Raw genomic sequence first — 72,089 nt, forward strand, 5'->3', positions numbered from 1 at the left:
GAAGAAGAAGAAGATGGAGATGGAGCAAGAGCACTCTTCAATTGCACAAATGAGAGAATGAGTGAATTTTAGGTTTAGTTGACTTTTATATGAGCTTGCCCCATTCACACTTGGGCGTCCATGCTTAGCCAACTAATCCCTTGAATGTTCCAGTTAGAGTGCGCCTCTCATTGGCGAGCACTCTTACCCTTTTCCTATTGTACCGACAAGCCCGATACCTGAATCTACCAAGTAAATAATACAACGTCCGTCGTAGGTGATATGGTGTCCGTGAGCCATGAGGGTTAACATGCCCCCTTCCTGATGTAGATTCCGTCCTCGGAAGCTATTGAGTTGAAGCTCGTTCGTCGAGGTGGAAGAGCATTTGAGATGAATGTCCTTAGCCTTCTTCAGTCACTGCGAAATCAAACAACATTGGCACAGTAATTGCATTCTCATATAGAATTAAAAAGCATATGCAGTTGTAGGCACACAATGTGATTGGTAACAGAATTTTAAACCATTTGTCAGCAATAAACATTAAATTTCAATATAATCAAACGCATAAACAGTTGTAAAGATAAAAAATTAAACAAGTATGGGGTCGCTAATTTAATGGTCGAACGGCACTAGAGATCGACTATTAATACCATGGGTAAGCTTCTCAATTTTCTCTGGTCAATTATGTTGTTTAATCGCGAGAGCCAAGTATTTCATGTTCGAGGGCTTACTAGAGGCTATACCTAGAAGACCTTGTAGTTAAGCTAGGATAGAAGGAATTTCTCATGAAATCATCGCCTGACTGATTATCTTTTCTTTGACCCCCCAAAGTCTTTTCACAGTGATTCAATTTTGATGTGTGTGCTTATTTTGTATGCCTTGGGTTTTTTTATTTTCAAGGAAAAGCGCCCACACTGGGAACCTCTAGGGCTCTAGTACCATAGGTGATACATGTGAGTGAAGTACCAAATCAAGCTGAGATTTCTCTTCCAGCTTCAGATTTTACATTGTGGCACTTTGATTTTTTGTTTGTTCGTTTTCAGCATTTTAATTATGTAACTTTGGGGGGTCATATAACAGGGTTACACCTCCCCAGGCTCATCACACTAGTAAACTCCCTTTAAAATACTTAAGCTAAAGGTCAATAGGGACTAAGCCCACTAGAAAGCCCTAGTACATTTCACACAATGCTGCCTAAATCGGATTAAGAACCTAAGTAACCATTGATTATTAGGAAGGCATTCCCCATGGTATTCAGAGAAGATCTGTAACACCTAGCTTGGTCAAACTAGATTAGTCGGAATGCTTGATTTTTAAACCTAGACAAGTGATTATGACAAAAAATTACATTGAATTTAATGTTTGGTACTAAGCAAATGCCTTGAATATTATGCTACCAATCACAATTAAAGTAGACAAACATAGATGCAAAAAAGATAAGGGACAATGCTAATAGACAAGAAACACCTGTTTGTGTTGATGGTCGCACTTGATTTGAAAAGTGGATGAGAGAAAGATTCCATGAAGGTCCAAATCCTAACAGCAGCAACACGTTCCTGTACACACTAGGAAACACAAAGAATACCTCTAGGAGGCACATCAGTGGGAAAAAGGAACTTTGCTAATCACTCAAATCTAAAATAGAAACACTCCTATCGTACTAATTCTACCCACCCTCCATCACTCTAGTGATGAGGATCAAAGGTGTTTTATAGCATAGGTTTCTATTTCAGTGTACTGGATGCGAATGTGTAGGTCTGAGTCAATGTTTTGGCTTTTATTGTGCATACTCGTTTGCTAATTGCTCTTGCTCTTTATTTTCTTTGTTTTTTGTGAGTATAACGCTTTATATGTACATTCCCTAAGATTGGGAGATTGAGAGGTCAGGGAGGAAGGTCTTCAGGAGAGTGAGTGAATGATGACTGTCAGTAAACACTCCCCCCTTCCTTGGGTAGATTATACCATTTGAAATGTGCTTGTCACCCTTTGAAACCAATTGTTCCAATTGGTAACAGGTGAGGATTTTTGCCAATAGTTTTCTATTACCTTAGGTGCCTCGTCGAGTTGCAAGGGTGGTAAGGTACTCTCCCAGGATCGAACTTGAAGTGGTCCATCAGGCGATTCTTGAACACTGGGAGGTGTGGATTTCTTTGTAGCTTTATGGAGGTCCACTATTGTAGGTGGAGATTGTGGAGAAGCTTTTACCTCTATGGATGCATAACATGAGGAGCTAGAAGCTTCATGGGACTTCCCCCTTCCTGAGCTAGGTGGAAAAAATTGTTCTTTCTTCGGTACCCAAACTAGCTCTGGAGCGGGTGTGTAGCCTTCTATGAATTTTTTCTTTCCGCGATAGTTGATTCATTTTGGAGCTACGGGATTGGGCTCACATGGGTCAAGTGACATGTAAGAACACAATCTACGTTTTGGCACCCAGATTTGATCATTTCCTTGATAGTAGCTTTGGGCTTCCAATAGTCGTTTAGGAATCCACCGCCACGTTTTCTTACATTTCTTGGAGCGGGTGGGACGTTTCTTACAAAGCTTCTGTTTTTTAGCACTAGCTATTGTCGCTAAAGAAGCTTTAAGAACCCACTTGTATGTTTTCTTTGTTGTATGAGGATGAGTCTTGTCAGAAGCTATATGCATTGCTTCTAGCATATTTAAAGGTACGAGTGGTGGCATTTCATCGCCCTCAGGTGTTACCCAGGTTGTTCCCCTGTTTCCCCAAGTGTCTATGGTTGCTGCTAGGTGGACCCAATCCACATTGTCCGACTCAGTCATCCCAGGTAGTACATCCATATAAGGAGAATCTTCCCCAACATCAGTGTCCGCTTCACACGTGTAACAATAATGCAATGGGGCCGAGTGAACTGTGGTGTCAGATCTATGATCAATTATAAACCTGTTTCCTAGAGGATGTGCTCAACCCATCAGAAGATCCACTCGAATGACAGAATCTTGGAACTGCAAGTAGACATGGTTTTTAGACCAGTCATGCACCATTTTTGCTTCCCTCATGAAAGGACGTCCTAAGATCATCTCCGATGCCATAGTGTGCTTGGAGAAATCCATAACAATGAAGGTAACTCTTATTTTATGTCCAAAGACCTTGATTTTGAGATCTTCTAGCATCCCAATAGGTTTAACAATAGACCCATTGGCCATCTTCACTACTATGGTTGTGGTCGCAAGGTGAGGTCTTCCCATAGTTTCCCAGCAATTTTTAGTCACAATGCTAACCCCAGTGCCACCATCAAGGATTCCCTTAACAGTTAATCCCTTAGCAGTGATTGGTATTGTTGCATTGGATTCATCACCCTCAAAGTATTGTCCCAACTTGTTAACATGTATTTCTATAACAAGGTTCTCATCTAGGTTGGGTTGTGGATCTAAGTGTTCCTCCTCTATTGGCATCTCCCCAGCTCCATCCATCTGTGCAAATTGTGGTAGCCCAAACTTCAGTTCTCCATTGAGGAAGGATCGAACAGTTGAGACTAGCTCAGGGTCTTTATATAGTTTGGACATAATGGTGGTTCTAACTTCTGAAGACATGAAATCCATCAATTTGGCAACGTTTAACGGCACCTTTTGGACTTCAGTCCCTTGACGTGGGGAAGATGGGATGTCCATTTCTTCGATAGGATCAAGTAGTCCCTCTATAAACATTCTTTCCATCAAGAAGTGAGTATGCCCACTTTTCCATGACTTTAAGTCACTTTCTTCTTGGATGACACTAGGTATGGCTAAGGGTCTATGGAATTGGTGAGGTTGTTGTTGCGTAGGGAACATGGTGTCTGTAATCTGGATCTGCCTAGGTGTTGGTTCTAGATCCCGTTGGGTATCTTCTACCAAACTCCTTAATTGCTTGACTTGCTCAATCTCCTCTGTACGGTTTGGATAAGTTCCTATCTTCTTCTTGGATCCTGGCCATTGTGGCTCATGAAGATCTTCCTTGTTGGTTTCTATCTTAGTGGTCATTTTGGTCTCCATGGTTTCACCTGAATCAGAATCCTCTTCAACATCATTCATATATATGGGGTTGTCACCAGTCCCCATGTTGGTCTTTGAACTGGGGTCTGACTTCGCTGCTTTTTGCGATCTCTTTCTTCGTGTTTTCTTGTTTTTTTGAGATTGGGAAATTGATGCCGTGTCTCTTTCCTCAAGAATATAATTTTGTCTTTGGAGCATCGATCGTGTGAGTACGTTTACTGGTACCACATGTGTACTTGGTGATGGCTCCTCAGTAACTTCAATCAAGTTTAATGGCGTGATCTTCGGTGCATTTGGATTATTTGGACATTGGGCAATCAAGTGATCTATGCCACATCGATTACACATGAGTATCGGCATTGTAGACGTGCTCGCTTGATTGGTTTGCATTAGTGTGGCATTCTTTTGTAGCCTAATAGGACACTTCGCTACACGATGTGGACCTCCACACTCATAGCATTGAAGAGGTGGTCTCTTAGCAGTGTAATTGATATTTTGGCCTCTTGCTGCAAGAGCAGCTACTTGATATACATGTTTGACTTGTCTCCAAGAGTCCTCCATGTAGTATTGTGGACTTTCTTCAAGCACATCCAGCCCATAGGCAATATTAGGATCTATATCTTCCTCACAGCCTTCCAAACAAGCAATAGCTGACTCACAACCCACTTGATTCACAGAAGTGATTCTCGGATGTGGTAGTTGCAGTCCTAGCACTGGAGGTGGTAAAGGTGTTGTTTGAACAACATTTTGGGCCCTAGGGACCATGTGTTGTGCTGTTTGTTCAAGAGGTGGGCCTGACATCAATGCAGGCACTCGAGGTGTGTCTGTCCATGCTAAGGTTGGTCTATTGGCCATTGCGCGCTTAAATACTATGCAATACTTAGCTTGATGACCATACCTCCCACAGGCATTGTAGTTCCCATTGAATTCTACTCTAAAAGTAGGGCATTCACTGGTACTATGCGGTCCATAGCATATTGAGCACCATTGTTGCTCCCTTCTTGGATACATATGATTGTTTTGTGGAGCATGATTATCCCTAAGACTCTCTTGAATAGCCTTGGTGAGATTTTTGGCTTCTTAGCAATAGGCTTTAGGGTCATTCGCTGATGCCCTGATGCTTGCGAGCTAATAGATTTAGGCTCAACAGACACTCTTTCTCCTTGAATCATTAAATTATCCTCCAATTGGATCGCATTGGTGGTGACTGCTTCCCAAGTGGTGATACCTCTAATGACTAGGCCATTGTAGATATCCTCATGTCGTAATCCCCGAATGAATCTATCGAGCAATTGATTATTATTGAAGTGCTCATTTGGATTACAACGAGAATTCAAATGCTTCAAGCGACTAATAAAGTCTCTCACCGACTCTCCTTCCTCTCATTGGGCTTTTTGGAGCTGAGAGGCTACACCCCAAAGTACTCCCTCTCGTATGTATTCTTTTAAGAACAGTCTCCTAAGAGTAGGGTAAATCGTTTTTTCTTCCACCCTTAGGGTTCTATACCAATCCCCAACCTTTCCACTTAAGGTTAGGCTTAAAGCATTACTCTTATGCAGGTCATTGTGTTCTCCTAGAGAATCGCATATTTGTTCAAACACTTCGATATGCTTTCTCACATCCCCGTCTCCACTAAATTTTTGTGTGAGCTTGGCTATTTGTACTGCCTTACTTCTAGGCTCTCTATCAGGCGTGTTACGCATATTCTCAGCAATAGATTGACCAATAGCTTGAGCAAACATTGCCAAGTCACCTAAGTGAGCAGGCACCGTGGGTGAAGGCGCTCCAGAGACTACATGTGGAGTAGGTATTGGCATTGGGCTTGGCGCATAGGAAGCCCTTGGGTTCCACGTTGGGTATGATGTTGTGTCATGTGGTGGTCCATAGTTCATATGGGTGGCCCTAGGCATAGCAGACGTCGGATGTGACATGCTAATGCTAGCCGGTATAGTCCCATGGAAATAAGAACTTGGGTATTGTGGTTGTGGAGCATAGGTATTTGAAACAATGGGAGGGGTAGGGGACATGAGTGCGATGACCCATAGGTGCATACGATTGGTACACACTTGTAGGTACTGTTGCAGGCATTGAGCTACCATGTAGTGGTGCTTTACTAACAAAGGAGGTCCATGGCGCATTTCTCGGCATGCCCATCATTGGGGTAGGCATGGTAGCCGTGGTGTCATCAAGGGAAAGATGAGCTAGACTTGGAAAGGTGAAGCTATCACTTGTGGGCTCAGATTGCACTGAGACTCTTGAAGAAACAACATATGGAGGATCCATTGGACTTACCGAGGGAGTCTCCATTTGCGATAAGGTCGGTTGTTTAGCCTTTCCTATATCCAAGAATCTCATGAGACCCGTTGAAGGCATGTTGATCCCCTTGTTCCGTCTCTCTAACTCAATCACCCTATGGATGACCTCACAAACTCTTTGTTGTTGATCCTCCACACTAGTAGCACCCATTGTGGATTGTAGGACATCTAACAACCCACGTGATAGGTGTGACTTGTGTATAGGTTGGTCAGAGTTTTCGTTTCATTAGGAAAAATATGAACCCTCTAGGGGCCCTTTGGGATTAAGGTTAATTAGAGGCCAGCCAATGAGTAGATTGGCCTATAAGGGGCTAAAAAAGGCCTGGCCACAAGGGCGCGCAAATGGCCCATCCATTAGTTTTGGATGGGCCATTTGCGCGCCCTTGTGGCCAGGCATTTTTTTGCCCCTTATAGGCCAATCTACCCCCTACAGTACTTAAAAAGCACAAATTTATTGCAATGGATTGGTTTTGCATCATTCGTTTAAATGCAACCTTTTTATGGCAATTCCAGTATATGTTCACACTCAAGGACACTTGAAAAGCTCAAATCAATTATAAAATGAAGTTTCCAGCAAACTATCACTTGCTCTACCTACTACACCCTTGCACCAAAAAGTCAAATTACATTGGACACTTGGTTTCACAATATGTTATTAGTTTTGATATCCTATAAGGAATTCAAAGCTTGGAATGACCAAAAAAAGGTGTCCATAAGGATCCATATAAAATATTGATGCAAAACCAATAGGTTTTAGTAAATTTGGTTATTTTAAGTACCCTTGGGGGTAGATAAGGCTACAAGGGGCAAAAAAAGGCCTGGCCACAAGGGCGCGCAAATGGCCCATCCATCAGTTTTGGATGGGCCATTTGCGTGCCCTTGTGGCCAGGCCTTTGTCTGCCCCTTGTAGGCTTATCTACCCCTAAGGTTACTTAAAATGCACAAATTTACTGAAATTGACTACAATTACATACAGAACTTGAAATTACAAAGATAATAGATAGAGTAGACACAACTGTTGATCATATTGTCATTGGAAAGTCAAATCATTACAAAGATAAGGGTGTGCAATACAAAAAGAGGGGTAACTTCGGCTAATGATCGAAGTCTCGTCGCAATCGTCGTGCAAGCTGCATATCTTTTGGCTGTATTGTCACTTGCTTTGCATGAATGGCACATAGGTTGGTATCTTCCAACACTGAAATGATGTGGGCCTCTGCAGCTTCTTGAATAGCCTCTAGCGCTATTGCTTGCATTCTATACTGATTTCCATAGCTTTGAAGCACTTCCTTCACAGTGCGAGCAAAGGGAGCGCGTCGACTCAAGAGCTCCGTCGTCTTCTGGTAGTGGCGGATTTTTGCAAATGCCCTTGCTATTTTTCGGCGTCGCTGCGGTTGTCTTGGGGGCACTTGCACATTTGCTGGCGGGCGGCGTGAAGGCTTCTTGAAAAACTTAGACTTGCGTCTGTTTACATGCTTAGGGGCTGGTTCTGCAGCCTGTTCTGATTCTTCCTCTTTCCTTGGTTGCTGATCTTGTCGTGTGGGGAGAGCTCCCTTGCCTTGAGGCAATGTCTTCCCCCCAACGGCCACCCGGTGTGTGCGCGGTATGTTTTCTCGCAACCATGGTGGCTCACTCTCTGATTCGGTGTCTGTATTGACCACCCGAGTCCTGGATGGTCCTGCTTGTGATTGGGGGCGCGACGGCTGCTCCCTATCAGACTCTGATGTTTGCTGGCCCTCTGCTTCTCTCCAGCGCTGGGCACGTTGCTTCATTCTCTTTCTAGGTGTTATATCTTGAGGAGGTGGAGATTCAACAGTCTCTACCATGCATGAGCCTAAATCAAGCATTTCTACAAATGCAAGTTAATGGAAACTCTTGTTAATTTTATGGCATCTCAAGTGAATCACCCGACGTGATCCCATTATTTATTTTGGCTTTTAGGTTTAATTTTACTTATTTGTCAAAGTTTGGCTAGAAACATTTACTTAAGTGGGTAATATGAAACCCATTTGTCCCATTGTATATGTATCATCAATTCATTGCCAAGGTTGGTTGATGTGTATATATAAAACTCATTTGTTCCATTGTACATGTATCAACAATTCATTGCCAAGGTTGGTTGGTTCAACAAAGAAAATGTGCCCAAGGATGAGACAAGTTCCTCGAGCAAATAGGGATGCGCGACTTATGAGGTCGAGTTACAATTGAAAATATGCTTTTGGAATTGCATTAGATACCCATGGAATGTGGGGGTTGGCATTGATAAACTAACAAAAAAACTTGATGTTGTACTTCTTGTTGAAACTTGGGAGCATGATACACAAAGGATTAACGGCTTGGAGGATTACAATGTACATTCGTTGATGTTGTCAAAACATCTCAAGCAACGAAGAGGGCAAGGAGGGGTAGCATGTATGATTAAGAAAGGATTGGAAGGTTTTGTATCAATTGTAAAAGATGATAAGTACAAACCTTATGTATGGCTGAAAATTATGACACCAAAAAGAGCACCCATTTTTGTAGCCGGTTGCTACATTCCTCATCATGATTCCCCCTTTTATTCTTGCATGGATACAGATTAGCCATTTTTTGATTTAGAACAGGACATTAATTATTTCAAAGGTGAAGGTGGTTTTATTGTACTTGGGGATAAGAATGCTTGCACAAAAACATTGCAACATGATACTCAACAATTTGATATGCCATACATTTCAAGGGAGTTGGGAGGAAGTTCACTTGTATGATTTTACTTCAATGGATGAGAAAGAGCCGAAGGATCACTATGAAAAGTTACTTTTACACATGTGTAATAGCACGGGTATGCTCATTGCCAATGGTGTATCTTTGTGGATTGGAACCAATGGATTTACATGTAGAAAACATAATGGAGATAGTGTGATTGACTATATGCTACTCTTCGAAGCTATTATGTATCGCATGAAGAGCTTTATGTTTGGCCAATGGACCTCGTAATTAGACCATTGGACCTTATGTATTGACCTTGCATGTGTTGAAGAAACTAAGCATGATAATATCAGCCAAAGGGAAGAGAAGCTAGCACTATGTATGGATTCTAAATGGGTACCAATGTACGTTGAAATGGTTGAGCAAAAGTTATGGATGACAACACTTCAATATGATGCACCATTGGAAACTAAATGGAACGTTTCAGAAAGCTACTTTGTTCTTGTGCCAAAGAATGTTTTTCCATAAAGCATGTCCATGGTATGAACAACAGTAGATCACACAAAAGGTGGTTTTATAAAGAATATCAAGATGCTGGAAAGCCCTCAATAAAGCTTGATACAACTACGGATAGACAACTATTAAAGTCATTTTCATACATACAAGGCATTGATTCAAAAGAAGAGAAGAATATGGGAAGTAAAGCAACAACTATTTCTAGTCCAAGAAAAGGTACGTGCGTGTGGAAGATTTTGGAGAAACTTGAGGGGCAAGCGGGTTGAGAATTTTGGTAACTTGAGTTTTATGGATATGTATACACATTGTAGGCAACTATATGAGCAACCAAATGTTGAAAAAATGTCATTTTATGGTTCACTCCCATGTATGCCCTCTTTTTTTACTATTGAGGATGTATGCGGTGGCCTTGAAAAGTTGGTCACTTACAAAGCGAGAGATCTTCAAGGTATCAAGCCGGAGATGATCAAATGGACGGGAGATATTACCCATGAGTGGATGTGTGATATGTTCAACCTTGCACTTCAACATGGTATGCCTTATGATTGCAGTACTAATTGGGTCCAACCTTTGCATAAAGGAGGGAATGTAAAGGATGTAAACAACTACCGAACTATAATGATTGGGTCTCTTATGGAAAAGTTGTTAGGGTGCATAATGGAGATGAAATTGAGTTATTGGATTGAAGAGAATGACAGGCATGCAAAAGGACAAGCGGGTTCTCGTCGATGCAATAGTGCCATTGATCATCTTGTCACTGTTAACCCTCGTGGCTCACGGGCACCCTATCGCCTACGACGGACACTGTAACCGTATTATTTATTTAAGTAGAGTCAGGCACCGGGCTTGTCGGTCCAATAGGGAAAGGTAGAGTGATCGCCGATGAGAGGCGCACTCTAACACGAACATGCTAGGGTTAGTTGGCTAAGCATGGGCGCCCAAGTGTGAATGGGGTGAGCTCACATAAAAGCCAATTAAACCTAAAATTGAGTCATTCTCTCATTGTGCAATAGAATCTGCTCTTGCTCCATCTCCACCTTCTCCTTCACCATCTCCTTGTGTGTGTGCGAGAGAGAGAGAGAGAGAGAGAGAGAGAGAGAGAGAGAGAGAGAGAGAGAGAGAGAGAGAGAGAGAGAGAGTGCGATCGAGCGTTGCGGCGGCATGACGGAGGCGAGGCGGTTGAGCACGGCGTAGCGGCATCTCCCTCTTCTTCGCGGCGAGGAATCCTCTACGGCAGGAGCATAAGGCGGTGAGTGACACACCATTGCCCTCTTTGAGCTTACTAGTTAAACTAGTCGTGTGCTTGGAGCCGTCTACGGCTCGTACACGGTGTATCGGCAAGTCCCTTGCTTCGACAGTGCGGCAAGGAGCGCACATTTTTGGCGCCGTTGCCGGGGAATAGCCCTGCACTAAGCCCAAGAGGCACTTTGTGCTTCTTGTATGAGTGGTTTGCAGTAGGAAAGAAGAGGGAGAGGAAGGCGTATTAATTCTGTTTTTCTGTTGCGCATAGTTTGCACTTTCTGTGTTTTCACTGCACAGTTCTGTCAAGTTTCAATTTCTGTATTTTCTGTGTTTTCTGGTTTGTGCACAGTTAGTTAATTAAGTAGGTTAGTAATTAGGTGAACCACTGATTAGCAGGTCAATAGGTAGGTGGGACAGTAAATAGTTAAGTGAGGTCAACGCGCACCAAAACGCGTACCAAATAATATCTCAAAAAAAAAAAAAAAAAAAAAATTGAATTTTTTTTTTTGAAAAAAAAAATCGAAAAATAAAAACGTGAGCGAGGGGGAGGTTAGATTTTTGAAAATAAAAAACGTGAGTTATAAAAACGGACGGGTTGGGTTGTATAAAAGTTAGGTCGGGATCGGGATCATTTCCCCAAGCCCAAGCCCAGGCCAAGGCCTCAGTCCAGAATCTTATGATATATACTAAACTCAATCTTATATATATACCCTACCTCCTCAAGAGGGAATGAGAGCATGTGGGACAAATCCTCCACTCTCCTCCCTTCTCTTCCCACTTGCACCTTTAGACTTGCTATTTGGAGCCTAGTTCCCCAGCTAGGAAAAGACTGTTTCAGGCTTTTCTGGAGCAAAATAGAACCAAACGGTGGGCAGTAAAGCACAGCGCGTCCCTCCTAGCGATACGCTCGTTTCGAGCTATCACACGGCCCATTCCACGACACGCTCTAAAAAATCTAGCAAAAAAACAAACAAAAAACACGCTAAAAACTAGTCACAAGGCATCCTAGAGCAGCTTTTTGACACCTTAGGGTATCAAAAGCACATGCACTTACGCTCTGGGCGGGTGCTAGAACACGAGCATATTGAGGGTGCCTCTGTTCATACGGACACCCATTACCCATCCACGATAGGATCTAGACCCTCAGCAGGGACACAAGGTAGCACCACCCAAGACCCTAAAATAGCCGCTAGTGATTCCTCCTCCGACTCAGAAATCATGGAAGCATACCCTACCCAAAACACTGAGAGAGAAGGCCATGCACCTCCCGAAGCTCCACAGCCTAGTACTAGTATGTTTAGCCGTTTCATGGAAACATTAGGTAGAGCTACTCGCTCGGAACCTGATGCAAATGAAGCACACGAAGGGGGTGGGGAAGTGGACTCTCCTTTCACATCGCACGTGGACCCCACACCCCCAAAGAGTGTCCATGTGGATATCCTGCCAACTTCTTACCAAGAAGGCCCTGTTGAGCTGCCTCCTTCAGAAGTTCCCTCTAGAGTACCGTTGGTGACAAGTAAAACCACGGGGAGCAACATTGCTTCTACCTCACAAGAAACCGTTAACACGTCGACTCTAGAAGGATTGTTCATTAATGATCATTGGACATACGACCTCCACACTGAGGTGTTGACGGATCTACACTCTGGCCACGCCTACCATGTAGGATGGATAGAGATTGTACAATCCACCTCTAGTGCCACGAGCATCGAAGATCAACAGAAAATGATCTGTAATGTTATCCATGGAATTATTCAATCAGAAAGGCAAAACCGAGGGGTAAATATACACTCAACTGGCCCCATGAGATTTCTGGATACGAGCAAGGCTCAACAGCCTACTCTATCACAAATGGAGACTCCTCTAATGAGCCCCATGGACCCATCTTATGTCATTTCACCTGGGGTCTCTATGCAATCTAAGCCTCCGAGCGACAACTTTAGCTTCCCTAACTTGGCTCAACCCTCTATTAAGGAAAACACAGTGCTCACTCCAGGGATAAGCCTGACAGAGAATGTACCGATGACATCTACGGTTAGCGCAGTGCCACTACCTAGTGTCGTAGTACCTAATATGGGGCCTCGACCGTATGTGCCTCTAGCCCCTTATGCACACATGGCCCCCACACCTCCAATTGTACCACTTGTTTATGCTCCTCGAGTGCCGCTCCCTAGCCCTTATCCGAGTGGACCTATGCCCGGTTATGTTCCATATCCTGCATCATCCACACATATGCCAAGACCGGTACCCGTCCCTCTCCCACATATGATTCCAAGAGTACCTCCACCGGCCCTACCTCCTCACATAGGTGACTTGGCAGCGTTTGCTCAAACCATAGGTCGATCTATCACGGAAAATATGCGTCATGCATATGATAGAGAGCCTAGAAGTAAGGCAGTACAAATTGCCAAACTCACGCAAAAATTCAATGGGGACGAAGATGCTAGGAAACACATTGAAGTGTTTGAACAAGTATGTGATTCCTTAGGGGAACGCAACGAACTACATAAGTGCAATGCCTTAAGCTTGACATTAAGTCGGAAGGCTGGAGATTGGTATAGGACCCTAAGGGTGGACGAGAAAACAATCTACCCTACCCTTCGAAGGTTGTTTCTAAAGGAGTACATACGAGAAGGTGTGCTTTGGGGTGTAGCATCTCAGCTACAGAAGGCCGAACGTAAGGAAGGAGAGTCAGTAAGGGACTTCATTAGTCGTCTAAAGCACTTAAACTCTCGCTGCCCTGTAAATGAGCACTTCAACAATAACCAACTGCTTGATCGATTCATTCGAGGGTTGAGGAATGAAGGAATCTACAATGGACTAGTGATTAGAGGTATCACAACCTGGGAAGATGTCACTGCCAATGCAATCCAATTAGAGGACAACTTGATGATAGCAGGCATGAGGGTGTCTACTGACACGAGATCCACTAGCTCACAAGCCATTGAGTATGAACCCATGACTGCAAAGCCCATTGCCAATGAGCCAAAGGTATTTGAGACATTCTTGACAGACCTCACCAAGGAAATCCAAGAGTCTCTTAAGGATAATCGACCCCCTCAAAATAGTCACATGTATCCAAGAAGGGAGCAACAATGGTGTTCCATTTGCTTAGGTCCACATAGCAGTAGTGAGTGCCCTACGTTTAGAGTAAAATTTAATGGAACTTGCAACGCATGTGGTAGGTATGGTCACCAAGCTAAGGATTGTTTAATGATCAAACGCATTATGGCAAATAGACCACCTGTAGCCTGGACGGATGCACCTTGAGCTCCTGTATTGATGCCTGCTCCACCTGTTGAGAAACTACCGCAACACATGGTCCCTAGATCTCAAAATGTTGTACAAGCTACACCGCTACCACCTCCTGTGCTAGGACCGCAGCCCCCGCATCCAAGAGTCGCCCCTATGAACCAAGTGGGTTGCGAGCCATTAAATGCTTATGCAGATGGTTGTGAGGAGGAAATAGACACTAGTATTGCCTACGGACTTGATACATTGGAAGAGTGTCCTATATACTACATGGAAGATTGTTGGGGGCAAGTCAATCCGGTTTATCAAGCTGCTGCTCTCGCATCCAGAGGTCAAAATATCAACACCCAGGCTAGGAGGCCACCTCTTCAATGCTACGAGTGTGGTGGACCACATCGGGCAGCAGAGTGCCCTATTAGGCTGCAAAAGAATGCTGCACAGATGCAAATGAATCAAGGGAGCACGTCTGCAATGCCAATACTCACATGTAATCATTGTGGCATGGATCACTTGATTGCCCAATGCCCCTATAACCGAAATGCGCCTAAAATCACACCCCTAAATTTGGTCAAAAATTGGTAGACAATTGGGGTGAATATCTCCAAAATGTTATGTGGTGTAGACCACGACCCCATGACATAGCCCAATTAGAGATCATAGACAAGCCAAAGTTGAGCCGCAGTGCAAGGAGGCGTCAAAACCAAGAGTTAGCTCGACAACACAAGAAAGCAGAAATGGAAGCACAAACCAAAGCACAACCAGAATCCACAGACTTGCATCCTGCACCAGAACATTTCAAATCTTACACCATAGGGGAAGCAAAGGTTGTGTACACAAAAGCCCAAAGAATACCTATCGATGGGAATAATGGAATCTATGATGGTCCGACAATAGTTAAAGAAATAGAATTAGCTGACCCCGGTGAAGAATCAAAACCTGTTTTTATTGCCCAAGACCTCACAGAAGTTGAAGAGGCGGTCCTCAAAGAGCTTCTCAAGGAATTCAAGGACGTATTCGCTTGGACATACCATGATATGAAAGGTGTTCCACCTTCTGTGGTCCAACATACAATCCCTATGATTAGCACTGCGAAGCCCGTACAACAAAGACCCTACCCGATGAATCCTAAGTACGCAAAGATCATTCAAGAAGAACTAGAAAAGCTTATCAAATGTGGGTTCATATATCCTATTGAACACTCTGAATGGGTGTCTCCAATAGTTATCGTGCCAAAAAAGAATGGGAAACTCAGGGTGTGCGTGGACCTCAAAAAAGTTAATGCAGCTACTAGAAGATACCATTACCCCCTACCATATTCCGAACATGTACTCGAAAGAGTTGCAGGCAAGGAAACTTATAGCTTTCTAGATGGGTACTCAGGCTACAACCAAATCACGATAGCGCTAGAGGACCAAGCTAAAACTGCCTTCATCACAGAATTTGGCGTGTTTGCATTTCGTGTGATGGCTTTTGGCTTAACAAATGCCCCTGCTACATTCCAACGATTAATAAACACTGATTTTAAAGAATATTTGAGAGAGTTTTGTGAAGCTTTCTTAGACGACCTTTGTGTTTACTCTTCTTGGAAGGAACATCTATCATGTTTGCGGAAGGTGTTTGAAAAGTGTAGGTTATATCGTATCTCATTGAACCCGTTCAAATGCCAAATCTGGGTCAAGCATGGAGTTATTTTAGGGCATATAGTATCCAAGAATGGTATCTCAACCGATGAGAGCAAAATTAAAGTGATTCTAGAGTTACCACCACCAACCAATTACAAGGGAGTTCAAAGGTTCATGGGACACGTGGGTTATTATCGACGGTTTATTTTATTTTTCACTGAGATAGCACGTCCTTTGTACAAGCTTCTCATTGAATTTAAATGGACTGAAGAGTGTGACCAGGCCTATGAACAATTGAAGAAAACACTAGCAAGCGCTCCGATTTTAAGGACACCTAACTGGGATGTCATTTTCCATGTGCATATTGATGCATCAAACTTTGCTATTGGGTGTGTTCTCACTCAACCAGGAGAACATAAATTGGACTATCCCATTAGCTTTGCAAGCCGTCAATTGAACGATGCTGAAAGGAACTACACCACTACAGAGCGAGAAGGTTTGGCAATGGTTTATGCAGTAAAGAAATTTCGCTACTACCTTCTGGCAAACAAGTTTGTATTTTATGTGGACCATCAAGCGTTGCTGTATCTGGTAAACAAGCCATGCTCCACAGGAAGAATCACACAATGGTTATTAATTCTTCTGGAGTTTGATTTCACGATTGTAGTGAGACCCGGTAAAAGGCACGTCATGGCTGATCATTTGTCTCGCATACCAGATGGTGAAGCCCCTACAGGAGTTGATGATGAATTACTCGATACTTCCCTATTCATAGTTGAGACTATGCTTGAATGGAGTGAGAACATTGTTAACTTTTTAGTTAATGGTTTTCCACCCAAGGAACTTTGTAAGGATATCGCTCGAAGGCTAGTAAAAGAATGTGAACCCTATTGTTTGATTGCCGGAACTCTGTATAGATTAGGCAAGGATGATATTCTTAGGCGTTGTGCCCGCGAGGATGAATATTTGTATATCTTGCAAGAAGCACATATGGGCATAGCAGGAGGACATTTTTCAAGAGACCTGACTGCTAGAAAGGTGCTGCAATCAGGCTATTGGTGGCCAACTTTATTTAAGGATGCATCACTTTTTGCAAAAGGGTGTGATGAGTGCCAACGTTACAAGACCACACAGCGCAAAGACAGAATGCCCTTACATCCTATTAAAGTAACCCAACCATTTGAAAAATGGGGCTTAGACTTTGTAGGTCCAATTAGTCCCGCAGCTCGCAACACTCAATCTCGATATATTCTAGTTGCTACGGACTATGTAACAAAGTGGGCTGAAGCTAAGGCTTCACAAAAAGCTGACGCGAGGACAACAACTAAGTTTCTTTTTGAGAACATTATCACAAGATTTGGTTGCCCTTTTGAAATTGTTAGTGATAATGGTACCCATTTTATAAATGAGGTAATAAGAGAGCTTACCACGACCTTTATGATATCCCACCATAAGTCTACACCTTATTACCCGCAAGCTAATGGACAAGCCGAGAGGACCAACAAGACTCTAATCTCTATTTTAACCAAGACGGTAGAAGCTCATCGCACTGATTGGGATTTGAAGTTGACATTTGCTCTATGGGCTTATCGTACTGCTTATAAAGTGGCTATTAATTGTACGCCATTCAAAATGGTATACGGCCAAGAAGCGGTTATGCCTTGGGAGTTTTTCATTCCTAGTCTTAGGGTAGCTTCGCAAGAAGGATGGAATGGTTACCCCTTAACCGAGCGTTTGTATATCTTAGAAAAACTAGACGAAGAGAGACAGTTGGCTGTGCAAAATGCTCTTGTGGAAAAGGATAGGAGAAAGAAGTGGTTTGATCGCCATGTGAAGGACAAGGACATCAAAGTTGGTGATAAAGTCCTTATGTATGGAGTACGTAAAGAGAAGAAAAAGTTGAAATATGCTGGTAAAGGACTATATAGAGTATGTGAAATTACCCCACAAGGTACCCTTCATGTGGAAAATCTTGATGGAGTTGAAACCATTGGATTCCTCAATGGGAGTAAATTCAAAAGATATTATGATCCTTTAAGCCAAGAAGAACTACGGGCCATTCATCAGAAGAAGGCCGCCAAAGCACAAACCGAGTTAAACAAGATACAAGCTCAGGCTGAGGCTAAGGAGCGACAACAACGTATAAGACAAAAACGAGAGGCTAACCTTGGAGTCACAAATGCATTCCACGTGGAAATCGAAGAGGATGGGTTGGACTCTGACACACCTCTACGATACCCCATTGAGTTAAATAGTGCCTATGGAAAAGTGCTATATAACGCCTTATTGGACACGGGTGCTAAATATAATCTGCTATCCTATGGGGTGTGGTGTCAGTTAGGGAAGCCACCTCTATCTGAGAGTATTATCCAAGTCAAGGGTGTCAACAAGAAAAAAACTACGGTTTTTGGAATCTGGCACACTTCTGTCAGTTATGACAATGGGATTGTAGCTCAAGACTTTTTGGTCATGCCTACTGGAACTATGGAGGGTAATATAAACCTAGGCCGCACGTGGATGATAGCCACCAAATGCACTATTGATTGGGGGACTGGGGGTGTTACAACGCAAAAACCAACTCTTAGCCCTACCACTCAAGCCATAGTCCCTGAGATATTGCCTAAGGAAATAAAACCCAAGACATTGCATGTCCAGGAGGTTGAACCATACGTCCCCATAGCCCAACTCTCTAGAGCTTCAACTGATGTAGTTGAAAGAAAGCTTGAGACACACAAGAACCATCCTAATATAGCACAGAAAACATACAAGTGGGTCCCTAAAGCCTCTGTAGTGAGCATGGTTGATGCAAAAAAACGGAAACCTAGTAAGAACCGTCCCACTCACTCCAAGAAATGTAAAGAAACGTTGCGTTGGATTCCTAAACGACTATTGGAAGCCCAAGGATACTATGAAGGAAATGATCAAATATGGGTGCCCAAACGTAAAGTGTACTCTTACCTGTCACCTGGCCCATGTAAACCCAATCCTGTGGCTCCAAAACAAATTGAAAATCGCGGAAAAGAAAAAATCATGGAATGTTACACACCCTATCTAGAGCTAGTTTGGGTACCAAAGAAAGAACGATTTGTTCCACCTAGCTCAGGAACAGGGAAATCAAATGAAGCTTCTTGTTCTTCATGTAGTTCCTATACGCAAATAGAAGCTTCGACACAACCTCCACCTACCACTGTACATATCCATACAAGCACGAAAGAGTTTGCACCTCCCGGGGTAAGTTCACCACCTACAACAACGTTGCCAATAAAATCATGGGAGAGTACCTTACCACCCTTGCAACTAGATGAAACGCATAGGGCGGTCGAAAACTATTGGTTAAAACCTTCACCCATAACAACTTGGAACAATTGGTTTCAAAAGGTGATGACCTCCTTCCAAAAGGTATGATCTACCCAAGGAAGGGGGGAGTGTTTGCTAACATCAATCATTCACTCGCTCCCCTCTCAATCTTCCTCCCTGACCTCTCAATTCCAATCTTAGGGAATGTATATATATAGCCTTATACTCACAAAAAACAAAAATAGTAAAGAGCAAGAGCGACTAGCAACGAGAGAGCACCCTATCAGATCTTACATATAAGTCCAAATTCACCGTGTCAATTCAAGCAACACACAAAAACAACTCTTATGTTTTAAAGGCCTAACCAAATCTATCTGTCTTGTCAGAAATGGCTACTTCACCAGAGGCATGCACTTCTATTTTTGATGAAAGGTACCCTTTGTCTTTTCCTCAAGTGTTCTACGTATGCTAACTTATACTTTCTTGCGAATGGGATTTGATAGAGAGCCTTGCATGTAAGAGAAATTTTGAGGAGTTAGAATGGCTGATACGTCTATGGCTAACTAGTGATCCCTACCCAGTAGCGAATGTGTCTCCAATGGCACATGCTTATTCTTTTGCACAAGATGAGTATCCACGCATCGCGAGGTTCTTGATTAGCATGCTTGCACAAGAGGATGATGAAGAGGAACTAATAGAGACGGAGTAAGACTATGGCCTCACGGACAACGATTTTATTTATCTAGATGATGAGGATAGAGGCCTAGCCTTAGGGTGGCCACCCGGTTTATATAATATCCTCTTTCCTTGATTCTAAAAGGGGTGACAGATAGGTAGGTTAGGGGTCTAGATTGTGTTTTGAGTTTGTTTTTTAGGAGTTTTAATTTTTCACACTGACATGCCTCCTAGAGGTATAGTGCCTGTTTTTGGATGTGTTAGGTAGGACTTATATGGATCTCCATCCACATGACTGAGGACATCTGCTTCAACGAAATGAGCCACTCCATATCTCCAGGTGTACTACTTTCCATGATTCATGTTGGTGGATATGTGTAACTGCTAATAATGATTTTTCATTCTTTGTTTGAGTGCAATAGTTATGATGTTATCTGCCATTATAGATGTATAAATTTGTCTTTGCTTAAGTTGATTGAACTCCAGTTTAATCTTATGGATGAGCTTGGAGATTAGGAGACCGTGACTTTAGATTAACTCATTTACTTGACCACTAGGCCTAGCTAATAAAATTATCCGAGTATTTGAGACCTTAGGAATGTTTTAGGCAGAGAAAGGCTTGCTCACTCAAACAACAAAAAACACTAGTGCGAATACCAAGGAAATGGAAGCAAAAAAAAAAAAAAAAAAAGTGCCACAAATGAAAAATCTTACGCTGGAAGAGAAATCCTGGCTTGAATTGGTACTTCACTCACATGTATTGTCTATGGTACTAGAGCCCTAGAGGTTCCCAGAGTGGGCGCTTTTCCTTGAGAAGCAAAAAACCCCGGACATACAAAATAAGCACACACGTCACATGATTGTGACCTAAAGTAAAAAAGTATTAAAAAATAAAAATAAAAATAAAAAATTAAAAGACTTCCATTGAGCTTACAGTTAACATTTCAAGCTTTTGTTTGCAGTTGTGAGAGCGATTTGTCTAATCAAAGCTGAAAAGCATAATTAGGGAATCTTGCATTTAGATAATCTTCTTAGCTTAGCTAGTACTAGAGTAGTTGTTTTAACGTTAGTCATAGCTAACTAATTGATAGACTCACCCATAAGCTCAAAACTCTTGATTAATTAATTTACTCAAAGTGCAATTTATTTGTCCTTAATGGCAGTCTAACATTTCATAAATCTTGCATTTACTCATTTCCACATGTACTTTACATTCCCCTCATGATTTATGGCAATATAATTCCGCTTGCTAAAACAGTGACTTTGCCTTGCAGATTCAAATCTAGATGCTCTACAACATGGACATACCAAGCTTCAACTCAATAGCTTCCGAGGACGGAATCTACATCAGGAAGGGGGGCAATGTTAACCCTCGTGGCTCACGGGCACCCTATCGCCTACGACGGACACTGTAACCGTATTATTTATTTAAGTAGAGTCAGGCACCGGACTTGTCGGTCCAATAGGGAAAGGTAGAGTGATCGCCGATGAGAGGCGCACTCTAACACGAACATGCTAGGGTTAGTTGGCTAAGCATGGGCGCCCAAGTGTGAATGGGGTGAGCTCACATAAAAGCCAATTAAACCTAAAATTGAGTCATTCTCTCATTGTGCAATAGAAGCTGCTCTTGCTCCATCTCCACCTTCTCCTTCACCATCTCCTTGTGTGTGTGTGTGTGTGTGAGAGAGAGAGGGAGAGAGAGAGAGAGTGTGTGAGAGTGTGTGTGCGATCGAGCGTTGCGGCGGCACGACGGCGGCGAGGCGGTTGAGCGCGGCGTAGCGGCGTCTCTCTCTTCTTCGCGGCGAGGAATCCTCTACGGTAGGAGCATAAGGCGGTGAGTGACACACCATTGCCCTCTTTGAGCTTACTAGTTAAACTAGTTGTGTGCTTGGAGCCGTCTGTGGCTCGTACACGGTGTATCGGCAAGTCCCTTGCTTCGACAATGCGGCAAGGAGCGCACAGTCACTCTTTGTGTTCTCATGGAGGAAAGTCAATTGAAAGGAAAGCGATTGTATTGTTGTTTTGTGGACTTTAAGAAAGCCTTTTATATGATTCCATGTAATAATTTGTGGAGAAAGATGGAAGAACTCCAAGTGCCAAGTGAGTTTATTCTTGCTATGAGAAGGTAATGTGTCTATTGCGCATGGGAAGAGGAATTTTAGAAATTATTGTAAGCACTTTTGGGGTTAAAGAAGGATGTCCGCTGTCACCAACTCTCTTTGGTCTATGCATCTATCAATTGGAACAAATGGTACTTGAGTTTATGAAAGAAGAAGGCATTGAAGAGGTCACTATTTGCAATGCGATAATCATGATTTTGTTGTATGCGGATGATGTAGTGCTTCTAGCACACACTTTAGAAGATGCACAAAAGCTTATGGTTGTCCTTGAGACTTTTGCTTGCATAGTGCGCTGATTGTGAATGAATCCAAAACAAAGGTTATGCTTGTGAAAACCAACCATAAGGAGAAGCCATACATTGTGTACAACAATGAGACACTTGAAGTTGTTGACAACTTTAAGTACCTTGGCCTTGAGGTTCCGTCCAATTACAAGTGGCATGAATGTGCTATGCATCATTTGGAAGTGGGGAAGAGAGCATATTATGCATTTGAGAACATGTGTAATGCGATAAACATCAAGTGTTGGGTTCTCAAGAAGTACCTTTTTGATGCATTGGTGACATCGATTCTTCTTTATGCAGTTTAACTCTGGGGCAAGAGCGTCTCAAAGTATACTTGAAAAGTGTTTGAGAATGTCCAAAAGTATTTTCTAATAAACTTTCTCGAAGTTAAGACACAAACACCATATATGCTCCTACTTCTTGAGTCGGGATCTTATGGGCATGGAAAGGGTTGTGGAATACATGATAAAGATGCATCAAAATCGCTCACATCGACTTCCTACAATTGCATGGGAAGCAAGCAAAAAAATTCAAAATATGCATAAAAGCAAGAACTTGAGCACGGGATGGATGCAAGACATGAAGAAGTGGTTTGGGAGATGGGATGCACTACAATTTGTTAAGTATGGAGCCTGATTTACCCTTGTAATTTTGTGTGGTAAAAGCGCACATTTGTAAGGCCCCCATTATGAGGAGAAGCCATTGTGCGTGAAGGAAAATCACTCACCGGAAACCAAAATTTTCACGGACAAGAATCAGGGGCAACTTTAAACGCCCCCGAGACTTTTTTTCGCCGGAATATTCCTTTTTGCCGGAATATTATGGCCGGACGGCGGTCGGAAAGTGGTCGGAAAACAACCGGTAGGTTGGCCGGTGGCCGGTAGTCAATGGCCAATGGCCGGTGGTCGGAAGTCAATGGCCGGTGGCCGGTGGTTGGAAGTCAATGGCCGGTGGCCAGTGGCCGAATTCAATGGCCGGTGGCCGAATTCAAAAGCGGACTTGTCTTCTCAAGGGCGGCCACACATGGGCGGATTGGAGAGTCCGATTTGGATTATTCGCACAAGGGCGGCTACACATGGCTGTCTCTCATAAGAGAGGGCAGCCCTTTTGGCCTATAAAAGGAGGCCATTTCTACACACATTTCATAGTGTGAAGTTGATGCAACAAGGTGAGTGTGAGGTGGTGAGAGTGAAGCAAGGCGGGAGCTCCATTAAGGGTATAATCCCTTTGTAAACTACTTCTTGTTTTGAAGTACTAAAGCCATTGAGTGGCTGCTTTCCCGTGGACGTAGCCCACATTGGGTGAACCACGTATATCGTGTGTACTCTCTCTCTCTGTGTCTCTACTCTATAATCTCGTGTATATAAATCTGTCTCTCTCCATTAAGTAATCTACTCAATTATCTATTTAGCTACGTCTTATTTCCTAACACAATTGCTACATGATGTTTCAATTGATTCCCAAGTAAATGAAGGTTTTCCAGAATGCCTCTGTATTACGGATTGGGAGAAATCCGATGGGTTGCACTTCATACATTACACCACCCATATTGCCCCCAACTATAAAACCATCTTCTTTGTTGAAAGAGGAAACCATACTCACATTTACATGCTTGAGCCTATCCCCTTGTTGGCGATATGCACTATTGCAGTCATTTGGCTTGGCTCCCATTCCCTTCGATGCGAGATAGGGCGTTTGGGAAATGGAGAAGAGTCAAATCAACTGCGCACATTATGCTCACTGCCAGTTCGAGACTTTGAGTACCACACACTACTAGAGTGCTCAGATTTTGGTCACATCCGAACTTGATTCTCTCACATTTTCAGCCACGACTTAGACCTAAACATTGTCCTTGTTGGGGTTGAGGCTATGGGGGTTGCTGCCTGAGCAGTGCCATGGCGAGCAAGTTCGATGCAACAGAAGCGAGAGAGAGAGAGAGAGAGAGAGAGAGAGAGAGAGAGAGAGAGAGAGAGAGAGAGAGAGAGAGAGAATTCGATGGCTTGAAAAAAACAAAGTACACGCTGCTCTTAACTGATTGCTTAACCTTACATATAAAGGCAAAAATTGCCATGCATGACTTAACTTGCAACTGGACTAACCTGCATGCTCTAGGAGACTGTGCCCACGAGCTAGACAAACCCGAGCTTGCATAGCCAACAACCCCCCCCCCCCCCCCCCTCAAGCCCAAACCACTGACAATGGACTCAAGACAGACCATGGTAGAGTTCATTCAACTGAAGCCATGATTAGAATTCCCCCCCTTGACTATAGCATAGGTGTGTGTGTGTGTGTGTACTTCCCTCAAACAACCATCAGTGTGAGACAAACCAGAACTCGACCAAACAACAAAGGGGTGGTCTTACCATTTTATTTTATGGTAGTGTCTATAACCCGTACAATTTCGACATGATGACAGCTGACAAGCATGACAAACTAAAACAAACCTTTGACATAATGTTGTCAAATAAAATCATAGCAAACCTATGACACTGAACATATAAAACCAACTTTGAACTCTTGGTTGTTGATGTACCGAGTGTTCTAAGAAAACCTGTCAAAATAATCACCATTGGATTTTGTCCAAATGAGCTTTGGTTTTTGAAGATTCTCTTTGTCTCTCTTGCATGAGAAGTATCCTTGACAAAGTGATATGCTTATTGTACCTTGTAATATATGTGCAAATCAATGAAATTATCTTGAAGAGTTTGTTCCTGTTCTTCTTTGTCTTCTTTAGCGTGCAACACATGAATTTGAACATAAGCATCTTGAAATGCCTAGTGTTTTGAAAAAGATATAAGCCAAAGAACACAACTCGCAGTCTTGTGAGTGTTTTGAGATATTTCGTGCAAAAAACACCACCGAGGAATCCTTTGAGACATCATTTCTAGTAGCATTTCAAGATGTTGTGCGATTCCTTGCCTAGCTGTGTCTTTCACAAGTTGCTCTTTGTAGTGCAAAACTACCGCTTTGCTGTCAATTTAGAACACCACAACCACGTGTGTTTTGAGATGAGGGTGTGACTCGCCTTACTGAATCATCACACTATGTGTGAATGAGCATTTAATCAAGGTCAAGGCTCAAAATAAGGTGGACGTTGAAGGTAGTGTGAAAATTAAAAAACAAAAACGAAATTCTATAATCCAGCAGTAGCGCAGACAACATCACCGACTGTAAGGAAACTCACAGTGAGCTATGGCGGGGTCTTTAGCATAGGGTGATGTATCGAAAAATGTTTCTCCAGCCAGGGCGAACCTACTGATGCTGGGTTGATCAATTCTCTGCATGTCGACTGTGCCTCTCTCTCCTTTGCTAGCGTCCGCTCCTGCACGTTGATGCGAGGCTAAGCACCAAAGCTCTGATACCATATGTTGGGGTCGAGGCTATGGGGGATGCTGCTTGAGCAGTGCCATGGTGAGGAGGTTCGGTGCAGCAGAAGAGAGAGAGAGAGAGAGAGAGAGAGAGAGAGAGAGAGAGAGAGAGAGAGAGAGAGAGAGAGAGAGAGAGAGAGAGAATTGGATGGCTTGAAAAAAACAAAGTACACGCTGCTCTTAATTGATTGCTTAACCTTACATATAAAGGCAAAAATTGCCATGCATGACTTAACTTGCAATTGGACTAACCTTCATGATCTAGGAGACTGTGCCCACGAGCTAGACAAACCTGGGCTTGCATACCCAATAGTCCTCTCCTAGCCACAGTGTGGGCTCTCCATTGCGACTCTCATCACCACAATTTTTGAGCATCAAGAGTCACTCATCACCCATACACATACTACATCACATGTAACTTTGGTCCCATAGGTCATATTTGACCTCTGAAGACGATAATAATCTCTCTCTCTCTCTCTCTCTCTCTCTCTCTCTCTCTCTCTCTCTCTCTCTCTCTCTCTCTCTCTCTCTCATGAGAATTAGAAGAGTGAATGTGCACGAAGTCTAGGAGAAGCGCGTAGAGAACTAAGCCACCGTTGAAAAGTTTTCAAAAATGCCAATGTTTTGGGTGCATTTCAATAGAAAGAGTTTTTGGTGGCATTTTTTGATCCGCAACACTTGAAGAATTCTCTTTCAAAGACATAGAACGGCCCTTTCTAAATCTTCTTGGAGACCTTGGAACAAGAGGAACTTTTTGCTCTCCGCCTTGGCTGTAATAGGGGATTTTCAAAGAAACCCTTGAGATGGAACCCCCCTCGCTCTAGCACCAACAAATCTAACCTAGCTAATCTTAAATCTTTTCCTAATTTTAAATCTAACGTAAATCTAAATATAACCTAATCCAAAATTCAATGTAAACCTAAATCTAACCTAAACCTAAATGTAATCTAACCTAATCTTAAATCTAATTTAAATCTTAACCTAATCTTAAGTCTAACCTAATTTTCAATTTAGCATAAATTTTAAATACAAGTTAAATGTAATCTAGCTAAATCTTAGATCTAATCTAGCCTAATCTTAAATGTAATTTTAAATCTAACCTAACCCTTAATCTTAATATAACATTTCATTTCATATTTTCTCTACTTTGTTTATCTCTCTCTCTCTCTCTCTCTGTGTGTGTGTGTGTGTGTGTGTGTGTGTTTTCTCCCCTTACCTCTCTCTTTTTGTCTTCTCCCCCTCTCTCTCTTTGGTTTCTCTCTCTCTCTCTCTCTCTTTGTTTTCTCCTCTCTCTCTCTCTGCTTTGTCTCTCTCTCTCTCTCTCTCTCTCTCTCTCTCTCTCAAAGACACAATGTGTGTGTGTGTGTGAGAGAGAGAGAGAGAGGGAGAAAGAGAGAAAGAGGGGAAGGGAACATGAGAGAGAGGAGAGGGAAGGAGCATACCTAGCTCTCCTTCCTCTCCTTGTGTGTGTGTGTGTGTGTGTGCGCGGGGGGGGGGGGGGGGGGGGGAGAGAGAGAGAGGGAGGGAGAGCGCGGGTTTACCTGTTTTCTCTCGATTTTTTTTTTACCCTTGTCGGTGTCGCTATGGGAGTCGCGATAGACGTCGCTATATGCAACAAAGAAATAGCGACGCCCATAGCGACGCTATGGATTTTAACTTTTGAGTGTCGCATTGCTAATGTGAAGTACTTCTTGTAGTACAAAGCATTGCTAAACATAATCTTTTAGAATAACCTGTTGTCAATACGCTGCAAGGGTTGACCTTTTTGAAAGTAAGCTCTTCAAGAACTATATATCTTCTTTTGTGAGAGATTCAGATTTGGCATACATGTCAATTTAAAGGAGTGCATGTCACTTAGTTTAGCCCAAATATCAACCAAGGTGGTATCAAGTATAACATTAAATTGTATTGCCCACTATATTCATATGAATTTTTTCATGCTTTTGGAACACACTTGATCTCCATATATCTTCTGGCATTGATAGATTTAAAAATATCTTCAAGGATAAAAAGTGCTGATATATTTTCCTTATCTACAATGCATGAGCCTCACATCAGGCACTTCTACAAAGGCAATTCAATGGCATCTCAAGTGAATCGTTCGACATGATCCCATTATCTATTTTGGCTTTTAGGTATGCATTTTACTTATTTGTCACAATTTAGGTAGGAAAATTTACTTAGGTGGGTATATATGAAATCCATTTCTCCCATTGTATATGTATCATCAAGTCATTGCCAAGGTTGGTTGGTGGGTATATATAGAACCCATTTGTCCCATTGTATATGTATCATCAATTCATTGCCAAAATTGGTTGGTTCAACGAAGAAAGTACCCAAGGAGGAGACAAGTCTCTCAAGCAAACAGGGATGCATGATCTATGAGGCCGAGTTACAATTGAAAAATGATTTTGGAAATGCAATGGATACCCATGGAATGTGGAGGTTGGCATTGATAAACTAACAAGCAAAGCTGATGTTGTACTTTTTGTTGAAACTTGGGAGCATGATACACAAAGGAGTAACGGATTGGAGGATTACAACGTACATTCATTGATGTGGTCAAAGAATCTCAAGCAACAAAAAAGGACAAGGAGGGGTAGCATGTATGGTTAAGAAAGGGTTGGAAGATTTTGCATCAATTGTAAAAGATGATAAGTACAAATGTTATGTATGATAAAAACTTATGACACCAAAAAGAGCACCCATTTTGTAGCCGGTTGCTACATTCCTCATCAAAATTTCCCCCTTTTATGATTGCATGGATAGAGATTAGCCATTTTTTGATTTAGAAAAGGACATTAATTATTTCAAAGGTGAAGGTGATTTTATTGTAGGATATGAATGCTCGTACAAAAACATTGCAACATGACACTCAACAATTTGATACGCCATATATTTTAAGGGAGTTGGGAGGAAGTTTAGTTGTATGACTGTACTTCAAGGAATGAGAAAGAGCCAGATCACTATAGAAAGTTAGTTTTACACATGTGTAATAGCACATGTATACTCATTTCCAATGGTGTACCTTTGTGGATTGGAACCAATGGATTTACACGTAGAAAACATAATGGGGATAGTGTGATTGAATATATGCTACTCTCCGAGGCCATCATGTATCACATAAAGAGCTTTATGCTTGGCCAATGGACCCAAAAATCAGACCATTGGACCTGATGTATTGACCTTGCATGTGGAGAAGCAACTAAGCATGATAATCTCAGCCAAAGGGAAGAGAATTTATCACTAAGTATGGATTTCAAATGGCCACCAATGTACATTGAAATGGTTGAGTAAAAGTTATGGATGACAAAGCTTCAATATGACGCATCATTAGAAACTAAATGGAAAGCTTTCAAAAGTTATTTGCTCTTGTGCCGAAGAATTCTTTGCCATAATGCATGTCCATGGTATCATCAAACAATAGATCACGCAAAAGGTGGTTTGATAAAGAAGGTCAAGATGCTCAAAAGTCCTCAATATAGCTTGATGCAACTATGGACAAAGACAATTATCAAAGTAATTTTCATACATATAATGCATTGACTCAAAAAAGGAGAAGAAGATGGGAAGTAAAGCAACAACTTTTTCAAGTCCAAGAAAAGGCACGTGCGTGTGGAAGATTTAGAGGTAACTTGAGGGGCAAGCGGGTTGAGAATTTTGGTAACTTGAGTTTTGTGGATATGTATACACATTGTAGGCAACTATATGAGCAACCAAATTCTGAAAAAATGTCATTTTATGGTTCACTCCCATTTTCTGGTTCACTCCTATGTAAGCCCTCTTTTTTTTACTATTGAGGATGTATGTGGTGGCCTTGAGCAGTTGGCCACTCACAAAGTGGGAGATCTTGAAGGTATCAAGCCGGAGATGATCAAATGGACGGGAGATTTTACCCATGAGTGGATGTGTGATATGTTCAACCTTGCACTTCCACATGATATGCCTTATGATTGAAGTACTAATTGGGTTGAGACTTTGCATAAAGGAGGGGATGGGTCTCTTATGGCAAAGTTATTTGGGTGCATAATGGAGATGAAATTGAGTAATTGGGCTGAAGAGAATGACAAGCATGCAAAAGGACAAGCGGGTTTTTGTCAATGCCATAGTGCCATTGATCATCTTGTCACTCTTCGTGTTCTCATGGAGGAAAGTTGATTGAAAAGAAAGCAATTGTATCGCTCTTTCGTGGACTTTAAGAAAGCCTTTGATATGATTCCATGTAACAATTTGTGGAGAAGGGTGGAAGAACTCCAAGTGCCAAGTGAGTTCATTCTTGCGGTTTCTCCAATCTATAAGAAGGTGATGTGTCAGTTGCGCATGGAAAGAGGAATTTCAGCAATTTTTGTACGCACTATTGGGGTTAAAGAGGGATGTCCGTTGTCACCAAATCTCTTTGGTCTATGCATCGATCAATTGGAACAAATGGTACTTGAGTTTATGCAAGAAGAAGGCATTGAAGAGGTCACTTTTTGCAATGCGATAATTATGATTTTATTGTATGTGGATGATGTAGTGTTTCTAGCACACACTTTAGAAGATGCACAAAAGCTTATGGTTGTCCTTGAGAACTTTTGCTTGCATAGTGGGCTGATTGTGAATGAATCCAAAACAAAGGTTATGCTTGTGAAAACCAACCATAAGGAGAAGCCATGCAAAGCGGGATTGAGATTAGCATCAGTTGGAAAAGATGAGAGAGAGAGAGAGAGAGAGAGAGAGAGAGAGAGAGAGAGAGAGAGAGAGAATTTTGATTAGCTATCAAGGCTTAATTTAGATTAGGAGAGAGAGCTATTACATATGATTTAGTTAATGATCAAGCTAAGTTTCTTAGGCTACTGGGTTACGAATCTGGAAGCTTGATTATGGGAGCTTCGTAAATTGAGGCTATGTAGATCAATTTGGGAGAGAGAGTCAAAGATTTGAGTGAGAGAACCTATGTGTTTGTCTTCCTTATCGAGGTCTGGTGGGTTTGAGAGAGAAGAAAGCCAAACAGCTCATGTAAGCTGTAGAGTAAGCTCGCCCCTAGTTTGTCGGGTTGCAGATCCCAATGTCATGCAGCACTTACCCTGACATGCTTTCCTTGTTGAGGCTTCTTTCCTTCTAAACCTCCTCTCGAAACGAATGTGGTCCCCTCCAAACTCTCTACACTTTTCCCTCACTTTGGATCCCTGTTGCTAATGGGAGTTCACTCTATACTTTGTGGCTTGCATGTAAGCACAAATTCAAAGACATTGAGCATACGCGTTTGTGGAGCGCGAGTCATCTTGCAGACAATTGTTCCATAAAATTCAAGACCCTTCGTAATGTTGTGTGCAACACTTGAGCCCTCTTGCTCATAATCTGAAAGTCTTACACACCAAATCAGTGCTCTCTCTCTCTCTACAACACTTTCCTTATGCCCCCTTGATGACCGCCCTCTCCTTCCTTTGCTTGACGTTTTTGGCCTGCCCAAGGAGAATTCCTCACCACTTTTGATGACACTTTTTATCCTTGAAGATATTTTTAAATCTATCAACACCAGAAGATAGAGATCAAGTGTGCTCCAAAAGCAAGAAAAAATTGATGTGAAAAGAACGGGGAATACAACTTAATGCTATACTGGATACCGCCTTGGTTGATATTTGGGCTAAACTAAGTGACTTGCAATCCATTGAATTGACATGTATGCCAAATCTAAAGATCTATAGTTCTTGAAGGGCTTACTATCAGCAATGTCATATCTTGCAGCGTATTGATACCAGGTTATTCTAAAAGATTATTTTTAGCAATGCTTTGGTTGGAATAAAGATGTGCTCAACATTGTCGTGGTTGATAAATATGCTTATTATGGTGCATCAAAAAGAATAGCTATACTTGGCAATGGGACAAGTATGCCAAATGTGGTGCTTTAAGTTCTTAAAGGGATTTCTATCCGAAATTTTATCACTTGTAATGCTTTGATAATGGGGATTAAATTACTCTTGGCATTGTCGTGGTCATTATTTGATCAAATGTAGAGCTCTTTAGAGGGAAATATCTTATGCCTAGCAATGCTTTGTTGGTGGAGAAATGGGGCATATTGGATAACCATGATGAGGTAAGCGATGCTTTGGTGGGTATGTAAGCCGATTGTGGTGTACTTAGAGGGTGCTCAAAGGCCAAACCATTGGCCGCTCGAAGCCCAAGGTAGTGGGAATGAAGAGTTACAAGAGTTTTTTTAAAAATGTAAATTGAGTTCAATTTTGTGAAATAACCATCAAGTCATCATCCAGTCAGTCTGCATGAGCATTGTCCTTGACTATGCATGGCGTGTGGCAGTGAAGAACCGCCCCAGATAGCATGGAGAAGTGGAGTCCGTGTGAAAAAATAGAAAGACAATGTCCAAGGAGTGGCAAGGGGAGAAAGAGTTCCGCCAAGAGCAGTTTTAAAAAAATGGCTAGCAGAGGAAGGAGATGGATGTCATAAGGGGGCATAGGGAAAGAGTTCTAGAGGGAGAGCACTGATTTGGTGTGCAAGGCTTTGGGATTCTTAGCAAAGGGCTCAAGTGTTGCACACAACCTTACAAAAGATCCCAAATCTTATACAATGATTGTCTACAAGATGACTCGCGCGTGCTCCACAAAAGCGTATGCTCCATGTCTTTGAGTCTATGCTTGGATGCAAGCCACAAAGTACGGAGTGAACTCCCATTAGTAAGAGGGATCCAAATTGGAGAGCTATTGAGGGGACCCCATCAGTGCTGAGAGGAGGTTTAGAAAGAAAGAAGCCTCAACAAGGAAAGCATTCCATGGTAACTACTACATTTGAAAGCATGAGACTAGGATCTGCAACCATACAACTTAGGAACAAGCTTACTCTTCAACTTGCAAGAGCTGTTTGGCAAGAAGGCCAATCATAGAGGAGGGTAACTCCTTCTGTCTCAAATCCACTCAAACTCGAGAATGAAGACAAATACACACATTTTGTCACTCAAATCTTTGCTCCCAAATTGATATACATAGCCTTAATTAACCAAGCTCCCATAATCGAACTTTAGATTCGCAACCCCATAGCCTAAGAAGCTTAGTTTGATCATTAATTAAGCCATATTTAATAGCTCTCTCTCTTGCTTTAAATTAATCCTCGATAGGTAATCAAAACTCTCTCTCTCTCTCTCTCTCTCTCTCTCACACACACACACACATTTTGTCTCAATTAAGCGTGTATCTCCATATTTATACAATTTATGTGTGTTTATCTCTCAATTATACCCAATTATCTCTCTCAATGAAGCCGCCATAGTCACTTATTTCTCTCTCAAACTACCTAGCTGAAATATTTCTTATCTTTTGGAATTAAGCTACCTAGATTTCAATAAACCAAGATTCTTGGTTTAGCTGGCAGCCAATTTTGCTTCGATCATGGATAATTTTGACTAAATGTTTACAGATTGAGAGGGATGCCAGTGATGCGTATGTATGATTTGTATTAGGGTTATTAGATTTCATTGTTGAAGCTTCTATTAAGTTTCAGTACCACTTATGTATCGTTTATCATTTATTACTTCCAACCTCAAAGAGTTGTTTTGATTTGTGTCTATATTTCATAATTTCTCTCTAATAACCACTTTATGCTCTTATTAATTCTTAAATTATCTCTATCTATACTCTCTCTCCTTTGTTTGAGCCTCTACTGGGATTCTATCTAAAGCCAGAAGCTCAGTGCTTTCCCTGTTGACCATGGAGAATTGTGCACTCCGACATCTTTTTGGTGAACCCGATACGAAATTGACCGGGGTAGATGGAGTCAAACATGTTTAAAAGCCAGAAGAAAGAGATGCAGTATGTTATGGGGCTAATGGCTACTATTTTGCAGTATCCATATGCAAATCAAGTGGAAGATATGAATCAAAATTTTGATATCGGTTTGAAGGCTAAGAATTGGAAATTGCAGCACTCTGCAAAGGGTGAATTGGGAGAATTCACCCTTTGCAGCACTCTGCAAAGGGTGAATTGGGAGAATTTGAAGAGCAAGATAACCCAAATTTTTCTAAAGTATCAGAGTCAACAATAGAATAAAAGAATCTCAAGATCCAACAAGCTCAAAGAGAGAGATGCGGTAGTAGTTAGCTATCAAAAATGCTATGATCTAGCAGGTTACTAAGAATGCTATGAAGAGGAGCTAGAGTTGCATGGGTGCCAAAAGAGAAGAGGATTCTAAAGTTTGACACGTTTGTGATCTTGGATTTTATTGAGTGAGTTCAGGAGCTTCAACAGTAGAATATCCATGTTTATAGAAACTTTAAATCTGCTATTATTCAAGAACAATGGGATCCAAGTATGTATGAATATGATCTCGATTGTGTTATTTATGTACCTATGGAGAGGCTTTCATGTAGATTCAATGAAAGGGTAGTGTTAATGTGTGTGCTAGTCTCCATCCAACTGTGCTATCTTATAGCCTCCCCCGATCGTACACACTGTCCGGACGTGTCGGTGGCCTTGCCCGTAGGATCGTGCAGAGACATTCTCCCATGTAGAACCTTCTTCAGGTCTATCTAGCCATTTTATCAACACCTCTCGTCTGACATGATGTCTGATGCGAAGCTCATGAGAATCCAAAATCTTTTCGGGCTCATGAGGGATGCTTGGCGGTTAGATAAGGTTAACTAACACACCTATGTCAATGACTTTTTCATTCTGTCTAGTGTTTTTTGTAAACGGATAACGTGAAAAGCAGGATGAACTCGTGAGTGCTCTGGAATAGCTAACTTATAAGCCACTTGACCTATATGTTTGAGAATGGTAAATAGTCCACAATAGAATGGTGAAAGTTTAGAAACTTTTCTCGTCTTCAGACTTTCTCAATGCTCCAAAACCTTTAGGAAAACCTAGTCTCCTTTTTCGAAAGTAGCAAGACAAAAATGCTCATTTTTGTACTTCTTATATCGATCTTGAGCTTGCTTAACATTCTGTCGATTAGCTCGAAGCATGTCAAAATGGTCTTGGAGAAAATCCTTCGCTTGTTGTATCTTTGCTACAAACAGATACGTGGAAGACCCCTGCAAACTACCAAAGATAGCATACTACAACCCATAAGAAAGACTAGTCTACATACCTGAAAAATACCGTGAGTATATCATAGAAATAGTACGCCAACAGAAAGAGATAAAGCGCGTGAAAAAAAGAGGAGCACGTGCAGATGTGCCTCCTAGAGCGGAGTGCCACATCGGCACAGCAAGAGAGAAGGGATGAGAGGAGAGAAGAATAAGGGAGTCATTGCATGCAATCTCCCCCCGTGCAAGAGTGAGCATGTCCCTCTTGCAAGTTTTTATTTATAGAAAAAATTATGCAAACAATCTCCCCCCGTGAAAGAGTGAGCATGTCCCTCTTGCACGTATTTTATTTATAGAAAAGTTCATGCTCAATAATTGAGTTACGTCAGCTCACACTTGGGCATAGAATAGTCATGGCTTGTACAGAGCTCAATGTAACAATTAATGGTTGTCTACATCTCAACTTATAATTGAACCATAAAATACTAAGGATTGCCACAAAATCCAATGGTGGCAGTTTTATTCTAAATAAATGCTATCGCCTTATTGTCCAACACGTGCTAATCACTGATCTGCTCACACAACACCCAACAAGTGATCATATTTCACAATTCAAATCAACATTGCAATGCTTCATCAAAATATCAAATATTTCACAAATGTATCATCAAAATACCAATTCCATTACATACCCCGAGGTTGAAAGACAATTGTCCTCAATTGTTACCAAAACCAAACTAGCGACTGTGGTGGCCAGCCACTGGTAGAGTGGTCTAGTAATCGGTGTTGCCTAAAACAGCGGATCTATACAAATGGGCGTGTTGCCTAAATCGGTGTATCTGCACTAATGCTGCCTATATCGGTGGATTTGCATTTTGAATTCGTGTTGCCTAAATTGGCAAATCTACACTAGTGCTGCCTAAACCGGCAGATCTGCACTTTTAAAATTTGTGTTGCCTAAATCGGCAAATCTACAGTAGAAGAGAGGCACTGCTTAAATCGACGAATTTGTGTCTCTAGGTGTGTACTATGCAAGTATCAAGTATGGTAGTGCGGACATAGAGATTGTTCAAAAATCCATTGACACTCTTCGAAAGAATGGTTTTTGTATTTTAGCAAATATCTTTTGTACTAGTTTCCTCTGTGGGTAGTGGTCATGTCCTGATCTAAAATTATTTCGGGAGTTAGAATTTCTTCATCATCCTCAATGAAGAGGGGGGGTCAGTTGTGGAAGGAGTATCGAGAATAGGTCCCTTATGTGGTTTCAACAAACTAACATAAAAGGAGTTGTGTATTTTTCAATGTGAGGGAATACACAAGCGGAACGCATTGTCATTTATCTTTTGAAGGATTTTGAATGGGCCATAAAATCTAGGGGCCGCTTTTACTTTGGGATGTTTTTCTACACTTTTTAAGCGTCATTTTTCTATTCTAAGCCAAACATGGTCATTTTCTTTAAAAGGTGCAGGTCTTTGTTTCTTGTTGGCTTGTGTAGTGTATCTTTGTTGTGCTCGTTTCATGCAAGTTGTGTCTTTTTGTAAAATGTGTGTGTGGTCTCTTGCTAATATGTCAGCCACAGGGACATCAGTGCTAATAGTGGATACATGGATAGGGAGTTTCTTCCCATAGAAAATTTCAAAGGGTGCACGGTTTGTGGAGGAGTGAGGGGTGTTATTGTAAGAAAATTAAAGTATAGGGAGGTGTTGGTCCCACTTTAGAGTATTTTTAGTGGTATAAGATCTAAGAAGCTCCATAATAGTGTTGTTCGTGGCTTCTGTTTGACCACTACTTTTAGGGTGAAATGCAGATGTGAAATCCATTGTAGAGCCTAAGTTTCTGGCTAGGGCAACCCAAAAATGATTGCAAAAGCGTCCATCACGGTTAGAGAGAATGACCTTGGGAAAGCCATGGTAGGACAATATGGGTTTGAGAAAAAGACTTGCAGCCTGTGGTGCAGACAATGTCTTTTTGCAAGGTACAAAGTATGCTTGTTTGCTAAAACGGAAAACTATGGTCCATATATATCATATCATTGTGTGAGGATGTGGTGGGGAGTCCCGTTATAAAATCCATGGAGATTTGTTCCCAAGGGCCAATAGGGATAAGGAGAGGCATTAAAAGACCATAAGACTTACCATGATGACGTTTAACTCTTTGACCTATCAAACATTCTGAGACAAATTTTGTGATATCGTGCTTCATTCCAAGCCAAACAAAAAAAGATCTTGCCATGCAGTGAGTGTGGATTGAATTCCTCGGTGACCCATATATGGTGGTGCATGCATTTCATTCATTGCTAGTTTCTTGAAGGGTGTTGTGATGCGTAGCTTTTGTTGAAAATAAAGATAACCATTTGCCAAGGTGTAGTGTTTGACATAGGGAAGACCGTTATCCTGTGTTATTTGAAACCAAGCACGTGAGAAATGTGGATCGTGAGCATATGTGTTAAGCATAGAATGAAATGATTGTACATCACTCACAAAAATGTGATTCAAATAAGCATGCTTGATTTTATCGAAGACACATGAACGAGTAACAAAAAGAACATTCACTTCAGGTTTTCTACTTAATGCTTCTACTACTACATTTGCTTTACCTGGTTGGTATTGTATCATGGGATGGAATTTTTGAATGAAATCGGCCCATTGGATATGACAGTCAAAAATGGTGGATTCAGTCAGAAGATGTTTAATGGCTTGTTGGTCAATCTTGATTAGAACTTCAGAACCCATAAGATAGTGTTTCCAAATGTCTAGAGCGTGGACTACAGCTAGCAATTATTTATCGTATGTGCTGTATTTGGTTTCAGATGGTTTGAGTTTTCGACTTTCGAAGGCAAGTGGGTGATTATTTTGCGTTAAGATTGCACCTAAGCCTGAGCCACTCGCGTCTGTAACAACTACAAAGAAGGGTTGTGTGAAGTCGGGTAATTGTAGGACGGGGGCATGTGTGAGGAGATATTTGAGAGTACGTGTCAAATGATTTTTGTTGTGTGGGACCCAAGTTTAATGGTACTTTTTGACAAAGTAGAGTGGTCATCGGTGATGCAATGTGTGAGAAGTTTTTGACAAATTTACGATATAAACCTGCTAAACCTAGAAAGGATTTTATCTCATGTACAGATTTGGGGGCAGGCCATGTTTTAATAGTGGGTCAATATTTTGAGGGTCAATGGATATGCCTTTTTTTGAGACTATGTGGCCTAAATAATCAATGTGTGTTTGAAAAAATGTACTTTTGTTTGGATTTGCAAACAATTGATGCTCACGCAATAGCTCAAAGACAAGATGCAGATGATTTTTGTGCTCGTGCTCATCACGACTAAAAATCAAAATGTCATCAAACAACACAATAACAAAGTCTTGATAATCAAGAAATATTTTGTTCATCATCCTAGCAAATGTGGCAGGTGCATTTGTGAGACCAAACGGTAAGACAATAAACTCAAAATGACCAGACTGGGTACGAAACACACTTTTAAAAATATCATTGGCGTGCATATGGATCTGATGGTATTTTGATTTCAAGTCAATTTTGCTCCTCGTAAACAATCTAGGAGATCGTCTATACGTGGGATGGGATAGCGGTTTTTGATAGTGACCTTGTTTAACGCGTGGTAGTCTATGCACATGCAAAAAATGTGGTTTTTTTTTGGACTAAAAGGACTAGGGCACCAAAAGGGGATGCACTAGGATGGATGAGGCCCTTGTCTAGGAGTTTGGTGATTTGTTTTTGGATTTCTTGATGGTGCAAGGGACTATGTCAATATGGTGCTCTATGTGGAGGTTGTGAGCCTGGAAAAATTTCAATTTTATGGTCTAATTCACCACGAGAGGGTGGGAGGTTAGGGGGGTAATCATCCACAAAGCAATCATTATATTGTGAGAGGAAATCATTATATGTATGAGAGACTGACAATTGTGTGTGCTCCACATCAGTAGCAAATATCATGTATGCTTTGTCATCTTTTTGTAGTGCACATTTTGCTTGTGTGTGTGATATCAAGGGGAACATAGCAAGTGATGCATCCGTGGAAAGTGAAATAGATTTGTCATTGAGAAGTAAAATTCATTGTGTGTGTGGATAATCAATTTGTGGATTATGTTGGTGATGGAAAGGCATGCCCAAAATGATTTCGGTGGATTGCAATGGTGCAATTAAAAAGTCACATTGTTTTGTGTAGTCACCAGTGGTAATTGTGAGAGATTTAACTTCATGTGTGCCATTGTACCTAGCTCCTTGAAAATCACATTTTATTTTGTATGCAGATGGTGTGGTGGTTAAATTCAATTTTATAACCAATTTTTCAGAAATAAAATCGTGTGAACTACCATCATCGTGTAAAATAGACACACTTGAATCTTGAATTTTGCCTATTTGACGGAGCAAGGCATGAATTGAAATTGGCTTACTTGGTACGTGAGGTGGTGTTGCAGCTGTCCAGTCAGCCATGGCTTTGTCGAGGGGTTCTGATGTATCTTCGATGTTGTGTATGCGAGCTGTGGGTTGGCGAGGACTAGGTGGACGATTGTTGGTACAATTGGCTTCAACATGGCCGTATTCGCGGCATTTGAAGCACCAAACACCATTGCAACGTGCAGAGGGGTTGGGATGATAATGTGTGTTTGAAGTTTGAGGTACCATGTGTGTGGGTGGAGTGGCGGAATTGGGCGATGATTATTTTGGTGACTACGGGGAAAAGTGGGTGGACGGTTGTATGTGTAGTTATTTGTGTGACGATTTGAAGTATATCTGTTGAAATTATTACCGCGATTGCGATTGCGGTTGTTGTTACCCCATTGACTGCGAGGTTGAAAATTAGGATGGTAGGGGTTGCACGTGTTGCGCACTTCATGGACGATAGAGTTGATTTCTTTCTCAGTATCGTAGGCCAAGGATATAGCTTCATAAAGAGACACCCATTTAAGAGAATTGAGTTTTGACTGTATACTATTGGGAAGACCATATTTGCGTTGGAGAGACTCTGCAGGTACTTCTTCTACCATACGGAGGAGTAGAAGATGTTCCCAAAAGCGATCGGTGTAACAAGATATAGTGTCTTCTTGCATCCATGAGAATCTGACCCAAGCACGACGGGCGTCAAAGCCAAATTGAGGGGGTAGGAAGGAATCTTTGACACGCTGTTGAAAACTATCCACCGTTGATGATCGTTCTGCCGTTTTGCAAAGCCGCTCTACCAGAGTGAAGCTTGACCAGAAAGATGATTAGTATTTGGTTCTATCTTTTTCAGTGAAAGATTCGCCATCAAAATAATCATCGAATTGAGTTAACCAAGATGACACTGTTTTAGCAATCTTGCAACCATCGAACTTGAAAAACGTGAAAGACTTTTGACTTATCTTTGCCTCTTTGCAGGATTTGTGAGCTTTGAAAGAGGCCTTCAAAATTTGAATCGTGCGTTCATCTTCAAGGTCATCATCACGAGCACGTTTTTGATCAATTGCTGCCAGGCGTCAATTTGCTTCATTCAAGTCCTATTGCAGCAAGAATACTTGTTGCTCCAGACTCAGTGATGGGAGGGGCGAATCGGTATGCCATTTAGAGGGTTTAGTGGTGTTGGTGTCCATTACGAGGGAAAAAATTAGTAATTACGTTGATTTGCTGCAAATCTCGATCCGGAGTAGAAGGTTTGCGGCGAATAAATTTGACTAACCTGAGTCCACGCCAGCAGATCGAGTAAAATACTTTGTAAGCCCAACGCTAGGTAGTGCGAAGCTCGCGGTGGTGTAGGAAAATTGCGAGGTTTTTGACATAGAAGCAAAGCAGACGGGTGGGTTGTTGATGATGTAGCGGTGCACAATCAATGTGATGCTGGTTTTGGATGCGGCATAGCAAAGGAGGCATATGATTGGGGAATAATGGCGAGAATCACCAATGTGTTGGATAGTTGATACAAGCACGGTCTACTGTGATGGTTATTGTTGCAGCTCACCTTTGCGAGAGAGATTGACGCGCCCCGAGTGTATTTGCTTGGGTATGAAGGTGCGGTCCGCTCCATTGAGATGCCGAAGATGATGACAATGTGTATGTGTATGTGTGTGTGTGTGTGTGTGTTAATCATCAGCATAAGAAGTGTGTGTAAGTGCACAGTGGTTTTTTCGGCATGATAGGTGTGCAGCCTGCTGGTAATTTTCCTCTGTCTGTAGAGAATTGTGTGTAAAAAAAAACCCCATGAAGGGCAAATCTGAGAACTCCCTAGCCAACCACTGATTGTGGAGAGAGAGAGAGAGAGAGAGAGAGAGAGAGAGAGTTTTGCGGCTACAGGGCGCTGGCCGACTACAACTAGTGTGTGTGTGTGTGGTGTGTGTAGGGTTCGGCAGTGGGTAGGTGTAGAGAGGAAGATGACTATCGAAAGCCACCGAGAGAGGGAGAAAAAAGAGGAATGGTGGGTACGCCGATGGGATGCATGCCTGCAAGTGGACGCCACGGTTGTGTTCGGCATGCAAAGAGAGAGAAAAAAAGCTGAATCTGGCGAGGCGGAGCTGTGCTCCTTTGAGTGTGCAGGGCAGGTAGTCGAGCGCAACTGGTTGCGGATCTGGCTGCATACCGAGTTGGGTGGGTGATGCCATGCCGGCAGTTGTGAGAGCGAGGATCGCGAGCGGCTTTGCTGCGATGGTGTTGGTGGTCATCCAATATCGCAGTGCATCAAATTGCTGAGTATCCTTTAGCTACCATAAGTAATTACTATGGTGTATTCAGCGAATAAAAAAAATTATGAGGGTTGTTCTCACCAGCAAAGATCTCAGTGCTCGCATTTTTTTACTTTTCTTTTGCAATCAGGTGCAAATTAGAGGTCTGAGTTCCCACTCAAGGGCTATCTCCGACAATCCTAGTCTCGTCAATTAGATCTTTGAGGTCTCTCAAGATCGTGTCTACGATAGACCACCTCAAATTATGCTTCTATTTCATGGCTATATGCACATTAAAATCTTCCACCTACCATGCTATGATCATCGTAAGCTCGCTACTCATCGTCTATCTACATCCCTAAAGAATTCATCTTGGTTTTACTATAAACTAAAATACTTTTGCTCATCGCAATTTTATGAAGATTGCAGATCAAGGAGGAACAAAACAATTAAAATTAAATAGAACTAATTCGAGTTGTATAATTGTACTTATCTTTGGTACTTGATTGCAAAGATCCATGTTAAAAGAAAAAAAACTCATCATACACCTGATTGGGATATTCAGTTTAGGATTTCTATGATTGCCTGCTACCAAGAGCGTAACCAAGGCTTTGATACCACTGCTACAAAACGGATACGTGGAAGACCCCTGCAAAATACCAAAGACAGCATACTACAACCCATCAAACAGACTAGTCTGCATACCTGACAAATAGTGTGAGTACATCATAGAAATCATACGCCAATAGAAAAAGATAAAGCAGTGAGAAAAGAGGGGAGCACGTGCAGATGCGCCTCCTAGAGCGGAGTGCCATACCGGCCCAGCAAGAGAGAAGGGATGAGAGGAGAGAAGAATAAGGCCGGCACTGGGTGCAATCTCCCCCCGTGCAAGAGTGAGCATGTCCCTCTTGCACGTATTTTATTTATAGAAAAGTTCATGCTCAAGAATTGAGTTACATCAGTTCACCTTGGGCATAGAATAGTCATGGCTCCGTACAGGGCTCAATATAATAATTAATAGCTGTCTACATCTCCACTTATAATTGCCAAAAAATCCAATGGTGGCAGTTTTATTTTGAATAACTGCTATCGCCTTATTGTCCAACACGTGCCAATCACTGATCTTCTCACACAACACCCAACAACTGATCCTATTTCACAATTCAACTCAACATTGCAATGCTTCATCAAAATATCAAATATTTCACAGATATATCATCAAAATACCAATTCCATTACAATCTTGTCCTTAGCCAACCCCATCGTAACGGGTGATCTAGGTTGAAATCCATATAAAAGTATAAATGAATTGAACCCTGACCCGGGGAGGTCACCTAATAAAAATGTAACCTATCACGTGAGTTCAATAGAAGGGTATTTAAAGTTCTTAAAACTTGCAGAAATATATATATATAAGGGCATTATTTTTTCAAATTTGAAAAAAACTTACAGATTTTAAAAGAAAAGGGTACATTATATTCTTAACAAAATTCACAGATAAGGGGTTTTACAAACATGTTTTGAATGCACATGATATGATAGTTTTACACATAGTGAACCCCCTGGGAACCTTGTAGTCACATGCTTTGAACTATTATAAGCACATTCCAATATAGGTAAATAGTCTTCCCAATTTGTTTGCTTCTTGCTAACGTACACTCGTAGCATATCCTCTAGCACTTGATGATCTCTTTCGGTTTGACCATCTATTTCTGGATGTTCAGTCATACTTAGATTAAGTTTAGTTTCCAACTATCGAAACACAACTCTCTATAAGTGATTATTGAACTTTTGATCTCTGTCACTAATGATACTAGCTGGAAGACCGTAGAGTCTGTATATATGCTCTACAGATATCCATGATAATCTTGGTATCTTAACCATAGTCTTAGTGAGAAAGAATTGACATCTTTGTTAAATGATCTACAGTTACCCATATGGCATCATGGCCACGAGTTGTAGAAGGTAGTCCCTACTACAAAGTCCATAGAGATACTCTCCCACTTACCTTGTGGAATGTCTAAAGGATGTAAAAGGCCACCTACCTTGAGGCGCTTTGCCTTATTAACTTGGCGTTGTTGGCAGTTTAGTACATACTTTTGAACATCATGATGTAAGCTTGGCCAATACACTTATCGTCGAACTAAGGCATACATCTTACAAATACCTGGATGACCATCACTTGGACTATCGTGACACTCAAATAAGATTTGGTGCTTAGTGTCTGAGTCCTTTGGCACACATACTCTACCCTTGTGGAGTAAGTAGCCATCATCAATGGAAAAATTATTCCATCGCTTAAGCTCTTCTGGAGTAGGGGTGGAGCTTTGTGTGTTGGATTTTTTATTTACGCGTGCAAAGACATGTTGATATAGTTGTACAGAGACATGTGAGTGTGAGGGGTCCCTTTCTAAAACGGCATTCCACACTTTAGCATATGATTGATCTTGTGCACACTTGCTAGGTAATGACTCCAAAAGTCCACTCTTTATTTCTGTGAAAGTAAGTGAATTAATTGGAGGCATTTGACTTAGTGCATCCGCTACTACATTATATTGCCCGTTGCAATATCGTAGCTTACAATCATAATCTTGAAGGATTTATACCCATCTAGCTTTACGGCCCTTCAAGTTCGTATGAGCAGTAAAACCATTTTATACTCTCATGATCAAAACTTATTTCAAACTCAACACCATATAAATAGTGTCGCCACTTCATAAAGCGTAAATAATGGCATAGAGATCTCTCTCATAAACATAATAATTTTGTTGAACTCTATCTAACTTTTTACTTTCAAAGGATATAGGTCTTCCTTCCTGGAGAAGTACCACACCATTTGCTTTATCACTAGCATCAATCTCTACCACAAACGGCTTAAATGGATCAATGATTGCTAGGATGGGAGCAGTGGCTACAACTACCTTGCGTTGTTCAAAACTATGTTTTTGGGCTTCTTTCCAAGAAAAGCTCTTACCATTTTCTTTAAGTTGATTTGTCATAGGAACAACAATTATGGAATAATCACAAATATGTTGTCGATAAAATCCAACCATGCCTAAGAATATTTGAAGCTCCTCAACTGTGTTGAGATGTGGCCATCAAAGAATGGCGGAGACCTTGTTAGTGTCCATCTTGATGCCAGAATAAGAGAGCACATGACCGAGGTAATGTATCTTTGTTTTAAAGAAACCGCACTTGCTTTGCTTAATGTACAGAGTGTGAGTTTGTAGCTGTTCAAACACTAATCGTAAGTGTTCTATGTGTTTATCTTCAGTCTTACTGTAAATGAGAATGTCATCAAGGAAAACCACAATAATTTTTCCAAGATAGGGACATAAGACACTATCCATGAGTGTCGTAAATGTAGCTGGAGCATTGGTTAAACCAAAAGGCATAGCCAAAAATTCAAAATGCTTGAACCGTGTTCTAAAGGGATTTTTAGAGATATCTTGCAAAAGGATACTCACGTGGTGGTAACCTAAACGAAGATCTATCTTTGTATAGTATCTTACCCCATGGTGTTGATCAACCAACTCATCCACTCGCGGCAGAGGATACTTGTTCTTGATGGTTATGGTGTTTAATCCGTGATAATCTATGCACATGCGCATAGTACCATCTTTCTTTTTTACAATAGAATTGGTGATGCCCAAGGAAAAGTGCTAGGTTCAATGAAACCACAGGTGAGGTAGTTAGCCAACTGACTCTCAACCTCCTTGGCCTTGCTAGCACTCATACAATAAGGTGGTTTACTCACCGGTTTAGTGCCCAACAGGACATCTATGCCAAGTTGCACATCACGTGTAGGGGGTAAACCCGGTGGTAAATCACTTGAGAATACATCACTATACTCCGTGAGTAAGTGAGTCAGCTTTTGCCGTGCAAAATGATAAAATACACTAGAGTTATGTTGGGATGGAGAATCTTGTCATTCCTGTAAGTGTTTGTTTTCCAACAATTGCACATTGCTCAATAGAATTAAAATTGAGAGCACTTTACTCTTTAGAATTGTTAACATTTTGCTTATCATTAGAATTCATTGCACTTTGCATACCATTACTAGAATTCACAGCACTTTGCTCTTAAGAATTCACAAGACTTGGAGACAAGCAATAACACAAAAAGATTTCATCAATGAATCTGCTTTTTGTAAAACAGAAAGCTCGGCTGTATATATAAGAGGTGCAAATGGTATATTTTTCTCACCAAGCAAAAGCATACTTTTACCATTGCCCATGAATGATAAGGATTTGTGTTCATAACTAGTGTGCAATGTGTTTCCTAAACCGTGCAGCCACTCCCGTCCTAAAACTACACCAACACAGTCCATGTTCATAACGTGAAAGTCAAGGGTCATCATATGATCTTGAACAATAAGCTCAACCCCTTGAACTACCATGTCCCATACTTCTTTATCATTCCCAGACATATGCTCTACCACATACTTGTGGGAACAGGGAGTTTGTGTGTAAGCTTCAATTTCTTGACTAGCTTATAGTTCAGGATGTTATGAGTTGCACCATCATCCTCTAAAATACGAGCACATTGTCCGTTAATAGTTCCATGCATGTGAATCAAATCATGGGGGCCAAAGGTGGGCTACCACATTGAAGCAGGCACACAACAGTTGTTCTTTTCTTCCATATGAAGAACCTCTATAGCACAATATTTAGGAGATGAATCTAATGTGAGGCATTGCACCGTGTGCATGGCCTTTTGTTTTCCTTGCAAAAGAGGACAATCCTTCTTGTTATGTTGTAAAGACATTTGAAACACAAATTGTGTTTCTTTGCATGCTCAAAATCAGTAGTGTTGAGAGACCCACATGGAGTATCTTGTGATTGTTTAGGCTTCCTAGCCTCTTGTGGACGTGGAGAGGTAGATTGTCTCTTATTCCTCTTGGAACATGTGGGAGATCTACCTCGCCATTGGCTCTTAGCCACATTGCTCTTAGCAAAATTGTTCTTAGAGTAGAGAACATTTCCCTTCTTCTCTTGGTCATCATCATATCTTTGGGCATGACCAATGGCTACTTCCAAAGTTTTTGGATGTTGGGTCTTGACATGAAGACGATTGTCTTTGTCAAGAACCCTATTAAAACCCCGTATCTTTTGGAATTCATCTAGACCTTCTAGTTTTAATATGATTTCCCGATACTTTGAAAGGTATTGTGTGAGAGAGAGGCCAGACATGCGGCATGCATCCCATGCTAACCAATTAGCAAGTGGGTGTTTCCGAGCAATGAAATAATCGAGTAAGTCCCTTCAGACATTCTTTATTACTAAGAGTAAATTACAAAAGTACAAGAGGCTTTTTCATTGTTGCAAACTAACCCCACAAACAAACTCAAATCCCATGATGACTAATGCCATGGAGCTGAGCCAATTTCAATCATGGAACAAAAAAAATTACCCCCGGCTTGTCGCAAGTGTCGACAAAACCATTCCATATTGGTGCTTGCGACAAGCCAAGGGCACCTAGCATATGCTCTTCTAGCATTTTCCACCTCTATTATCCACTTGGAACATGACTCCCAAGTGCATACCATGTAATGTTCTACAGTGGGTTATACCATTAGCGTAGGCCTCTAGCATTCACTTTCCTATAGGTATCCATTTATCGAAGTGTAAACTGGTGTTTGAGAGTAATACCTGATCAACCCCAACCAAGGGTGTAAGCAATGTTAGAAAAAGACCACCGATCAGTGTATTTTAATCGACTGAAATTTCCTCCCCCCTTCTCCCTATTAGTCCTTGGTGACCTTTGGTCCCCATGCAGCACTCAGCCTCTTCCTCTTTGGCCTCAATGAAAAACCTCCAACGTGGCTTTGAAAGCCTTCTGCGACCCGTTTGAATCCGGCATAAGCAAGCTATCAAGAGGCCCCCATCCCGCTCTTGCTTCCAGGTACAATAGTTGGCACCCATGAAGGCCCCCCACTTACTCCCACTCCTCCCCCTTGCAAGGCTTTGCCTCCCACTTCACTCCCCAAGAGGCCGCCCACGTGCAGCAGTAGCTGGATGGGGTGGGAACCCTCCTTAAAGACGAGACCATGTGCTCCTCAGCACTCGCCAAAGAAGAAGAGTCGTGGATGGCCAAGGCCACTAAGGAGGCGTGCCACGACTAGTGAGAAAGAAAGAGGGAGGGCATCCATTTGGCAGGCGCATGCATGATGTACGTCTCAAGAGCCTGCGATCTGGATTGCGCCTTTGAGCTCTACATCTAGCATGAAGCTGAAAGTGCTGATATCTCTCGCCAAAATGAAGGCTTGTTGTTGAAAACCACAAAACCATCTCTCTCTCTCTCTCTCTCTCTCTCTCTCTCTCTCTCTCTCTCTTTATACAGATAAGATTATCAGAAACAACTAAGAAGTATACATACAAGAAGTTCCAGCCTATTGCAAAAATAGGCAGAGAGACAGAGACAAAAGAAGAGAAGAAAAGAACCATAAATGAGGAGGCTGTTCTGGCCCGATGTGAGGGAGTTTGCCTCTTTTCTCTCTATTTCTCTCTCTCCTCATTCTCCTTTTTGGTCCTGTTCTCCCTCCTTGCCTTTGCCTTTGCTTCGCGGCTTTGAAACGGGACAGACCTTTGCACTTGCCTCGGCTTGGGTGCCCTTTGACCACACCCTCTCTTATTCTCTCTCTGTGTGTCTCTTCCCTCGCGGGTCTGCTCCCTTACTATGAACTGGGGAGGGGGCATTAGTGATGTCCCTATTGCCTCCCCCCTTGCCTCCAAAAATTTTCCTTCAAGGGCCACGGGACCAGACCCCTATGGGTGCCTGCCACATCATAAGTTACTGCATGTTGACTGCTGACAACACCCCCCACAGTGAGCGCGCCATTGGCGCCACCCATGGTGGCCAAAACCGCCTTGTGTGCCAGACGCAGAGCCACAATAGCACCACCGAATGCCTGCCATCGCCAATGGACGGGGAGATCTCCCTTTCTCTCTTTGATACCCCAAATGAGGGCGCTCCTTGGCTCATATAGCCCGCCAAGCTGCCTCCCTTCTTCGCATATGGGACTGTATGCCAACCACATGGTGCCTTCTTGTTCAATTGCACCCCTATGGGTTCCAAGCCTTTGCTAAAAAAATGGCTCAATCATTATTTTTTTTGTGACCCACTTTGGGCAACACACCACACAGTGGCTGGTCGTCCGATTGATCCCGTCACAAAACCCACCAAATGTATACATTCCAATCTTCACTCTTCTCTGCTAACTCTAGATCAAACCCATCTCGATGGCCTCAGACAAAGTGCCCAAGAATCAAGGAAAACCATCTGTTGACTCCCTGTCTGGAAAGCACCCCCAACTCTAACAGGCCGTAGCTCCGTGCTCAGGGCTTAGAATCACGAGTCGTTAATTGCTGTTGACTCCACATGGCATGCTCTATCTGCTTGAGCCGTGTCGATGCTTAAAAAATGCCAAATGGCACATCCTTCAATGCGGGCAATTGGGCTTAAACCTGGCCCCCGGAAGAACTTCTAATGCCCATAACTTACTATCCAAAGCTCCGATTGGCAATCCGAGAAGACAAGCATGCTCCATAATTTGAGCTCTATGCATCTATCTGTTGACATTTGCTTGGGCCACTTGTCCCCAGCTCCCCTGCCCGCCAAGGACCTGCTAAACCTTTTAACTTTGAGCTTCAATATCTTAAGCACCGGCTTCGAGAGCACATTAAACACTACATTCTAGCGCACTGACTTGGCAATTTGGACACAATCAGGAAGAGAATGGGGTATAGAAGGCCTCTTTATTTGGCAGTTTAAGGAATTCAAACCTTTAGTATTAAGAAAGTAATCAAAGGACGGCTTTTGAATTCAAACAGGCAAAACGGCTAGTTTATTTGAATTCAAATTTCCCCCCCAAAATGGAATTCAAAAATAGCGGGTAAAACCATATCATGTAGCATATCTATGGAAAGAGCTCAACACGTAGATTGCAGATCTATCATCTCCATTCAAATCAAAGATCATATATGGGATTTATGGAAGGCCGAAAATCATAAAATTATCCACCTCCTTTTTGGGGGGAAAAGTGCATCCATTGACCACACTTACACATCTCTTACACACCCACCATTCTTGCACATGGAAAACACCTATTCGTCAAAATGTTAATCACCTCCATAAGCTCATGGCAAATAAAGATGCACTCCTAGAACCCATCCTCTTCCTAATGCTTCATCTGCTATCCTATCTAGAACATCCTTTAGCTCTTTTGGCCTAGAAAACCTCTTTAGACATACATTCCTGCTACCCTTTGGCTACCCAGGACCTTTGTACCTGCCTTAGCCTTCTGCATTGCACCTGCCTACTGCCTTTTCTTGGCATATACCACTTTCTAGCTCTGACCAACTTTGGCTGCATCATCATTGCCCACCCCCTCGTTGAACATTTATGTTCAATCTCACAAAGGTTTATTGCACTAAAATACTGCACACTCAAAACAAACTCTCTCTACACCACAAAACCACCTAGCATATGTACAAAATTGGCATCTTCTACCCACCATCTTTGTTCATGAAAGTTGCCCAACCCCTGCTTTACGTGTAGTCATCCGTGTGGGTCAAACACCTCGCATTGGTCTCCTCCATTCATGTGCAACACCCTTGTATAGTGCCACACCGAGGCACATAACCAACTACATAGCCAACTTCCATCAACATACTTCTACCACTCCGAGAACTCATTGGCAAACTGCCCACCCACAACAACGCACCTCTAAGAACACCAAATAGCACCATCGTGCTCACTATCCTACTCAACCAACACTCTTGACATACCTGACATACGTGGACCACCCTCCCATCTATGTAAAACTAGATCCTCATCCAGTAGATCCTATACCTCTTCAACAGCCCACTGCACAGCTAATCACCATTCCTTTCAACCACTACTCACAAAGATCTCCTCTTCAAACTCAATACCATGGTCATCAATGCAAACAGCATACTCTTCGTAAGGATCTAGGTAAACCTGAGCTCCATGGCAATCAGTCTTATAAAAAGAGAGTATATGCTTATAGTACACTGTCGTTCCGATTTTTGAGTGAGTCGAACAAGAAGACATTTCAGATGTTGAATCTGAAAAAGTGTCTGAGACTTCTTCAAGGATAGTGTGCAAGGGATTGCCTTGATTCACACTCTCTTTGGTGGATACTCTACGAGAGATTTCTCCAAATATTCCTTGGTTTCCTAGTATAGGACCATATTTAAGGCTCATATAGACTTGTGAAGCCCTGGATAGAGTACTTACCTTTAGATTGACTTGTTGTCAATTTCTTCCGCTTGACCTGATTGCAACTTCCGTCAAGCTGTCGATTCCTTTTTTGCAACCTAATTCTTGTATCAATTTTGATCAAGTTAGCTATATATATTCTTTCACAAAGATTGTGTAGTTTTTACTAACTATTGTGCTCGGTCTATGTGGATCACTTCAAATTGAGCTATGGGAGTCAGCAATTTAGACTTTCAGATTCCCCTTTTGCAAAAAAATCAAAGGACTAATCTGCAACCTGAAAACTGAGCAAACATGTACTAGTTTGGATCCAATTGAACCCAAAATTTCCCGGTGGCCTTGTATTATGTTGGTCTAACACTGTACAAATTCAAAAGTTTAAATTGGTGTCTCTATAGCAATAGTAAATAATCGTGATTATTTACTTTTCTCAAATTTGTGCACTTTTTGGCTTGATTTGCTAAGTGTACAACCTGTTAAAGTCCCTGGACCAGTTTCACTAAATTTGGACAAATTTTGTTTAAGTTTATCAACTGACTCTGATTTCAAGAATCTGGCTTAAGTCTCACTTTTATGATCCAAATTTCACCAAAATTAATTTGTGTGGTCTACTTGATATGCTTGACCTTGTGGTATACTCAAATGTGCTAGATTATCAATTTTTTAAGCAGATGTAAATAATCGTGATTATTTACTTCAGCTAATTTTTTGCAAGCTTTTGTTCCAACCTTGACATAGTGTTAAGTACCTCAACTTAAGGTCTCTAACCAAGGTTCATCCATTTTGGAAATTTTTTGTTTAAATGGTCATCAGTTTTGTGTCCGCAGACTGACTTTGCAAATTTGGTCACAATTTTCAACCAATGATCCAAATCTTACCAAATTTCGTTTGTGGGCTTATTATAACATGTAAAGCTAGTGGTATGATAACTTGGTTAAAAAAGTAGAAAAATGGTACATATGTAAATTGCGATTATTTACTTCTGGTAAATTTTTGCATCTTTTTGGTCAACTGAGCATATACACATGTCTATTCCATCAATATAAGCCTATGAATCAAGTTTCATTGAGTTTGAATAAAATTTTTCCGAATTTACACTCAAGTTTCCGAAAGTCAGTACAAACTTTAATTCTTACCCAATTGTTGGTCAATTTGGTGATCCAAATTCTATGTGCCTTTACAAAAGTTGCTTGTAGACATGCAATGAGTCACTGGTATCAACCTTGGTAAGTTTTGATCTGAAAGTAATTAATTGCAATTATTTACTTTAGGCACAAAATGAACATTTTTTTGCACTTTTTCAATGGAAAATCTTTTCATGAGCTATTTTAAGCCTATGGATCAGGTCAAAACTTAATTTGGCCTAAAATGTGAAGAAAAAGTAAATAATCTGAGTTTTTGCAAACTCTTGAATTTTTTACCTCAATGTGTCCTTGAGCTTACCCACTGGTTCGTACAACTTTTAAGCATACTCTCCAATTGGATTGAGTGGTTGGCAGTCTTTTCGTGCTATTTATAGCCGTAGACCTAAAATTTTGCAACTTCAAATAACAACTCACATTCTTTCGGAGAGAGCAATGTTCTGAAATCCACCTCGGATCCTACTTACCCTACTCCTAGGTTCTCATGCAATGGGATTGTGAAAAGTGTCCACAAACACTCGTTTTCTTGTTTTTTATGGTTTTTAGAGCCTTGATCTTAAGACTTGTCTCGTCCATCAATCATTCATAAAATCCTAACCTAGTTCGACAATCCTAAAGGTACTCAACAAGTACGATTACTTCCAAGCTACATCTACACAACAAAAGACGACAATCTTAAGCTACGTGGTTTCTAAAAAGAAAGTTTTTACTATAGGAGATCCTAGAGGAAGTTAAAGGATAACTTCACAAGAAGCTCGTGTTTTCCCCTAGTTTAGGTCTCTTCGATCCCCGACAATGGAGCCAAATGTGGGACGGGTGTCTAACCTCACTCCTATCTTATTGCAAATTTAGCCAGAACCACAATTATAATTGTCAATTTATGGGACGAATCTAACTCAACTAGTGCATAGAGGCTACAAGAGGTTATCAATCTCTTGAAAAATAAAATAATTCGCATCTAACTCAAGCTACACTCAAGTGACTAAAATCACCAAAAGCCAATCTCTCATCGGCAAACAAATCACATCCGTTACAACATCAAATGACATCCAAATGTAATGAAACTTCTAGGAAATTTTTATAAGACCTAAGCACACATGCTTATGGTCTCAAATCCCACTTTAGATCAAGTGGAAAAATCACGATTATTAACAGTGGATTTTTGACCTAGTCGTTTTTTACGCAGAATGCATCTCAATGCTTAATAATAAAGTCCCAACACCTTGCCTATACTTAGTTTTTTATTTTGAAGTGTAGATTCCTACTTATGATGAGATTAGGTCGCGGGTCGGGGATGCCAAAAGCTACAAAATATTGTGAAATGCTTACGTCAATGCGTAGAGCTCTTACCTGTGGTTGCAATGCAACAGACGCAACCGCAATGGGACAACCGGAGGGGGAAGTGCAAGAAGGAGAGAAATGAGTGCCATTAGCTCATGCTATGTATTTCATTATCCAAAAACTTAAAAATAACTTACAAAAATTGGCTTTTATACCTTAGCCAAGGTTTTTGGTGGTCAAAACTAATAATCTGGGAGCTCTAAGTAAAGATGGGTAAAGACAGGTTGATACAATCTGGAAGGTTGTAGCCCCGGTTCATCAATTACAAAGTTTATCCGGAAAATAGGAGTTACAATATTCCCGATTTATCAAAATAATAAGTGTTTTCACAATGAGAGCTCCAAAAAATGGTATCCAAGTTAGCTTGCTGCTAACAGCTCTTCAAGATCACCTACCTTGACCAAAGTTTTTGTAGTAGCCCTTGCCCAGTGACTTCGTAAATAGTAGCTCCTAGGAATAGCCTCAATTTCTTCATCATCATTTGAGAAATGCACTTGCTTCACTCTCCCACTAGATTGGTAGCATCCTACCACACCTCCATCATCCTCCTTTTTTTGGCAATTACATCCCTTGTGTCTTCAAGGTTTCTCCTTCAACCTGCGGACGAGAAACTTCATCAAGAGTTTGCCTCTTTCTCTTGATGATGTCAATGATCTCCTCATGGAATTCACGCTTTGCAATGCCAATAACTTCTCCCATAGTAAACTCAATCTTGCTATTCAAAATCCTGTCCTCCAAGGCTTTCTTTAAATCTGTAGCAACATCAATGTCAGATTGTAGTCTATAAGTTGGGCCTTTTGTCTTACCTTTTGTCGGCTCTTTCTTCTTTCCTGTTGTAGACTCCTCCATGAGTACTTCAAGTGGAGATGCTCCTTGTGTCAAGGGTGTTTCGGAAGGCATTGAGTCGCTTCTTCCCCCACTTCTAGAAGCTCTTTTTGATGGTCCTTCATCAGCATTCTCACGTATGTGCTTCTCTTCTACAATAGTCTCATTTTGTTGGCATTTTGTAATGTAGGCATGCACTGACAATGAGTCCACTGGATCATTCCATCCTGCTTCTAGATGTATACAATCACCTTCTTCATGTAGAATCTCTTCGTAAGCTTTCCCTTTTTAGCTAATTGCATGACATTTGGCCAAAGTTGACCATGATGGTCATTCACCTCTTAAGATGCTCAATTTTTACTCCATAAGTAGCTGCCTCAACTGAAGAGTTGGAATGGTTAGTTGCCATATCTTCAACGAAGGTTTGCATTCCCCCTTCCCAAAGTTAGTTCTCAAGGATAGACCTCTCTCTCTTAAGTGGATTTTACCATCCTTAAAAAAGACAACATCTTTTGTCAAAACATCACTAAAACCATCACAATCCCTTCTTACATGGTCTGTACTATCACACCAAATACATCTATTAACAAAACCTTCTTTAGGCTGTTGTCTTTGCCTAGGAACTGGCCCTGATGGTTTGTATTTTTATTCAAGGTTTGCAAGCTTCACCCTCAAGTCACACATTCCCTTCCCAAGCTCATCTAGAATAGACTCATCAAACTTGGGAGCGATAAAAGTAGGATTTACCATTTTGTCAAAAGTTGAGGTGGAAGGACTTGTAGTGTTTACTACAATCTTGTCCCTTCTTCTTTGTTGTTTGTTCGAAAGCAGTGAGACAGCACCTTCAACCTCATTCCAGTCGGTCTTTAGTCCTTGCTCAGCATCTATCTTCAAGAAGAAGCTCTAAATTTTCTTGAAACTCTTTACTTGCAGCTTGTAAGAAAAGATATGTCTTCTCTGCATCTAGTGTGGCCCTTTCTGTCCTGGTGAGTTGTGCATAGCGTCACTCAAATTCCCTAAGTAGCTTTGTTATTGATAGTCCTTGCTTTGGCTTGAGTACCCATTCTAAGTATGTCCTTTTGGTCACTCTCTCAGAGTCCTCCATGAAATATTCCTCCTTTTAAGCTACTTTGAGTTCTTTCCAGTTTCTCCCATGCCCATCTTTAATTCCCTCAACATGATCCCTGATTTCTGGAGCAGCAAGTAGCTCAAAGCTTTGAATCATCTCACCTTATGACATGCGATGCAACTCCTTCTCCTTTACATACTTGCATAAGTACTTGGTTACATCTTTTCCATTGAACTGATTCATTCTGTTGATGACTGCTTGTATGGCCTTGGTTGCTGAAATCTCCCTTCTTTCAGTGGCATGTTATTGTTGCATGGACATCACAAATGCTTGAAACATTTGCATTGTTGCTAGGTCAAAATGCATACCCTGTTGCTCAACATGATCACCCATGGTTACCCAAAAACTCTCACCCTCGCAGATTCACGTCGGCTTCACCAAAAATATGTTGAGAAATTTGCGATATTGCCATGAAAGCACCAGGCTTTTGGCTATGAGAGTTTGTGAGAGAACTCCAAAAACTATATGAAGGAGTTAAACCATAGATGCCACAAAGTCTAGGGTTTGGAAGGAAGTGCAATCAAAGAAGCCCCACTCTTTCTCTCTTGACAAACCCATCGGGAGTTATTTACCATTTTTTATGGAGAGAGAAGAAGAGGAAGACTTTGAGCCTTGATTGATGCACCAAGTTCAAGTCCTTCTTTGATAAAAGATTATATTCCAAGGATAGCTTACAAGATTGTCTAGTCTTCCTCTAGGAGTAAGTGTAGACTTAGGCTTATGTTTATGGCTAAGTACAATTAGGCAGTACTACTCTCACTCCCTCATGAACTCATCTCATGAATGACTTGAATAGCTTTCAAAGAATAAGAGGTCCCCTTTTATAGGTGAAGGGAACCCCCAAGGGTCTACACAAGAAGAGAAGAGCTAGTGTGAACAAAAACTAGAAAAGTTTGAAATGGGTTGTCCCTACATGATGTGGGCAGACTGGGGTCCAGTATTTTGATCATAGATCCTCAACTATGGCTCCAAATAAAAATGTAAAAATATGGGCAGAAACTTCAGCTCATAAGCTACAACTCCACTTCTATACAAATTTTCCAACTCAGATTGGAAACTTGTGTAAAAAAACATCAAAATAGGGTCCATTTCTGGCAGCAAAAGTCTTCCTGTGGTCCCCTTAGCGTAGACTTTCATTTGATTTCAAAGGACACCTCATGCAATAAAAAAGCATGACATTGCTCCTTGACAAAGTTTTGTAATCATCCTTATAATAATGCATTAAAATAGGTGTATCTTTGAAAATCATGACACCTAATGTCCCACTAGGATATGATTCCTTCCTAGTAGCTATTAAAAACAAATATATGAAAAATACATAAAATATACATATTGAAAGTTACCCTAAATATAGGATCTAGCTAGGGTGTAAGATGATAATGACACAGTAGAAAGAAAGAACCAATGCTTTTTGCCTCAAGTTAAAGAGGAAGATCTATTGACACTTTTCCCATATTACTTTTTGACAGTAAAGTAAGAATACATTACCCTTGAGATAAATTTTAGGATGAGATAGAAAGTTTATTATTATACTTAGATATATAAGTCACAAGATAGATATTGTAGCATTTGTTCCCTCTCTCTCTCTCTCTCTCTCTCTCTCTCTCTCTCTCTCTCTCTCTCTCTCTCATGAGAACTGGAAGAGTGAATCTACACAAAGATGAGAAGCGCGTAGAGAACCAAGCCACCGTTGAAGATTTTTTAAAAAGGCCAATGTTTTGGGTGCATTTCAATAGAAAGAGTTTTTGGTGGCATTGTTTGATCTGCAGCACTTGAGAATTCTCTTTCAAAGGTATAGGATGGCCCTTTCTAAATGTTTTTGGCGACCTTGGAACAAGAGAAACGTTTTGTCCTCCACCTCGGCTGTAAAAAAGGGATTTTCAAAGAAACCCTTTCGATGGTACCCCCCTTGCTTTAGCACCAACGACAATGATGACCAACACCAACTATCGGCTATCAAAAACAAATCGGCCAGTTCCTAGTTAGCGGCCTATGCGGCGCTGGTAGAGTTCTCAAGGAAGCCAGAGGTTTGCTTGGCTCAAGATTGTGAAGCCAAAAACAGATTGATGAGTTCACTAGAGGACAAAGGCAAAGGCAACCTTGACAAGGATGGTAATACTAGTGCCTAGTTAGTTGCCTCAATACCCACAAGGACCTAGATCCATTGTTATAAATGTGACATGATGCTTTCTTTGGCTTGAAAGATTGAAGCCAAAGACAAAATCCGGAACTCACATAAGGACAAAGTCAAAGGCAAGCTAGATACAGAAAATGGTGAGAGATTTGACAAAGGAGATCTTTGTGGCACACGTGGTGCCAACCCGTTGTCTCTAAGTCTGGACATGATGTGTTCATAGTTCATGAATGGGGATTTTGGGATGTAGTGTGGTCTACAGTTCAATTTTCTATGAGGTGGCCAATGCGCAAGATGGAATTCTTTTTTGGTAAAAAGTTAAGGGTAGAAAATCCCAGGTGTATCCAGTTTATGCTCGCTATGAGCTGCAAAGAGGGTGTTAAAGTTATGGCATCTCAAATGAACTACGCAACATGATCTCATTATTTATTTTGTATTTTAGGTATTTGTTTTACTTATTTGTGAAATTTTTGGTGGGGCAATCTACTTAAGTGGATATAGATGCAAACCATTACCCCCATTGTACAGGTACCATCAGTTCATTGCCAAGGTTGGTTGGTTCAGTAAAATATAAATTTCTCTCTCTCGTGTGTTCTCCCCATTGCTCTATGCTTCCACATCATGGACATTGACATCTCTAACATGAAGGTACAAGGAGAATCAACTTTAAATGATGTGCTAAGCATTGTTGTAGATAGTGTGTCTTGACTTGTGGTTGGATTTTTATCAGAATTCAAGGAGTTTTCACCTCTGCTTGTCTATGGATGTTGTAAATGTAAATGCATGAAGTAATTGAGGATTTTGAAAATTAAAGAATTTCAATCTCAATGAAGGACTGAAAGTGTGGGTAAAGACCAACTACAAAAACATGGCAAAGAAAGTAAGACCGATGGCCTTACTTTTACCATTACATTGTAGAGAAAAACAAGAATAAGATTCTTTGCAGCCAAATATTTGGGATCCAAAAAGAGCTGGAGTCTGGATACAAGTTCACTATGGAATCTCTAAAAGAGAAAAAGGTTTTAATACCAAAAGAGAGGAAATGTTTAAAATAATTTCTTTCAAAATAAATAATTTGTAGGACAGTTAATTTACTCAATGGGAAATCTCTATTTAGGGTATGATCAATTTTAACTAAATATTGATGGGATCGGTAAGGATGTGTACCTTATCTCAAGAAGCAACAAATTCAATTGCACATATGATGGATGGGATGAATGAGGCTCTATGTGACTTCATGCCTAAAATCACAATGCCATTTCTTGACGATGTGCCTATCAAAGGATGTGAAGAAAAAGACAAAGGTTAAGCTATGGATTCAAGAGGGTGCCGTAAGTTTGTCGAAGACAATATGAAAGCATGTGTCAAGGTTGGAAGAAGTCAATATTACCCTCCTATGAGGGCACACATTTGTATTTGGAGTTAATGATGTGCTAATTGTGGCACATATGTATGGTCCCTATGGTAGAATTCCTTGTCCAAAACATATAAATGCAATCAAAAACATGAAATAAACATGTAAAAAGGTAACCAAACCGCATATATTTTTGGGTACTTATGTCTTTTATCTTTTCTATATAATATTGTGCACATTTAGCATATGCTAGATAGGTTGTTGAGAAACAGCTATAAGTTTCAACGGGAAGAACAACACACAAAAGCCATGAGGAATCTAAAGGCGATACTTCTTTCATCACCAACCTTGAGAAAGGTAGACTATGCATGTGAAATCCCTCTCATTTAGACACTTGATATGAGTCACAATATGAGTACTACAAAGATTGATGGGAAAACTGACAAGATGATGAAGAAAAAAAAAAGGTATGTGGTGAAGCTCACTGTTAAGATTTTGAATTCTAACCAGCAAGACTATGCACACGCAAAGAGGGAATTGTGGGGAGCGATTACAACATTGAGGTGTGGCAAGGAGTACTTGATATGAGCATCAATAGTTGTTGAAACTAATTGTTCACCTCTCCTTGAAATGATTATAAATTGTTCAACTCTTGACATTGCTATGCTATTGTGGATAGCCTACATAAATTCCAGAAATATCAAGTTTACACATACTGTAGGCTAGGAAAATCCATTGAAGGTATGCTATTCAGGGTAAGATATGAAGATAAAGGTGACATGATTGTTGAGAGAGATGATGTAGCCACAAATTTTTAGACTATTGCTCATGCAAAAGTAATCATGTTTATATCTTCACTGGAGTCCTTCTCATAGGAGCTATATGAGGGAGAATTGCTCTTAAGAGGTTGCTATTTATGTACCTTACAAAAGAAAAATGATTGGAATGAGTAGCAATTTAAGAGGACAAGAAGGAAATCATATGGACTTCTTGAGGGATGGCTACGTATGGAAGCATCCTGGCAACAAATGTTGGAACATCATTATGTATAGTGTGTGATAAATCTTCTCAATAAAATATTTTCAAGGATTTCCATGAAAGTCTATAGGCAGGAGATTGAGGTGTATGGGAAACATTTTCCAAAATAGAAGAAAGGTACTGGTGGAAAGGCATGTATAAGGATGTAGCTGAGATTGTGGAGTCTTGTGTGATACGAAAAATGTATTTGAACATACAACATTATGATGCATTGGATCCTATTGCTACTTTTGTAAGTGGGTTTGTGATGAAAATTACAAACTCACAACCAAATTTACTTAAAAAGAGCAACGAAAAACACTTACGTTTCAGCCATGAAAATCTTAACTCACATACAAGGATAATACGCATATCTCTTTTATGGAACCTTGTAGCCTCGCCTAGTCATAAAACTTCAAACTGTTGAAAGGAAATCACGAGCTTCAACCTTCACATTAAAAAAATGTCTTTTTTTTTTAAAGATCTAAAAGCTTTCATATTGATGAAATACACCAATTTAATGAAAAAAAACCCTAATTCACACTCTCATAAGCTACAAGATAGTAGAGAGGCGGGATTGCACTTCACATTCATAAAAAGAAACCATGAAATGAATTCAGAAAAGAAAAAAAAAATTTCTCATCCATAAGTAAGTAGCCCCCTTGCTTACCATGTCATGAAAATTGATGATGTTTAATGTTTTTAGCATTTTTACTTAAAATGGCTATTTTATATCTTTTTTGTCCAAGCACAATCGAGAAGAGGGTTTACGATTTCCCTATTACGAACAATCTAAGATTTTGAACAATACTTAGGAACAGGGTTTGTGAATAAAATAAACATCTTTTCATGAATTTTGTGGCTCTCATTCATGAAATCTCATAGCTAGAGGTTTCACACCTTCCAAGCTAGACTACAATTTTCCTAACACTACCCGAGTTTTCTCTACAATTGAGGAGATTCATCACCAAAGTAGCACACTACATAATTTCATACATTTTTTTAATCTATTCATATATGTACTTATTAGGGATGACACATGCACATCCATTTGTAAATTTATATTGATATGGTATTTTGCTACTCGTTTGCAAACTCAATGTATTATATAATTTTGAATCAATGAAATACAAGTTTTCTCCAAATTTTTCATTATCTCTATGTATCCAATTTCTGTCAAAATTTTGATGAAAGGTTCCAAGGGAAAGCATCAATGTGTACTATGGTTAATTGGGTGGTAGAGCTAGGTAGTCTATGCCTATTGGGGTCGGCCCAACTAGGGCTGCTAGCTAGCATGGCCAACACCCATGTGAACACTTGCTACATGCTATTTCAAGCCTTAGGGATACCTATATACTCCTCTCTCCTTCTCGTGAGTCTTGTCCTAATTGTCTCCTCCCTCTGAGTCACCCTCCTAGCCATGTCAATCTTGGAGGTAGTATACTTCTCTTATCAATTGGTATCAGAGAGATTTTGGAAAACTAAAGTGACTAGGAGAGAGCCAACATTTGATGTCTTTGAGAGATGATCAGTATGCATGGATCATCCCTTTACAAGAACAGCCAAGACCTTTTGCTTGAATTTGGAACGAGGGACCCATTGCAATGTATCTTCACTATTTCTGAGTGAGTAAATTTGAGTATCCAAACCAACATGCATGACCATCTCTACATCACCATCAGTTGTGTGCCCGTGTATATGGCATGTGCTCATCATTATCATAGAGAAGGTTTTGCTCGGGTGCTTGTGGAAAGAGACTCAACAATCTCATAGTTGTGTTCAAAAAGACCTATTGCCCTTATTGCAAACAAGTCAAGAAGCTATTAAAAATCTTGAGTGTGGTGTTGAAAGCACTACCAAGTGTCGGATGAATCTACAACAAGTGTCTAAACTCTCAGGGTGTGACATGTAAAAAGGAGGCAACACGAAAGGCATCACTCCTAGGGGTTTTGGGCACTTCATAGCAATGACGGTGTCATACTTACATGATTTTTAGCCAGATTATGACATTAAAAGAGAGGGTTTTCATGGAGCTTGCAAAAATAGACTCATTGGATAGCCTTCCATTTTAGCTATATTTATACATGGAGGAAACAAGAAAGAAAGTTCAGTCAAGAAGAAATATTTTTGAATCTGATCATGAACTTTGGTACATATCTTAGCAGCTTGCATAATGCAAAATATCTTCAAAAAATGAAAGCATAGATGACAAAAAATGGAGAGAGTCCCTCACTGTGCAGCTGTTAAAAAGTGTTAGTGAGAACTATCCCTAGTCCGGGTAGGGAAATTCACTTAGGTGGGTATATATGAAACCCATTTATCCCATTATATATGTATCATCAATTCATTGCCAAGGTTGGTTGGTTCAACTCTCTCTCTCTCTCTCTCTCTCTCTCTCTCTCTCTCTCTCTCTCTCTCTCTCATGTATTCTCCCCATTTCTCTAGCCTTTTTCATCTCCGACCATGACATGGTATTAGAGGTGTGTGCTCGATGAGAATTAGAAGAGTGAATCCGCACAAAGAGGAGAAGCGCGCAGAGAACCAAGCTGTTGCTGAAAAGTTTTAATTAAATGCCAATGTTATGGGTGCATTTCAATCAAAAGCATTTTTGGTGGCATTTTTTGACCCGCAGCACTTGAAAACTTCTCTTTTAGAGGCATAGGACGGTCCTTTCTAAAGCTTCTTGGAAACCTTGGAACAAGAGAAACTTTTTGTTCTCCACCTTGATCTATAAAAAGGGAATTTTGAAGAAACCCTTGCGAAGGAACCCCCTTGCTTGAGCACCAGTGACAGTAAGATGACTACCACCAACCATCAGCTATGGAAAACAGATCGATCAGGTCCCATTTAGCAGCCTATGCTCTGGTAGATTTCTCAAGGAAGCCATCAATTTGCTTCGCTTAAGATTGTGAAGCCAAAAGCAGATCATGAGTTCATTAGAGGAAAAAGGCAAAGGAAACCTTAACAAGGATGGTAATTGTCATAATAATTAATATCTATTTCTCCTTAATGACTTTATCATGTTAAATTGATCATTTAATATGGGGAAGTGCCAGGGGAGAAAAAGCTAGAATATTGGTTAAACAAGCAGACTTGCCACAGTAGGGATCCAAAGGAGGGAGAATAGGGATCCAAAGGCGGGGCCATCTGCAAAAGAGAAATGTGCAACAATGGTCTTTAAAGACCCTAAGTTTTAGCCCATTAAGACTTTCAAAATGCTAAGGTTCCAAAATTCAAAGGTTGTGTTCAATGGTCAAGCTTAATAAAATTGGATGCTTTGTGAGTGTGCCAAAAAAGTCTTCAAGGCTCCTACATAGGAGGGGGCGAGCCCTCTAAGTAGGGGATGAGATAGAAATACACACACACTCATCGGCTCCCTTTACACAAAGGGGATGAGAGACACATCTCAGCTCCCTAGGCCAAGTGCCCACAAGGTGCACTCAAATCCTATTGGATGGCCATGGAAGTGGACCAATGAGAATTAGGCTAGAGTGAATCTAATTTAATTCATTTAAGAACACTTAATAAAAGAACCAATAAGAATTAATCTCTCTAGAAGACTATTGGACTGTCTCCCAAGGGGTCCAATGAGCATTCAGCAGCTCATTGGCTTGCCTGATTCCTATTGGCCAGAAGACTAAGGGGTCCAATGAAAGTCTAGTTGCATTATTTAATTACCTAAAGCTCTCACAAAAGGGGAAAGGGGGACACATGTCACAAGACTATCACTTATGCTTCTTAAATCCTATTGGTTAAGCCTGGAGGGGTCCAATGGGAAGCCAGCAAGAGGAATTAGCAAGAGGGGTCAACCCGAAGAGAGAGAGAGAGAGAGAGAGAGAGAGAGAGAGAGAGAGGGGGGGGGCAAAGACATTATTCCACAAACACTCACACAAGCTCATGTGTGAAGCAAGAAGACTCTCTCTCTCCTTCTCCAGCTTTAATGGAAATCTCATCATCTAATCCAAGCTTGTGAGAAGCAAGGCCTACACCAACAACTCTTGGCTTTGTGATGCAAATCCAACCAAGAGCCAAGCTTCAATGCATGCTCATCTCCTCTACCATGCTAATTACTAAGCTATGCTATGTTAAAGAATATGTCCATTGTGCTATGGGCGGCTGGACACTGACTATACTATGTTGTAAATATACTTTGGATAATAGTTAAAAGAGAAGAAGAGAAGAGCAGCTCGTTGAATGGATGCTGCAGGGTAACGATTGTGTGTGTGTCTCAATGTGTGTTAGTGTGTGTGCATAGTCTTCTTTTCTACCTTCTCCATCACTTGCACACTCTACAAAGTGGTATCAGAGCTCAGTTTGAGAAGCTATAGTCAATACACAGGCTTCCGCAGCTCTGGAAAACAACAAAAAAGAGAGGTTTTTTTGTCATAACTCTCTCACCCAAACTCGGAATACAGTGATCTAAGAGTCTATCTTTATGTTTTTGGGCATTCCAGACACATTGGCATACTCAGATTTACCAAAATCTGCAATTTTTTGCAGCAAACAGCCAGCTCACACAAGCATAGGAGATGTCCAGTTTTGCACTCGGCAGTAGATTTACAGGTTACAGGTGAAGAATTCAACATTTACACAGGTTTTGGAGAGTGACATAGAGCTTTTGCAGCATGATATTATGTTATCGAAGATTATGTTTGGTTGTTGTGGGTCCGTTATGGACAACCGCCTATGTAAGAAAGGTTGTGGGAAGAAGTTGAGGCGGTTATATTGTCAAATTGAGTACTTTGTGGTTATGTATGGATATGCGGTCAATGTATTTTGGAAAACTGCAGCCTTTGTGAGGGTCGAGTGAGGTTTTTTGAAGCCTTGCCTTGGGAGCTTTGGTACCTTGGCAAGGTGGATTAGGTACTGGAGCGAACCCCAGACTGGCCCCGCGAAAGACCTCATATGTCGTTTACGACTATGGGAAGGAGGTGGATGTATGGATATGTGGTACAGGACAGCGTATGGATTGCATTTGCATACAGGTCCATGTGCACATTGTTTTAGAGTATTTATGCATAGTACTGAGTTAGTCTGTGGCAAAGTGAGTCAGTGGATTTTCCCTTGGCAGTGAGAGATTTTCGGTCATTGTTTATGAGCACTTTGGTTGAGATTGTCACTTGAGATATTGTCCAAATACAAACGAAACTCTGTTGGAATTTTGTCAAAATTCTTTGGAAGAAATTGAGAGAGTGAAGATGGCAAAAAGTTCAACTCAAGTCACACAGATCGTTGGAGAGAAACTGACCAGAGAGAACTACAGCATATGGTCTTACAGGATGGAGAACTCTATCATGGGCAAAGGTTTATGGGATTATATTACAGGTGAACAAGAGTGTCTCGAGGTTGTTTTGGAACCAAATAGAGAGAATGTTGAAGCACATAAAACATGGCAAGCAGGAGTAGAAGCTTACGAGAAGTGGATCGAGAATTCAAGGAAAGTGATGCATTGGATTTCACTATGCATTAGTGACTTCTTTATACCACATGTGAAGAAGGCTCAATCTCCAAAGGAAGCATGGGAGATACTAGCAAGAATGAACAGTTCCAATACAAAACCACGAAAAGTTCACTTGAAGCAAAGGTTACATTGTGTATGGCGAGGAAATAGATCCATATCAGATTATGTGATAGGATAAAGCAAATACAGGAAGATCTTGCGAGTATTAATGTTGAAGTTCCAGATGATGACTTAGTTTCAGTGACATTGAATGGTTTGGGACCAGAATACAAGTCATTGGATACATCTATATCTGTTCGAGGACACATGCCTGATTTTGAAGAGTTAGTAAACCTTTGTTTGCAAGAAGAGGTGAATTTAGGCAATTCAGGTCCTTCTACATCAAATAACAATTCCAGAGATCAATTCTTTTACTCTAGAGGTCGTGGAAACAATAGAGGTGGAAGAGGAAACTATGGTCGTGGAAACAATAGAGGTGGAAGAGGAAACTATGGTCGTGGAAACAATGCTGGAAGAGGTCAATGGAAAAATCAACAAGGTCAAAGTTACAATGATTATAGCCAAAGAGGCAGGGGGAGAGCCCGATCTCGTGGACGTGGAGGTGGACGATTTGTACATCCTCAAAGAGATGGATATTGTAACAGATGTGGCATTTATGGTCACTTCGAAAGAGAATGTTACACAAGGCTAAATCAAAATCGTGATCCTGGTGGAAGAGGCCGAGGTTATGGCAAACATGGAGGAAACTTTGCTGGATACAATCCTAATGATCAAAATATATATGACAATAGATCGAGTGGACATTTATTTCCTATGGAGCATGTTGTTGGAAGCATGGTGGAGCCACATCATACAGATGATTGGTATTTAGATAGTGGTGCCACAAATCAAATGACATATCATGGTGAATGGTTTGACAGAAAAGAGAAATTAGAAGAGGATGAGTTTGTCGCTACAGGTGATGACACTATGCATCGGATTACACATGTTGGTTCAGTTCCATTGCTAGAAAAAGACGGGACATACAACACATTGGGAGATGTTCTATATGTGCCTTCAATCACAAAGAATTTAGCATCAGTTGGACAGATGACAGATCAAGGGTTGCAAGTCCGTTTTGATCGTTATGGCTGCTTCATAGAGGAGTTTCACAAAGACAAACCGGGCAAGATATTGGCACGTGGAAGAAACAAAGGTCGCTTGTTTTCATTGGAAGCTGGAGATCCATGTTTACACAGTGGTATGTATGCAAACAAATCAGCCACTCAAGATAATTGGGCAGAGTTATGGCATAAGAGGATTGGTCATGTCAATTTTAGAAGACTAAAGCATATGCAATCAAATCAAATTGTACGTGGATTACCAAAGTTTGGCAGATTGAATTTTGATCATGTTTGTGAAGCTTGTCAATTTGGAAAGCAATCTCGTTTACCATTTCCAAAGAGGGGGAGAATTAGCCAAAGTCCTTTGAAAATTGTTCATTCAGATATTTGGGGACCTTGTGATCATGCTACACCAAATGTTTGTCGATATTTTATCACATTTACGGATGATTACAGCAGAATGACATGGGTTTACTTTCTAAAGGCAAAGTCAGAGGCATTTGAGGTATTCTTGGAATTCAAAGTTATGGTTGAGAAAGAGAATGGTTGTCAAATTAAATGCCTATGTACAGATTGAGGGGGAGAGTACATGTCACACAGTTTTGATGATTACTTACGTGAACAAGGCATAAGAAGACAGATTACTTGCAGATACACACCACAACAAAATGGAGTTGCTGAGAGAAAGAATAGAGTCATAGCAGAGATTGCAAGAGCCATGATGAATGAGATGAATATGCCATTAACATATTGGGCTAAAGCAGTTCATACATCAGTACACATTATGAATCGAACACCAACAGCTGCCATTCATGAAATTTCACCTTATGAGAGACTTTATGGGATCAAGCCAACAGTTTCCTACATGAAAGTTTTTGGATGTGTTTGCTATGTTCATGTGTCAAATGAAGCAAGAAAGAAGATGGAGCCAAAGGCAGTGAAGTGTATATTCTTGGGCTACCCAGTTGAAAAGAAAGGTTACAATTGCTATAATCCTACGACAAGACAAGTTTATGTCAGTAGAGATGTCAGATTTTGTGAGCATGAACCATGGTACAAACCAAAGCCAGTGATGATAGAATTCAAGATGTTTTTATTGACGACATCCCTTGTGAACTACCTCCTAAACAAGACAATGATGACCATGCAATTGAACTTCTTCCACAAAGTTCACCGCCTAATAAAACTCCTTATAGAGTTTCTCAAGCTCAACAAGAGGAGATTATGTGGCAAGTGCATGAGTTAGTTGAAAAGGGCATGGCTAGGCCTAGCTCATCTCCATTTTGCTCACCTGTGTTATTAGTGCAAAAGAAAGATGACACGTATCATATGTGTGTCAACTATAGAGCACTGAATAGGATCACTATCAAAAATAGGTTTCCCGTTCCATGGGTAGAAGACCTATTTGATAAGCTACAAGGGTCGACCTACTTCAGTAGGATTGACCTAAAAGTGGCTATCATCAAATAAGGATAGTTGATCAAGACATTGTAAAGACCGCATTTTGCACTATGCTTTGTCTTTACAAATACATTGTCACGCCTTTTGGCTTGATCAATGCACCAGCCACATTCAACCGCTTGATGGAGAAGCTATCCAGTCCTCATCAAACCTTTACTGGAGTGTTCTTTGATGATATTATCATCTACTCTAACTCACTAGACGAACACAAGCGACATCTCCAGGTAATATTTCAAGTCTTAAGAGAGAATAAACTTTATGTGAATCAAAAGAAAAGTGAATTTTTCTTGCAAGAGATTCAGTCTTTAGGTCATATTATCTCTCAAGAAGGCATCCAAATGGATCCATCAAAGTTAGAGGTAATAAAAGGATGGCCTAAACCAAGGAATCTTCATGAACTAAGAAGATTTAGAGGTATGTGTGCATACTATAGACGCTTCACTAATAGCAAGACCATTACATGACCTAACAAAGAAAAACGTTAGGTATACATGGTCTACCAAGGAGAACAATGCTTTCAAAAAGCTTATCTCTCAACCTGTGCTTACATTGTCGGATCTGATCTCAAAGCCATTTGAGGTCCAATGTGACACTTGTGGTGATTTCCTTGGAGCTGTTTTGCTCCAAGAAGGACACACCATAGCCTATCAAAGCCAAAGTCTCGACTCTATTGAGCAAGCTCTAGGCATATATGAAAAGGAACTCGCAGTTCTACATGCCTTAGACTCATGAAAGCACTATTTATTGGGGACTCCTTTCATTTGCGGATGGATCGCCAAAGTCTTAAGTACTTCATGATGCAGAGCAAGCTCTCCAACAAACAAATGAGGTGGGCAAATTTCCTTTCACAATTTTATTTTCATATTGCTCACATTGCTGGCAAGCATAATCAAGTAGCCAATGGAGGTAGACCAATGAGAATTAGGCTAGAGTGAATCTAGTTTAATTCATTTAAAAACACTTGATAAAATAACCAATAAGAATTAAGCTCTCTAGAGACTATTGGATAGTCTCCCAAGGGGTCCAATGAGCATTCTGCAGCCCAATGGCTTGCCTGATTCCTATTGGACAGAAGACAAAGGGGTCAAATGAGAGTTTAGTTGCATTAATTAATTATCTAAAGCTCTCACAAAAGTGGAATGGGGACACATGTCACACGACTATTACTTATGCTTCTTAATTCCTATTGGCTAAGCCTAGAGGGGTCCAATGGGAAGCCAGCAAGAGGGTCGACCCAGAGAGGGAGAGGGGGCTGATTTTTCAAAGGCTTTATTCCACACACACTCACACAAGCTCATGTGTGAAGCAAGAAGACTCTCTCTCTCTCCTTCTCCAGCTTTAATGGAAAGCTCATCATCTACTCCAAGCTTGTGAGAAGGGAGGCCTACACCAACAACTCTTGGCTTTGTAAAGCAAAATCCAACCAAGAGCCAAGCTTCAATGCATGTTCATCTCCTCTACCATGCTAATTACTAAGCTATGTTATGCTAATATGAGTGATTATGTGAGGATATGTACTTCTTTCTTGTAATACTACTCCTTCTTCCTCTCAATCTACTCTCATACCCCGCTAGCTCTCACCATCTTCGAAGGTGTGTGAGCTCTTGGGTCTAAGACCGTGAGGGAATTGATGTTGTGCTTTATAAGTGTTTTCTTAGTGCTTGAAGCTTCCATCTTCATTGCACTAGCTAGTTATTGAAGGAACACAAAGGATTGTATTGTAAAATGTCTCCCTTGATGGGGGAAACCTCTAATACAAAGCCTTTTGGAGCGGGGACTGGCTCCATGTAAATCCGGTCCTCAACTGTTGTCAATAGCTTAATTTCTCTCTCTTTTGAAGTATTGTTCATGCCTATCTAACTAGGTGTTATGATTTTTGTTGCTCTCTACAACCCAAGCACTCGTGTTATGCTCATTAGGAATCTATTCTAATGAAATGCTCATTATGTTCATGCTATTTTCCTCTACACACAAGTTACTAGGCCATTAAATGGTACAGTAATACTAGTGCTCAATTAGTTGCCTCAATACCCACAAGGACCTAGATCCATTGTTATAAACGTGACATGATTCTTTGTTTGGCGCAAGAATTTGAAGCCAAACACAAAATCCGGAACTCACATAAGGACAAAGTCAAAGGCAAGCTAGATAGAGATAACAGTGATAGAGATGTGACAAAGGAGATCTTCATGGCACACGTGTGGTGCCAACCCATTGTCTGTAAGTCTGGATGTGATGTGTTCATAGTTTATGAATGGGGATTCTTTGACGTAATGTGGTCTACATTTCAATTTTCTATGAGGTATCCAATGTGCAAGATGGAATTTTTCTAAGGTAAAAAGTTGAGGGTAGCAAATCCTAGGTTGATCCAATTGGAGGCCTCCTCTAGGGTGTCCATGGTAGCTTCTCCATTGACTTGGTCTCACTATTTATGTTCTCTATGAGCTACAAAGAGGGTGTTAAAGTTATGGCATCTCAAGTGAACTGCACAATGTGATCCAATTATTTATTTCGGATTCAGGATATTTATTTTGCTTATCTGTGAAATTCTCGGTGGGGCAATCTTGAGAGACCCACGTGGAGTATCTCGTAATTGCTTAGGCTTCTTAACTTCTTGAGGGCACAGAGAGGTATATTGTCTCTTGTTCCTCTTGGAATGGGTGGGAGATCTACCTCGTGTGGCTCTTAGCCGGATTGGTCTTAGCAAAATTATTCTTAAAGTAGGGAAAAATTCCCTTCCTCTCTTGGTCGTCATCATATGTTTGGGCATAAGTGATGGCTTCTTCCAAAGTTTTGGGATGTTGGGTCTTGATATGAAGCGATAGTCTTTATCAAGACCCCTATTAAAACCCCGTATCTTTTGGAATTCATCTAGACCTTCTAGTTTTAATATGATTTCTTGATACTTAGAAAGATTCTGAGTGAGAGAGAGGCAAGACATGCGGCATGCATCCCATGCTAACCAATCCTTATTTTCTTCGTTGGAGTCCAAAAACTCTTTGGAGAAAGAAGCTTGAAATGCATCCCAAGACGAAAGACGAGCATCTATGGGAAATGTCATCCACCACTTATAGGCCTTTTCTTTAAGAGATATCTGGGGTGTGACTCAGCCTATGAATATCACTCCATTTGTGTAAGAACATATTGACCGCATCCTTGTTGTGACCACACTCTTCACCATGAAACTTAGGAATGGGGATATACTTAAGTAATGCAGTGTTACCTGCTGCATCTTCTAAAGCACTTGCCTCATCGAACCTTGAGTCATACAAACGTGGGTTCCTTGAACCATGCAAACTTGGATTCCTTGAGCCGTCTGTGAATTCCTTGAGCCGTCTGTGAATTCAAAAGTTTCATAAGTAGCTCATTAAGGTTTGTAACATTTTCATTTAATGCAAAGAAGTTGCATTCAAGTACTCTTTGGTGATTTTCCAAAGTCTTGAAAGCAGTCATATCTACAAGGCCATGGTCTCCTAGACCATCATCATCATGCATAACAGTGTCAACAGTACCCGTGGTTAACGGATTTTGATGTGTGTGCTCAAAATAAAAAGTGTGTGTTTGTGGGATATCCTTGCTGGCCATGGTAAACACACGCTAATGTAGAGAGAGAACAAAACATCTTGTACCTTGTAAATCTTGAAGTGGTTGTGTTTTTTATGCTCGGTGACTTTTGCATGCATGCGATCCTCGCCTTGTGGAATTTGTAGCGCTTCACGTTTTGTTCTTTGTAAGAATACCTTTGTTGATTCTTCACAAAAACTCATCGTTTTTGTGAAGGCTTTTGCTCACTTGTGAAGCTTCTTTCTTGAAGAAAATTGAATTTTGGAAGAAAACTTGCCTTTCTCTAAGAAGTGAAAAGGAAGGGTGAAATTACTTCCTTGAAGTTTGTAGCTTTCATTTCCTTCTAGCTTTCTTTTTCAACAAAAATATGCTATCTTTCCTTGTTGTATATAGGAAGTCTCAATAACTTGGATGGTAGGTGTTGGCCTCTTATCCTCATGGGATGGGTTCAACGCTCTTTCATGCAAGGGTTTAGAGGGCCTTCCTGCACGTGCAACCAACAGAGGCTTGGTGCCGTAGAGTTGCCATTTGAGTTTGCCTTGGTTTCCCACCTTAGACGCTGTCTTGGATAGCGAACGTGGTTGGCAGCGAGCTACTCGTGCTGCACACAGGTTGTTGTGCCTATCTTCTATTTTGCTGCACTGTGGGTTGTCATCTTCTCCTCTTGCAGATCATGGGAGAGGAGATGTGCATCACATGCACATCCAACCCGCTTTTCCCCTTTCCCAAAATAGCTCGGATACCACTAAAAGGAGGGGAGTAATTCCGTGTGCTAGTCTCCACCCAGCCATGCTACCTTTTAGCCTCCCCCCTAGCATACATATTGTCTGGCCGTGCTAGTGACCTTGTCCATAGGACTAGTGTCCTTACAATTTCATTGAGCCTCTAGTCCAATGGCATGAACCTGAATGTATCTTAGACTACCATGATCTACAGACTTGCCATCATGTACATTGATAAGTTTTAGTCAAGTGGAAAGATTGACCTAAGGAATGTTCCACTTGGAAAAAAATTATTATTTTGAAGAAGAAGTTTCCCACTTCTATTTTTGAGGACGAAACCACTTCTCCAAGGGGAGAGTAATCTAATGCCAAGGGCAACCAAGGGGGGTCACGGACCTAGACCAAGGACCTGGATGGCTTGGAATGCAGACTCGGGATCCAAATGGACAAAGACTACGAGTCTTATGGTCTATTTACAGGGTGGTAGGGAGGAGGATTTTGCAATTAGTCCCTTGGGTTTTACAATTAGAGAGATAAACGGTTTAATTAGGATGATAAAGAGATATGCGGGCATAATTGAGAATG

This window comes from Adiantum capillus-veneris, chromosome 6 (assembly GCF_014529385.1).
Source record: "Adiantum capillus-veneris isolate H3 chromosome 6, ASM1452938v2, whole genome shotgun sequence".
NCBI lineage: Eukaryota > Viridiplantae > Streptophyta > Polypodiopsida > Polypodiales > Pteridaceae > Adiantum > Adiantum capillus-veneris.